Source organism: Passer domesticus, chromosome 2 (assembly GCF_036417665.1).
Source record: "Passer domesticus isolate bPasDom1 chromosome 2, bPasDom1.hap1, whole genome shotgun sequence".
NCBI lineage: Eukaryota > Metazoa > Chordata > Aves > Passeriformes > Passeridae > Passer > Passer domesticus.
Window position 1 is genome coordinate 78512059 of NC_087475.1, and position 66660 is coordinate 78578718.

Sequence of the window (66660 nt, forward strand, 5' to 3'; positions counted from 1 at the left end):
TATGTTTGGTCTTGGTTTTTTTAATAAATACTCTCATAATGAAGTTTTCTGGTTACAGGCCCTGCTAACAGAACTACTCTTTAGGCTACCCTTGTCATTTTAGAATGTTTAAACAACTTCTGGCAATAACTTACTAGAGGAAATGTCTAAATCAATTTTTTCCATATCCCTAGTTAACAAAAGTAAATCCACAATGGACAGTTAAGACATAGACTAAGTTAGTAAAAACCCAAAGAAAAATAAATTGATGAAATGTAACTTGATTTTTAGAAATGGCACCTCGATAATGGTTTAACAGTATTTGTCAGCAGTTGTTAATAATATATTTTCTTTCTCCAAGTAGATGTTCTCTACAGTCACATGTGGGTATCACAGGGTTTTCAACTCTGGGTCACTGTTTCCCAGTTTGTATCAGTATTAACTGATCGACAGTCTTTCTCTGAAGGTTCTGGTCTGGCCATGGACCTTGTTCATTCCATCTTGAATTTGTCATTAGATAATTATATTTGCCTTTTTCAGGTGAGGTTCTTTTTCTTTTTGGTAATATAAAATATCTTCATATTTCCTATAAATGGTGAACTGTATCCCCTTATCTCTGAAAATCCAATAACCAAAATGCAAAAAGAAAACCTACTATTTTTTATAAATTACAAACTGCTATTTTTATATATTGAATTTGCCTTTTACATACCTTATAATGAATTTTTCTGCCTGGTTACTTTAATTGGCTAGTTCCTCAGTGTGTATCGTAATCACATAATCAGGTTAAAGTTATTAGCAGTGCCTTGCATTCAGCAAAATTTATGCATTTCTGAATATATAATAGGGCTTGATTTTTTAGTACTATTAGCTAGCACCTAATGTCTTCAGTTGCACAGCTGTAATAAATTAGACCTAATGTCTGCATGGTACTGATTTACCATATTCTACGAGGATAGAAAACTAAAGTTCTGCCTGTTCTGTAATCATTTGTAGAGCTAAAGAGAGCAAGAATTTTCTTGAGGTATGAACGTTTCACTCTTTTCAGTTTCATGGTCATATGAAGGTTCTATTTTTGTATCAGGCAATCATAATCTTTTCACAGTAATGTTTTTGCTCTGGACTGATTAGCACTCTTCCTTTAGTTCTGATAACTCCATGACAACTTTCCACATTTTTGACATAATCAGAACTTAAGTCCTATTTTTTAAATAGCCAGAACTCCTCTTGTATCACAGCATGCAGAAAACAATCTGTAAAATAGCCATTTTAAAGTTTCTACAATAAACTTCTGTAATGATCAGGAAAATAATTAAGGCTTCTTTCCTATAATTGAATCAATTTAACTGCATTATTGTCTCATCTGTGCAATAATCATAACATAGAATCAACTACCTGCAATATCATCACTATTTCAGGCAAAGCCAGGGGTGTACAGGCTCTCATATCCCCATTTAAAAAAAAAAAAATTCTATTATCTAAACAGAAAGAGCTTAATTTTTGGCTTTGTCAATTCCATGGCACCAGCATACACTGGTTCTGGTTTCTTCCTCAAGCCTTTTTTCCTGCACTGAAATTCATTTCTTTGTAGCTCTAATATGATAAATATGTGCAAGACCTGTACCTTTCACTATGACACAAATGATTTAAGTATTAGAAGTTGTTCACTATGGATGGAAAAAAAAACCCAAATCTCTGTCAGGGAGATATAGCCAAGGTAACCACATAGAATCACAGAACTACAGAATGGATGATGCTACAAGGGATCTCCAATGTGGTTTATTACATCATCCCTGTGCAAAAGATTATCAGCTGGAACAGGTTGCTGAGGCCCTCGGTGATTCAGATCTAGACACTCTGCAGATTCTCTGATAAACCTGTTCTACTGCTCTGCAAACCAGGCAGAGACATCAGGTGATCCTTCTTTTGTCATAGACACTGTTCTTTGACACACAAAAACTAGTGATCCATTGCTTATTGTTCAGAGCGTGGATCTGACAATACTCAGCTTCAGAAAGCCATTGTGTCCTCTCTACAAACATCAGGAGTCAATGGACATCTCTGTGGTACAAAGAAACCCAGCTCTGAGCCAAGCACACTTCTGGTCCTTCATGTTACACCTGGAGCTCCATCTGTCTGCAGGTATGGCTGCAGTGCCTACCCCTGAGACAGGCAGGCTTGCTCTCTAACACCGAGGAAGTTTCTACATAGGCAGAACTGTGGCATGTCTAGAAAGAGATGAGAGCACATTTCTGTTGCTGGCACAGTTTTCATGGAAATCACATTGATGTGACGCCGTGAGTCACTGTTTGTCAGCAGAACAATATGGATGATGGCCACCCTATAGAAACAGCTGCCTTGTCATACACTTATCCAGTCCATATTGCACCAATCAAGCCTTGCTAAACAACTCTGACTTCTCTTATCAAGGCAGTGACCAACAAGTCCTGTACAGAGGGCTGCCAAGATTGTTAGGAGAGTGTGAAATATAAGAAGTGGTTGATGGAAATTTTTTTATTCAGCCTTAAGAAGGAAAATAAAGGAAAGAGGTTGCTCCTTTCTTAAGCCCTGATGAAAGGATGTAGAGAAGGATTCTTTTAAATGGCATTCAATGATAAGAAAGGCAATGAACCCAAGTTGAAAATTTGGAAACTGATTTGATGTATGGAAAAATGGTTTTGTTGTGAGTATAGTTTGTCACTGACAGAGGTTTCACAGGAGCTTTCACCCTTGCAGTTATTCAAGAGAAGGATCTGAGCAAGTTGCTTCAGTCATACCTGCTCTGAGCAGTTATTGGACTACATAACCTCTGGAGAATCCTTTCAACATACATGGTGCCATGATTTTCTCATGTCTGAAGATACAGAGGATTAAGATGATTAAAATTACAATCAAGTTTGTTTTCAGAATTTTGCACATAAGTGTATAAGCATTCCATAAACCTGGAAAGATTTATAAACATACTTTCACTTTTTTAGAATTTGAACAATATCACTGACTATTTTAAAGGCTTAATTTACAGCAGTCTAAATGAAGTATGATTATAAATCTTAAAAGTAATCTTAATCCCAAATATGTGTTCATTCTTGAAATATATACACACACACACACACACACACACATATATATATATATATATATATATATATATATATATAAAAAATCCCTTTGGACTGTTCACTTTTTCAAATTTTAGAAGCAAATTGCAAAGAATATGAGATAAATAATGATGCAGTATATGTTTTGTAGCTTGCAGTATATCTGTATTCGGTATATTTGGATATATCAGTATATCTGGATTCTTTCATTCTGCTTTTTAAAGAATAAACAGACTTTTATAATTTATGGGAGAACAGTTGAATAAACAGGTTCAAATTCAACCTCATTCTTTTGCCTTCTTATGTTTCAGGGAAGAATGCTTTCATTATGCAGAGGAAGTAGTTTGCACATCCATTTTTAAGCTAAGCTGCCATTAGCTGGAAAATTGGCATAAGATAGGAACCTCTGCATTACCAAAAAAAAAAAAATGCACACTAAGTGGCTTTCCACTGGAATTTGAAAGTTCTTCTAAAGTCTGTTATAAAATATTTCCTGACTCTAAGAATTTTTACCTAATGCCTCCTCCCAGCCCTTCCATTTTCCAGATTTTACTGTTGGAAATCCAATGATAAATTCACAGATTTTAAATAAGATTTTCAAACATTACCACTTTCTTAAGAACTGAAATGCAGAGCTTAATCAAATACATGTAAATAATTCTAAATATTTCCCCAGCTGATCATTTAAACTTGTCCTCAAGATTTTCACCATTAAAAAAAATCTGATTTCTTGTTTTATATATTACCAATATGTCCTGCAGTTTCTTTTAAACTGGCATAGTCATTATTATTCAGTTCTCAAAACTGTTTAAATATAGCTACAAATACAGAACTATGTTTTTAGGATTTAGACTCAGGTTTGGGGCTTTGGTATTTTCTATATATTCAACCAAGCCTAGCTTTTTGAAAATAAAAACAAAACCAAAAACAAATCAAAACAAAAAAAACACAAACAAACAAAAAAAAAGACCCCAAGAAATCACCCAACCGACCAAACCCAAGTACACCAAACCACTCAACACCTGAGTTCATGTTCCTATGTAGCATCTTCATTACTTTTTCCCTTTTTGTATTCAGATCTAAAATTTTTACATGGACATGCAATTATTTTATATATGGGCTTTTTTTTTTGTTTTGTTGTTTGTGTTTTTTAATATGGTAATTAATTTCCATGGAACAGGTGTTGCCTGTATCTGCATTCCTTTACAGCTAGCTGAAATTTCCAGTGTTATCTCCTCACTCAAATGAGTGTATTTAAACTATGACCTATTTATCTTTCTTTCTTCAAGATCTGAACATTCTCTCTCCCATTTTCATTCATGACATATTTTTATGTTTATGGAACACACTGATGGGGGTGCAGATGGTGTTTTTAATTCTTCCTACCTTTGTTAAGCCCAGCAGCCGCCTGTATGCTGTGTGCTATGTTTAAGCAACACCTTTGAAAGCTGAGACACAAAAGCATGCTTTTTCAGTGCTGATTTGGTATCAAGTAAGCAGCTGAACCAAATGACTAGCTGTATATAGATGTATGGAAAAATAATGAAGGCTTCAGCAGCTGTTAAAATGTGATAGTGATAACAATAACATGATTATAATTGCCAGTGGGTTTACAATGCTGTACAGGTACTATGCAGTGTGGAGCATTCTCTCCCCTTAGTAAAGAGACTTTGAAATATGTAGGGAGGCATTCCACGTTCTGCAGGACAGGTCAATACAGTGAGATGCAGTCTCTGGCTGTTAACACTCACTGAAAATGCCATTCTTTATCCTGAGAACAAAAGAAACATGGGAAAGTCAAGTTTCTTCCACATCTGATACTGCAACATGTTAGAGAGGTTTGAGATCTAGTTCTGGCAATCAGACTAAACCATGCTTTCTAGGAGACATAATTAAATTGGCCTGGAGCTATAGCTAGAGAAAATAGATTTCTTTCAAGCATAAAAATATACATTAATATTTCTGTTTACATCACTTAAAATATATTCTTTCACTGGACTTAAGTATATAAAGCCATAAACCTTTGAATATTTACACATGAAGAACTTGAAGTTCTTCATATGCCTAAGAGCCTGGCTAATTTTTGGCCCTAAGCGTGTTTCTGGATCATGGTCCAAGTAGTTTAATTAACTATTCTAAAAATGCTTATAATTGAAAAATAAAGAAATACATTCAAAGCACTAACACTTTTTGTAACAGTCAGAAAAAAAATATACACCATCATCACCTTCCACCCATCTTCTCCCATATTTTTATTACTGGCCCCAGTTACTGCCTCTCACAACTGCCCCTAACCCCTCCAGCCTTTGAAACTGGTGCTGTCTTTCAGATACCTCAGAGACCACTCTCAGCTTCCTTTACCTTTGTAGTTCCTCAAACTCCATTGCTCTTTTCAACCATGATATTTTACCTCTGCCAAATAAATTCCCTGCTGTTCCTCTCTTTCAGAACCTGCTCTGTCACCACTCAAAAAATGAATTAAGTCCATGTTTTATATGAGCACTGAACCTGTTCAATGACAGTGTTTTGAGCAAAAGCTGCCTTAGGTGGCCTGTTGAATATTACTCATACCAATATTTTCTGGCTGATAAAGAACAGGAAACCACAAGGGACATAGAAAAATAAGAGAGAGGAAAAGTATTTTTATTTTTTCAAACAGATACTAAATAAGAGACTATAGATCACTCCTGAACCTTTTGGTTTATGAAACTGTATCTACTGCATTTTTGTACATTGATGAAGTAAAAAAATTTATTTTTTTTTTTAAATCTCTTTTAAAAAGAAAACTTTCTTAGCACAGATAACTATTATTACTTTTCTGCATTTTCTCCCAGTCCTGTAACACTGTCTTTTTAGTAACAGTGTCTTATCATCAGAATTCATCCAATCCTATAAAATTTTTACTTTTTTTTATTGAGGAGTTGCCTGATTTGTGGAGAATGATGTTGATGCCTGATGCTACATCAATTTTAGTGACACTAATATGGCTTTTATGGTATAAGTAATTTTTATTAATTTTCTCAGACCTAATTCTTCATTTTAACTGTTACCTTTTTTAGCCATTCTTAAGTACTTTTTTAATTGCTGAAAAAAATCTGGATTTTTGACTTCCTAGTGTAATCTAAGTTGCTGTATATTTAGGCAGTAAATAATTTAAAGGAAGAGTGTCAATGCTTGATGTACAAAACTATGAAGAAAATGTGAAGAATTTCTTCTCTAAGTAGTTTAAAAGTAGAAACGTGTGAAAAATGAGAAGACAAAATCTGTACTTAACTAGAGTGGAAGCAGTGACATTTCTTCACTGGGGAAGAGCCTGCCAAGTGAAAATGAGCTTTCTCCAATTCTTGTGACAATTACAATTGCAATTTTACAAGTCTTGGGAAATGTGATCAATCCTCATTAGAGACATTAATCCTGTTATCAATCTGGAGGGAAAGAAAAGTGGCTGCTCCAGTATTACTTTCCACTTCTGCTTTGCAAAATGCCTTAAGCTGGAAAATGCATTCTGGCTGGCTTCACAAAATAATATCCACACTTTCAAAACAGACTATCTGAATGTGTTCTCCTCTAAATTTAGTTCTAGACAGAGTCCCACACTCTTCCCCATGAAATGAAGTTCAGCTGTTTTATCCTGACCCAGTGTCATTTCTGTTCTCTATTGCCTTGGACTTCCAGACTTTCCATGTTTTGTTAATTAACTCCCACGAGTCTTTAAATCTGAGCCTGTGTCTTCAGCAACTTGTTTTCTCACATTCAGTGAGTCCAGAATATGTAGTAGCAGCTATTTATTTAGCATAATGAAATACCTTTTAAAATAAAACAGATTTTGTAGTAGATTGCAAGACAATATCCATGACACTTCAATAGGTTTTTGGGGTTTTTTTTGGTTGGGAAATTTTTTACATTGTATTTACTTATTTCTATATTGTTTATTCATGTTTCATCATTAATCATTTTATTTTTTAATGTTAAATCACTGAGGTACCCAGTTCCCAACCTGATATTCCATGAGATTTGTCTCATATCAAGCCTAATACTTTACTTGACAAATATCCTTCCTACCAGAATTCAGAAAAATGAAATTCTTCAGTAATGATACGTACAATGAAACATTAAATCTAGTTGAGTCAAAGGTACTTTTTCCAAAAATACTGATTTTATTTTTCTACGTTTGGTGCAATAGGTCACTTAAGTCAAATACTGGCTCATAATTTGGCAGACCCAAGGACTTCATGAACTCAAACAGGATCAGACACCTGGCTGGTGCATGACACATGGCCAAATGCAAAGTCGATAAGGCGAATTTTTATGTCTGAGTGAGTTATGACCTTCATAGCCTGATTAGAAATAAACTTTTACAGTTTAATTGGGGAAAAGAACATGTCAAAGGAGGTGTTTATCTCTTTGCAAAGTACTTGCTTAAAATAGGTCAGATGAATAAATGCTTTGTAGGTGTCTAAAGTCAGATGAGGTGAATCATGCCATTATTCATTAGAGACTTGAGTAAGCAGTGGACTTCTCATTATCTTGACTGTAATTTAGCCAAGTGTTTGACTGACTGAAAGCATGAAAAATTTGATGTTTCTGTAAATTGTCTTATTCTGGACACATGAAATATTGTTTAACAATGACAAGTGGAAAAGATGGCGGGACATAGAGATGAGCTCATTTAATTTGATATTATATTTCCTATTAGTTTAGAAAAAGTTAATTTTTAGTTCAGTTGGATCTTCTTATAATTTAGGCAGCTGTACAGACTTCACTTTGTCTATACTATTTTATTCATTTTTATTCAAAGTCTTTCAGCAATCAGCATACACGTCTTCTTTTTGCTACTGGAATATATCAATTTATAACTTGGTTTCAAGAAAGATAATCTCCATTCATCCTAGTGTTCATTCCTGTTTGAATTGCATGAAGTCTTCTGATTAATTATTATGTACTAAGTTTAAAATAATGTTATATATTTATGGCAGCAAACATGTTTAATGCTCTTCTAGTGTGTTACATAAAGAGGAGAGAGCCTTTGGATTTTCAATTGTTCTGTTTCTCTTCATTCTTCAGATTAGTATTCAGCAGCTTTTCAATTGTCAGTGTTGTTTGCTGCACATAAAAACAAAGGCAGACTATATTCTGATTTATATATAGCCCTTCTAGTAGGTTTTTCAACATGAATTATAATCCATAAAATGGACACTGGTCCCAATTTCACTTATAAGGAAACAAATGAATGATAAGGTTTAGTTCAAACACACCAACACTTGTAGTTAGCAACATGAGAAAAATGAATACAAAATCTTAGTTATGCTCCACAGACCACACTCACGTATCAGTTTTGGAACCCAAAACAAAATAGAACCGTGTGTAGATGGAAAACAAAATTCAAATTATTTCAATGTAGAGTATTAATGTTGGGATCAGTGTAGGAGTCCTTTGTCAACACTAAAAAATATATTCTTCATGTGTTGTTTATCAGCTTAATGATATACAAGGTCTGTCAAGTGAAAATGCCAAGTAGGATTGAAAAATAAGATGCTAGTTCTTTGTAATTAAAAAAAAAAAATTTTACTGTTGTACTTTAATCATTCCTTTAGTCTTAGTCAGGTTCTTTCTCTCCTTAGAAAAAAAGGAAATGTCTTTTTTGAATTAGGCACTGGTAACTAGGAAGTGGACTGTAGCCACCCAACCTCATGGGAAATAAAATGGCAACCAGAAAGATCTATATGCATTATGTAATACTAATGTGATTGTGCAATGTATAACCCCAACTGATGGCTGGGCAGAGGTTAAGCAATTAAAAAAATCCAATAAGCGAAAAAAACGAAATGTTCTTCTTCATAGTAGAGGATCATTCCATCCTAAATGATTCTGTGATTCTATAGTAATCCCTCTCCATTTTATTCATCGTAGAATACAGAAGAACATTATGATGACATATTGCAGTTTAGTTTTACTTGTCACATATGAACTGAATTATATTATTAGCAGTGTACAATCACTAAGTCCCCTTTAAGTTTGAACACTCAAAAGCTGAAATAAGAGTTTCTTATGAAATTTTAGCATTTTAAATTTGGCTTAAAAAATAGCAAATCATCCATAAATCATTATGCCAGAAACAATCACTTATAGTAAATCTAAAATGAAACATAGTCCATAAGATTCAAGAAGTCGGTAAATAAAACTGATGTTAGCTTTGTATTTTTCTTGCTTCTAACCTTTGCATTCAATCCATCTTTGTCTGCTTCTTTTAATACTTAGTCACTCTGAATTGTGGTTTAATTGTCATTTGAGTTTGTCTAACTTAAACATGAAAAACAGTGACACTGTACAATCTATTTGTTACATAAAAGCATTTTTTTCATTTTTCTTCTTTTCAGTTTTAGAAGGAATAATTAGACTTGATACATTACATAATGATCCCTGCTTTAAAACTTGAAATTTTCTCTCTGTTTCTCATATTAGTTAATGCCCTAAATTTTCAAAAATGCACATGTTATTTAAAACCTTTATTTCTGCTGGATTACTTGTGGTTGTTTAGTATTCATTAGGATTCAATCAAATTAGGACTGAACAATAGGAAAAGATGGGACAAGTTCATGGTAGATTATGTACTTGCAAATTGTAAACTGGAGTCAAAAATATATCTACATATCCCTATAATATAACATATGGTCCTGTGTGTTTGTGATATCTGCTGCATCAGTTTGATATTTCAGGAGTTAAAATACTGTTTTCATTTCCTCAGTGCTTCAATTTCACCTTTTGGTCTGTTGGTCTGAAAAAATTATGTCCCATTCTTAAAAACACCCTTCATCCTTCTGAAATTATATACAAAATATGTTCAGGTTAAATCGCTACAACATAATTTTCTTTCTTTTTTCTCAGAAAAAACTACACTTGACCTGGAAAAAGAAAGAAATTGCATATTTCATCCAGAGAACATTGTCATTGTCACAAATAAGTCTTTTGAATCTGGGGAAAAAATTGCAAAATCTCTGGGAAGAAAATGGCCACTGAAGGGGGGAAAAAATATCAGCAAAAGCAAAACCTAAAGGTCTCAAGAAAAAAATAAGGTTAATAAAAAACTGAGGAAAACTTATGGGCTGGTAGAATGCAAAACACTTCTGATATCAATATTTGCAAGATGAAAAATACAGATTTAGATTTGGTGCAAGATCATATTACACTACTTCTAGTTATGCAAAAAATTTTGACAGATCCCAGGTGTCTTTACTTCTAGGAATTTGTTTGAAAATGAAAAGCAGAAGAAAGACAAGTAATACTAGAAACCATATTGCAAGAATGATTAGAAATAAAAATATCAAATACGTTCTTAAGTCAGTCTCTACTATTAGTTCCAATATTGTATTATAGAGTAACAGTTTTAATTCTGCTCAAAGGGTGTTTTATAATGCGAATAGGAAAAAAAAGAGATAAAAAATAGAAAACAGGAACAAAGAAAATCCACAATAAATCTGACATCACTGAAAATTAGTCTGAAGCATCCCACTATGTTTGTTTTAAAATAATTACTGAGGACATATGTCGCTCTGTGCTTTTGTTCTTCATAAGCCTTGGACAGAAAATCTGTGAAAAACTAGCTCAAATCAGCTGCACAGTTTTGGTGCAGGCAACCACATGACTGTAATTTATCATTTGATGGTTTATTCTGAAGAGTAGTTTTAGTGTGTACAAACTATATTATTTTCTGAGGAAATCAAAACACTAATTTGGTGTACAGTGATCACACTCCCATCTCTAATAAAGGCAGAGTTAGTTTTCTTCTCAGTAGCTTGTATGATGCTCTGTTTTGGATTTGTGCTGGAAACAATGTTGAAAGCACAGGGATGTTTTCCTTACTGCTGAGCTGTTCTTGCACAGTCCTTTCTGCTTCACACACCACCCCAATCAAAAGGAGGCTGAAAGTACACAAGAGGTTGGGAAGGGACACAGCTGGGACAGCTGGTCCAAAGTGATCCTCCGCTCCATATGGTGTCATGGTCAGCATATGGATATGGGGAAGAAAGGAAAAAGGGGAGGACGTTCAGAGGGGTGGTGCTTGTTTTCACAAGCCACCATTATGCATGATGGAGCCTTGCTTTCCTAGGGATGGCTGAACTCCTGTCTGTTCATGGGAAATGGTGAATGAATTCCTTCTTTTCCTTCGCGTGTGCATACAGATTTTTCTTTACCTACAAAGCTGTCTTTATCTCAGTCCACAAGTTTAATAATTTTTCCCTTCATTTTTTTCCTTCCAAATGTCTCCCCCATCCCACCCCAGAAGTGAATGACCACCTGCGTGGCACTTATTTGCAAGCTGAGTTTAAACCACATAACCTAAAGAACCTGTGTTTTCCTCCATTGTTTTTATATATATTCATTAGGCATTTGCTTGCTTTTCTGTATCACAGTTACATCTGATATATCAAGATTTCTGTGGGACACTTACGCTGTACATTTTTATTGTTTTCAACCACTGGCAGATCCTCTCCACAGTCATGTAGCATTTACTGTTCCTGAATCTGTTCCTCACTGTTCATCCTAGAAAAGCCACAGTCTAGAATTTATGCTGTTGTCTTTAAAAGCCTAGAATATGCTATCTAGCACTAGTATTTGGATAAGTGCTTCTAAATCTGTCTTGTTAATGATTTATATTGAAACCAATCATAACTAAACAAATTCAGTGGGAATGAGTTTGCAGATGATGCAATCCAGCTTGGCAAAAGAAGATTGTATATTTTAAATAGTTTTATTTTTTTCACTGTTCTCTCCATATTTTTTTTCTTTTGATAGATGCTTTTATTTATCATAAAGGAAAAATTATGAGATGTCTTCCTATCAGCCTCTTTTTACTGCACTAGATAAATATGAATATTACACTGGTAGAATATCTCTCTTCCCATAATTTCTCATTTCATTTTCTAATTATTCAATACACAAAGGTTGTCAGGCAATCATATTTTTTCTTTTTCTCTACTGACCTGCTAATTACAAAGTCTTTTTTTATCATCCAATTTAAAGACTTCCGGAAAGAGGGGAATATTTCTAGAAAATATTTCTTTCATACTTGATGTATATATGCATAGTTTGAACACACTTGTTGAAAACTGTTTGAATGTCCAGGCCCAGAGGGTGGTTAAAGACTTCAAAAAGTCTAGTTAGAGACCAGAAACTGGTCTCCAGAAGTGTCTACAGGGTCCAGTCCTTTTTAATGCCTTCATTAGTCATTTGTATGATGGGGCAGGCTGTACCCTCAGCAGCTTTGCAGATGACACACAGCCAGGAGGAGTGGTTGATACCTCAGAGGGAGCTCAGCAGGCTGGAGAAGTGGGCTGACAGGATCCACCTGAAGTTCAACATGGAGAAATGCAAGAAGAGGAACACCCCCAGGCACCAACATATGGTGGCTGCCACCCAGCTGGGAAGAAGTTTGGCAGAAAATGCCTGAGTTTCCTGGTCGACACTGAGTTGAACGTGAGCTGACAAGAAGCCCCTGCTGCAAAGAAGGTCAGTGATGCCCTGGGTAGCACTAGGCAAAGCTTAGTCAGCAGAGGGAAGTGATCCTTCCTCTCCACTCAGCACTAGGCAGGCCACAGTTGAAGGACTGTGTCCAGCTCTGGGCTCCTCCATGCCAGAGACATGGATAGACTAGGAGAATAAAAGGGCCATGAAGATGATGAAGGGGGTTTCCTGCTGTAAGGAAGGACTGAAAGGACTGGGTCTGTTTAGCCTAGAGAAAAGAAGGCTCTTGGAGGATTTTAGCAGTGTACATAAACACTTGAAAGAAGGGTTCAAAATGCTTGGAGACAGGCTCTTTTCCCTTTCGCCCAGTTACAGGACCAGAGACAATGGGCATAGACTGAAGAACAGGAGGTTCTCTCTGACCAGTAGGAAACACTTTTTTACTGTAAGGGTAATGGAGCACAAGAACAGGTTACTCAGTGAGGTGGTAGATCCTCCAACCTTGTAAATGTTCAAAAGTCAGTTGAAAGCAGGGGGGGCTGGACTAGATGGTCAAGAACCCCTGGTCTGGTTTATTCAGAAAAGCAGTATCTTTATTGATTAACTCAAGAAATCTATTTGAACAACCAGTTGATCCACTTAAATGATCAACTGGTTCTCTGATCCACTGACGTAGATGACTTCAAGCTGTGTCACAAACTCTGTCATGTCTGAAAATGAATTAAAGATTGAAATCAGTTCCCCACTAAAACCTGGTAAGTAGCAACTATATTTGTGGGGTCCATTTCTATAACCGCATACAACCCTACTGAAATTTCCACAGCATTTCACAGAATCATAAGAGGCAATACATGTAACTTCATTTGCAATTTCAGTATTTAATCTTGAAAAAAGAAAATATGCTTAATGAATTACAGCTTTGAAATATATATGAATACACAGAGGATTCCATATGACAGGGGAACACAGGATAATCATTCATTTTCTGTTTATGTGGTAGATTGACAAGAAAAATGACTGATTTAATCTCTTTTTGGGTTTCTAAAATCTGTTTTCAACTATTTTTACCTCCTTCTGCTAGATAGAAATACTTAAATAGTCATACAAATATAATTTTTTAAAGTCAATAAAACACAGCGAATATAAAAAGTCACTTAGTTGCTTTAGAAATTCCCTGGTTTAGCCCACATCTTCACTATAGTTTGGGTCTGTGTTTGAAATAGGGTGGGATGTGTGTCCCTGAGAAGCCCCACTGCATTTTTGTGAATTAGACTTTTTGATGCTCAAGTCTTTATAAACTGCTTTCATTATCCACTATGTATATTTGATAAACATCAAGTCAGTAGTCTTTAGAGATTTCAAATCATTATTACTCTCCTATTAGTCATGTCATGTTATCCATAATGCCTACAGAGCAGAAAAGACTTTGATTTAATGTTTTATTCAAAGGACAAATCCTTCAGTGGTATAACAGTTTCTAATGCAGGAGAGATATTGGTTGATGTAAAATAGACAGTTTATTGCAGCCTGGGATCTAGAATTACTTTGACCCTTTCAACCTGGAGGTGAAAGAGTTTTCTATTGGAGACCAGTTACAAAACTATTAGTACTAATAGTGTTTTTGAGATCCTTTCTTGCTCTGAATAGTGATTACATATCTATGCAACTGCTTTGTCACCTACCTCTGTTGGCATTCTACAAATACATTATTCTCTTTAGTTCTCTCAGTGAGATATAAATAAATAAATAAATAAACAAATATTGTTCATTTATTTTTTCCCAGTATTTTTCATAGTCATATCATGGTTACCCTGCTTCGTTACATTGTTCTCTAAATGGGAGAAGAGTACAAGTTACAGAACCAGCAAACATAGAACTCACCAATATATGGAGAGAAATGAAGCAACCTTAAATGTAGTTCTCATTATTATGGCTACAAGTATGAGATTTCTAGACTCTGAGACATTGGTGCCCACTTTAATGGGAGCAGTGTTGGCTCTAAGTAAAAGCATTCATTAATGTTATCCCAAGTACTCTGTTCTATTCCATGAAATTTTTCAGCAAAGCCCTGTTGCTGCTAGCAATGTTTTAAGTATTGTATTTGTATTTGTATTTGTCTCAGATCTACTGCCAAAGCCCATGTTTAACTTTGGGAAGACAATTCTTAACTCTGGTTTTGGTGAAATAATTTACATTGTGAAAACGAAGCAAACAATTTCCACATTTTATTCACAATTCTTGATAGCTTAAAATGTTCCCATGCCAGAACCATATCAAATGGAGAACTGGAAATTTACAAAAAGGCAAAGCGAAATTTTATTACACAAGTGGCAAAATGTCCAATTTCTTTGAGTAGAAGAAAACTAGTGTGATTACTAATTTGGTCCATACTATGAGTAACATAGCAACAACTAAGAACAAGTGCTTGAAATTCCAGTTTGAACAGTGAGAAGCTATCCAACATCTATTATGTTTTTATCCACAGGAAAAAATTACCTTAAATAAATAACACTTTCAAGAGAGTGCACAGCTACTACTGCCAAAACAGTGCAAATAAGTAGTTCATAGTACATGTATGGTTTCATTAGCTATTAAAAGAAACTAAATCCAAACAACTGTATTTTAGTGTAGCTAACAAACATAGGTGATAAGAGTACACATTTCTGCTAACCTTGACTTACCAATTTTTATCACAAATTCCATATCTACCATCTCTCCATCTTTCAGGTCTGACACGCTCCTGCATCAACCCCAGCTGCAACTTCCTTGCTATTAATTCAGACACCAGAGGCAGCATAAGATGATAAACTACAAGTTGCTACTACAAACTGCTACATATCTCACAGATCAGGAAAGTCAGTAAACACCTGAAAAACACATAAAAAAGTATGTGATATACAGCCAGGCCATTAAAGATTGCTTGATATATCCAGCTCATCTGAGTAAAAAAAACTGCACCACCAAACTATTTTCCAGATTGTATCTTTGAATGATCTCCAAAAGAAATACATGGAAACCTAATACAAAAAGCAAAACGTCAGTGAGAGTAAGCTGCTAGCAATCATATATCACCATAACCTAAAACAAAGGCTAAAATTAGTAAAGAAATTACATTCATGCCTTGGAAAATATTTTCAGGTTTCCTCTACTGTTTTTCAAATGGCAGACCCCCAGAGTAAAATGGATTGCCTTCAGGGACACCTATGTATGTGAAGCTGACCAATGCACTGAAGTGAGCTCAAACAGATCCATGATAAAGCGTAAACAAAATAATTAGCCCTAAGAGGGCAATTTTTTCACAAGACAACTACTTATCAAGATCTCACAATCCAGATTCTTAAGCAACAGCTTCAAAGCTCCTCTCCCACTGCACAAATCTATTGAGTACCCTCAGTCATGGACTCAGGATATAGGTACTCCTCTTTGTTTTACTTGTCTCAACCCAGCAGCATTGCAAGCAGAACCCGTTTATGCCTGTTTCTCTAGTGTATAGAAACTTAACCTGTCTTTCATCTATTTTACTGTCATTCCCTGCCTTATAGCTGCCTATCATCCCTTCTACACAAATATTCTGTAGAAAAGCAGCATATTACACTTGGAGCAGCTATTTTAAATGTTTATGTCCATTCAAAAGTCAGTGCTTCTATTTCAAAGCAGACTACAAACATGTGAACCTAGGAAGTTATCTGGGTTTTGGTTTTTTTTTCCAGTTGTATAAATTTATTTAATCCAGATCTGTTTAACCTGTCTCCTCATACCCTCATAAATATGAATCACATTGAATACTGACTCTGAATGGTATAATATGTTTCAAATGTAGTTATTGTCTGTATGGATTTTGGCCCATAAATATAATTGTCTTTTTTATCATACCATTTACTGTATTGCTAATGAAACTACAAGTCAGCTTCTTAGGAATTTCACACCTCTTCAAAAATGGTCTTAATATTCATTAATTTTAATGGAGAAGTATGACACGAATGAACCTCAATGTCCAAGCACTTCAGTCTGGGTCTTCTGTCATTTTGCTATGCTTCTGCTGATATGTGTCCTCCCTTAAATTTATAAAATATATTTTCTTTATTGTAAATACATCTCTGATTATTCTGAGGATGGGAATTGGATAAGACCATAAAAAAGCTGTGAAGCAAAACACTGGCCACATTAATGACAAATATGGACTAAAAATCAAACAAATAAACCCAAAAAACGAACATCAAATTACTTTTGTGATGGAGAAAATAGAGCAACTGGCATTAATGTAGAAAACTGACACAACAAGATGAGCTTCACTATATAGATAATTTCACAGACCTTCACAGCAACTAAGGTTGCCATTTGATTGGTTTTGTAGTATCTGTGTATGCACTGGTTTTCAGAAAACAGGAACAAACAGACAAGGATTTGGGGTTGTTCCCATAGAGAAGTTTAGAGACAGAATAATTGTGGCCAAACTGGTGATTGGAAGAAACCTTGTATCTCATTCCTAAAACAAAGTGTAATATGCTGTTGAATCTAAAAACTTCTGGGAATATGGAACTGGGAATATGTAGTGGGTTGACACTGTCTGGATGCCAGACACCTGTCAAAACCCATCTCTCGTTCCTCTCCACAGCTGGACAAAGGAGAGCAAACATAACTCAGGGTTCATGAGTTGAGGTAAGGACAGAGAGAGATCCCTGACCAAATATTATTGCGGGCAAGCAGGCTCAAATTAGAAATATTAATTGACTTTATTACTAACAAGATCAGAGCAGGATAATGAGAAGAAAAATAAGATATTAAAAACCCCTTCCCGTCACCTCTCCCTCCTTCCCCAAATCTCAGCTCCAGCACCTGAAGAACCTCCTCCCACTCCTTCTCCACTGACCTTGGTGTCTGCAGAGTTGTTCCTCTCACATATTCTCACCCTGCTTTTCTCTGGCTGCAATTACATCTGCACAGAAATTTTCTTTCTTTCTTTCTTAAATATGTTATCACAGAGGCATTACCACAATTTCTAATTGGCCCAGCCTTGACCAGAGTCACATCTGTCGTTGGAGCCACCAGAGATTGGCTCTGTTAGACATCGTGGAATCTTCTGGCAACTTCTCACAGAAACCACCCCTGTCGCCCTCCGCTACCAAAACTTGGCAATGCAAACTCACTACAGGACTATCACCACATTTCAGCCCTGAACCAGTATTTTCACAAAATTTCTCCAAAGTGAAATATTTCACTTCCTTCCACCTGGAATAGCAGAAATTGTTATTTTGGGCCTCATAACAGTCAGAGTTGGGATGAAGTATTGTCAGGAGTGGCTAGCTAGATGGATAAGATTAATATCTTCTGTTTTGGAGACATAATATGAAAATTGCATTGGCATTATATATGAAAGAATTAGTCAGGACAGTAAAAACTTATGTCCAAAACCCAATTTGTTTTTTAACCTATCACAGAATCAAATATCAAAATAAGACGATGTCATATTTCCCTAACAATGTCAGCTATCCTTTAGCAGTTTAAAGAAGTATTGCCATAAGTCTTCAAGACATGTGTACAAAATCTGTCCTTCTGATGTCTCCTCAAATTAATTTCTTCCTGTGACTTATGCTTCTGGATGTCCATGTATTTTACTTTGTGAACCATCTGTAAGTCTGTGGATGGGCATTGGTACTTTGGTATCATGGAGACAGAGGTATATGGATGATTTGAATTGCAACCATCTCTGTGGAAAAATAAAAGGAACAAACCCTAAAAAACCAGGAAGACAATTAATGCCGTGACCATGGAGACTAAAAATGTTTCTTATACCATGAACCTCATCATCAGTTTCTCTCTCTATTGGAAAGAATTAGCAAGCTCCAATTTTTCAATTAATTGTTTAGTTGAAACATATTACACTCGCACATTTTTAATACAGTATTAACCTCCATCTATCATTTCAAATATCATGTCAGAGTGAATGCTTGAAATCAACTAAGTTTGCATTTAATAATGTGGGAGTAATTACCTGAAGTGGTGTATGATTTATATAGCACATGTTGTGTTTCAAGCTACAGTCTGTGTCTCACATTCTTCCTTCCTTCAAAAGTTAATTTTTTCAATATGTATCCATATTAGAAGTGTTTGCAACTACTAATTTTAGTATAATTTATATAGTAAGCAAAGTTTCTCACATTGTTAACTGTTTTGAACCTTTTTTTAAATATTCCTTCTATATCTTTATGCCTAAAATAATTATAAAATAAGCACTGGGTTTTGAAAAGGTCTCACAAAGTTTCTCAAATACTTTATTGATGTACTGGTATACTGTAGGTGTATAGTGAAAAAGAGGAAGGGAAAGAGCAGGAGTGGAAGGGATGGGAAGGAAGAGGAGGGAGTCTTGGATCTCACTGTAGGTACAAGTCATGAAAGGGATTATTTAATTGCTTTTGAAACCCTTACAATTATTGCATTGAAAGTAAATAAGATTTTTTTTGTTTGGGGTTTTTTTTTGCTTAATTTTGTTGTTGTTGTATTTGCTAATTTGTTTGTTTTCTTTGATTTGACTTTTATTTCAGTACCCATTTTTCACACTTTGATCATGTCAATTGTTTTTAAATTTTAGTATGAATTTTTTATTTATTTATACTTGTCATCATAGCATAAAATGTCTTTCTACTAATTTTTATGGTTCTATATAGTTTCCTGGAATTCCAGATGTGACTTGAAGCAAATCTTATTAAAAAAGGCATCTTTTTTAATGAACACAATAATTATTTGTTGAATGTTTGACACAGAGGATTTATCTATATTTTTGAAAAAATGTTGGTTCATATTTTTACATGGCAACCCATGTATGCCTTTGAGAATTGTTATAGTATGCAAAAATGTTTTAAATATTTTCTCAGAGCCCAAAGGTGGGGGGGAAATGGAGATATTATGCATGTGTATGTGAATTGCTTTTGAAATTCCCAACTTCTGCTAGATGCAAAAATGAACTTTGAGAGATGAGTCCACAAGACAATTATATTTCATGAAAATTACAGGTGTTTTGAACTACAAACCAGAATCTTTCTTACAAAATCAGAAGATTCACTTTTGGAGAGTACTTAATACTCTTCAACTGCTAAAGGGTGGTCACTACAACTCAGCCAAGCACAGTTAAAGCAAATCCAAACTAAACTCTTAAGCAAGGCACATAATGTAGACATCACCTCCTCAGTGAGAATGTTTATCTCTACAAACACAACCTTGTTGGTCTACACAACTTGCTGCAGCAAAAAAAGCTACCAGTTGTCCTATTAATAAGTTTTGGCCCAGTGTTTTTCAGACCCATGTTAACAAAAAAAAAAAAGACATTTTATCTGGTTTAACAGAACAGGATTAGACACAACAAAACATGGGTATAACCACAGGGAGCTTCAGTCATTCAGATAATGTGATTCTTACATTACCCATCAGGCATCCTTTTGATTTTCCTGATGAACACATTCACTGGTGTTTGTTACAATGCTGTGCTGTTTCATAGGACACATGATGTTGTTTAGAGCTATCCCTACAATATTGAAAGAGAGCTATTTCAGAGGAAAAACAACTGGGATCTTTAAATATGCTCCTTACCTTTACTGTTCCTTTTCCCTGTGGTCATCCTTCCTTTTTCTAAGCTACAGTGAGTTTATTGCTCTTCCTAAAGTGCGAATTCATGCATTTACTTTTTGGCCAATCATGTATGTTCTCCATATTGTTGAGGATGTGGAAAAGAATGCTGTCATTTAGTGTGACTGGGCAAGTTCATGACTACATGTTTTTATGGATCAGTGTATTATCTGAGCACATAAACATACATAGACTTACACAGGGAAAGCAAGGAAAGATTAGAAGTAATATTTAATTTAATAATTTCTGCAGGGGGTATAGAATCTTAGACTTAAATGCAACTTTTAATAGAATTTGCTATTTTCTGACTGAAAAAAATCTTACAAGATTGTATGTCACAAATGTGATATACAATAAGTGAATGAATTTTTAAACTTGATATTGGCAAAGAGTTTATAATATAATTAAACCAAATAACAAACAGAAAGAAGTAATCGAATGATACTATGACATGATTTTTAATATTAGGTTGTGGAATCTCTTCAAATGTTATTTTTTTCTCTCAGTTTCACATGTTTGAAAAGTGCCTGGAAAAATAAAATTATTTATAGCAGATTATCTACACAATGGTGATTGACACACTAATAAAAATTATCAAACCTCTACATATTCCTTTACCATTGTTTGTTTTATTAAGCCTGAAATGAATCTAAGATTTGAAAGAGAAATAAATATTGCAGATTTAAAATTAACAGCCATCAGGAGGAAAACTCTAGAGGTTCATTCACCCTTAAAATATAACTTAATGATGTCTAAAAAAATTTTTATTGACAGTAAAAAATCCAGTAAGGTTCCTATAAAAAGGATGTCCCCTGAGTAGAGAAGCTATTGGAAATGACAGCAATTAAATCAAGCTTATGAAATATTTCAACTCATTCCAAGGTGAATTTGTTTCAGTGAATGCCATCTATTCAACTACGTATTGGAAGAAAGACTGAAAGAAATGTATGTATGCAGAATAAATAAATTTGGCATTTTTATAAAAAGGAATGGACTTTATTAGAATATATGTTAAACATTTTATGACAATCCTGACTAACTGAATGCAGAAGAATAAGGAAGATGAGAATTATTGCAAACAGCATTACATATGTGTAAGCAGTACATTGCCATTGCAGACACATAGCTACCAACCAGAAAACACAGTGCATTTCAGTGGAAAAAAAAATCACAAACCACTTTAATTACTTGCAAATGCTGTTGATGTCTTTTCTTCTTCATGTGCTTTGCAAAAAATGGATGATTTGTAGATAGTAATTTTTATGCATTGCCTTTAACAACTCTATTATGTTCTGGAAAAAAGATAGCATATTTATCCAGCTTAACAGGCCACTCTGGGAGCAGTGATAACAGAAAAATCCACCTGAAGCAAGCAAGGATTTTGATGTTCCGTATATGTGAAGATGATGTTTCAGACTCATAAGAAGAGCTCCTAAACAGCTAGTATGGAAGTGAATATTACAGCTAAAAAAGGGTGTTTATGGATAAGACTTTCTCATAGGAAATTACATGCTATTATCCCTGCCTAATTAAAATTCCATTTTAGCAAAACAAAGTCTGTAATCTAAGGTATTGATACTTGTTCTTTATGATAGAAATTCGAGGATACTGCTCTTCAGTACATTCCAGAGCTTTTCATTATGCCTAAGGTATGTCAAGATGTACACAACCATGAGAATTACAATATTGAAATTACAAAATTACAATATTGAATAATTCTCTCTACAAATGCAATAAACAAAAAATCCCAAAGCCCAAACAACAAAAAATTGAAACCTAGGAGCTAAACCACAGCCTTTTGTACTTCTGCTTGAGAAAGCCTCTAGCTGTGATTGCAGCTTCTAGAACATTTTCTGTGCAAACCTAAATTTTACTTTCAAAGTAAAACTTTAAAGCACCTAAAAGTTGTTTAGAGACATAACCTAGTAACATCTTTTTGGGTTGATTTACCAGCATTATTAGCTAAGACAACTTATACCAGTTAAGATCATGGCACTGAAATTAATCTAGCTTTATGTTTCTTAACGGCTGTTTATATGAAAGCCCTTTATGCAAGTAGGTAGAAATGGATGTAGGACAACAGTACAATTGCACTCACTGTGATGTTACCTGAATTGTGATCGGTCAGTTCTCCAGAAATGGCTTCCAGGGCTTTAGAAAAAAATCTCAGAATCTTATGATTTACCCCTAGCCCTCCTATGATTTACTCATAGCCCCTCTATGATTTACGTCTTATGATTTGTCATTAGCAGTTACTATTCTCATTGGTCAGTTTTATAAATGTGTGTTTTCTTACACATTTTTGTGTGAAAACATCCAGGTTTCTGATTGCTAGTGAAGGTGTTCAAATTGAATATTTACAAGCAAATTAGATACACTCACAAGCTTTCTTTTTACATTCCCTGCAAGAATAGCTGAGAGAGGAACAGTTACTCCTTCCCACTTGGTTGAGCAGCATCTTCAGTGTCTCAAAGATTCCTTCAGCAATCATGTCTGTGGGGTTGCAGAGGTTTGAGGGCTGGAACAGGCCAGTCAGTCTCATCTCTTTGCCTGGCAAGATCATAAAGCAGATCCTCTTGGAATCGATCCTGAGGCACATGGAAAATAAGGAGGTGGTTGGTGACAGCCAACATGGCTTCATTAAGGGCAAATCATGCTTGATAAACTTGGCAATCGTCTATAAAGGGATTAAGGTATTGGTGGATAAGGGAAGAGCAATTGATATTACCTACCTAGACTTGTGCAAAGCATCTGACATTGAGCTGCAAGACATCCTCGTATCTAAACTAGAGACATGGATTTGAAAGATAGACCACTCAGTGGATAAGGAATTGGCTGGATGGCCACACTCAAAAATCTATCGTCAATGAATTGATGTCTAAGGAGAGATCAGTGATGAGCAGAGTTCCTCAGGGATTGGTTGGCACTGGAACCAGTGCTGTTCAGTATCTTTGTCAGAGATATGGACAGTGAGATCAAGTGCACCCTCAACAAGTGTTCAAGCTGCGTGGTGCAGGTGATAGCCTGGAGCAGAGGGATGCAGTCCAGAGGGACATTGACAGGCTGGAGACGTCTTATGACTCTGAACCTCATGATGTTCAACAAGGCCAAATGCAAGGTCAGGCACCTGGGGCAGGGCAATCCCGAGCACAAATACAGGCTGGGTAGAGAACAGATTGAAAACACCCCTGAGGAGTGTTGGTTGACAAGAAGCTCAACACAACCCAGCACACATTGCTTGCAGCCCAGAAAACTGATTGTATCCTGGCTGCAACAAAAGCAGTGTGCACAGCAGGTCGAGAGAGGTGATTCTCTCCTTTACTCAGCTCTTGTGAGACCCCAGCTGGAGTGCTGCATCCAGCTCTTGGCTCCCCACTACAAGAAAGATGTGAACCTGTTGGAGTGTGTCCAGAGGAGGGTGATGAAGATGATCAGAGGGCTGGAACTCCTCTCCAACGACAGGCTGAGAGAGTCTAGTGAAAAGTGCCCCTGCTCATGGCATGGGAGGTTTGGAACTGGATTATCTTGAAGGTCTCTTCCAACTCACACCATTCTGTCATTCCATGATTCTATGATTCTACAAGTTCTATGATACATTCATGTAAAACAAGGTAAAGTAAAAAAAACACCCCAAAACAAAAAACAAACAAACAAACAAAAAAAAGGTAATCTACCACCTTATATAAGTGTGGGGTTTTTGAGCAAAAGAGTAAATGTCTTTAGAATAAAATAAAACATTTTTTATGTACATGTGTGTTGTGAGTCAACACATGCAGGAACCAAGGGCAACCATCAAAGCACAGCCAAACTGCAGAGCAGATTTATTTCATTGCCTCACTAACAACACACAGGCACACAGGCTCCATTTGGCTCAGTTCATCCTAGCTGACAGCAAGGGCAGGGGCTCACCTGCCTCTCTGTAACAAAAGGCTTCCACATGTGTCTGAGAGTGAGTTATCTCTTCACAGGAATTCTACTTAAAACAGGCAGAGGAAGAGCAACACTAGCATAATAAATGGAGTTTTCTCCCACTGACATTTTTACCATTCCCAGTTGCAAGTTCACTTTGAGAGAAGCTATTCCCTCCTCCCCACCAAATCTCCACATTTTAACCCTTTCTTCCGAACTATATAAAAATGTTGGGAAAAGCCTTCTAAATTAGATAAATTGAATTAATAAGAAAATTCAATATTTGTAACTTTCCATGGCATATGAAATTTTGTTCTTTGTAGAGTGAAATGTATTTCCTAAGTACCTTATATCACCAGGAGAATCAGTGACAATATATGTCAAAAAGTCTGATATACTCAGCACTTTTGCCTCAGTTTTCAATGGTAATCATTCTTCTCACATCTCTTAAGCCCCCCTGAAACTTAAGTCAGGGAATAGGGAGTGAAGTTCTCTCCATCATAAGTGAAGATCAAGTTAGACACCACATAAGAAACCTGAATATATATGTGTATGTCCATGGAACCTGAAATAATATCTATCCCATGGTCTTGAGGGAATTGACTGATTCAGTTGCCAAACAGCTCTTCATCACATGTCAAAAGTCATGGTAGTCTCTAGTGGTTAGAAAAACATGTCCATTTTTAGAAAGGAAAAGAGGATGAACACTGGGAGCTACTGACCAATCCACCTCACCTCTGTAAGATCATGGAACAGGTCATCCTGGAAGAGATGTTAAAACTTATGGAAGTCAAAGAGATAGAGATAGCCACATATGTTGTGTATCTATGCTTCTTATTGACTTTAGATATGGTCCCCCACAACATTCTTTTCCTAAATTGGAGAGATATAGGTTTGAAAAGTGGACTGTTAGTTGGATAACACCTTGTCTGCATGGATGCATCAAAAGAGTTACAGTCAATGGGCCAATGTCCAAGTGGAAACCAGGGATTGAAAAGATTAACAAGCAGATCTGCTAACAGTATCTATAAATTATTTTCAATCCAAATTACTATTTATCAGTTCAGATAAATAGTATCTGGCATTTGTCTCTGGCTTTCCTAGAAGAATTCTGTATGCCCATCTTGATTAGTGTGACCACAATGTAGCAGAAAACACTTAATCTTTGTATATCACAATTTTTTCTGTTATAAAATAACACTCTACACATTGCTTATTTATTAGCATCACAGATCTCTGTGTTTGGGCTTCCTTTTCTCCTGCAGACACTATTCATCCCAATGACTTCAGTAACCCTTTCTACCTTGGGTTCATTACTTTGTTTTCTAGGACAGTCCTTCTCCCCCTAGTGCAACTAAAATCGAAAAGATATTTCTATCTGCTAAATTAGGTGCTTGAAATGTCTTTACTTGCCATATCTGAACTGCAAGTTACTACACTCTGCACGACTTATAGACAAATCAAAGTCCCAGAAGCAAAACTGGTCACAGATACAGGTAAAAATATATTTGGCAAAAAAGTCACTGTTGTATAAATCCAAACTTTCCAGAGAAAACAATCTACATAAATGCTGCATCTAACACAGTGTTATAACACAGAATTTCTCCTTCAACTGCATTTTGTTGTCCATTATGGTAAGTGTAACATTGTTGGAGTTTTAGATTTAAAGAAGAGAAAATAAATCTCAAATAATACATGGCACATGAGTAGGTAACTGAACTCATATTAGGTATGGGGAAAAAAAGTCTTTTAAAGATCACTGTGAGAAGACTTCTAAAAAAAAGTTTCCAAAACTTGTAGGAAGGCCAAAAGCAGCTAGACAGTAGTTGTGCCATATTTCTTTGTGTTGCATAAAGCACAATATTTCAGTGTTATTTGCTCACTTTATATATGTTTATTCATTTATGGTCTGTCTTCCTGTTATCTCTTTGAGAGAGAGACGTTAATTTGTATTAACAAAAAGTCTTCCAGTACTAATACTGCATAACTCATAACAGTTGATGAGTGAGGAAGAAGGAAGAAAAAGGAGGAATTGGCTTTCAGGGTTATTTAAGATGCAACATGTGACCTCTATAGTTTAATACTCTACTTCAAATATGAAAGCTTTCTCTTTTTAGAAATTGAATTTATGGAATGAAATGGAGCATTTTCCCCAGATCACATTTTCGAAATGAAAGTTTCAAAAGACAGAAAGGTTTGGAGAAAAGTTGGCTTTGATTAATAAAGGTGACTGAAATTATTGGGCAAAAAACCCCCATGTGGATTATGCAGTGAATGACCATTCCAATTTTCACCCACAAGCAGACCAAATCACTTCCATATTTTTTTCCCCTAGAATATCATCTAGCTCAAAGAGGAAAAAAAACTACTGAAGTGCTAAATTACAATGTCTTGGTATGATGCGTAGTAATTAATAAGTTAGACTTGAAAAAGTGTTGCACAAAAAAAAAAAAAGGTCCAGTGCCCTAGATATTGAAGATCAACTGTAGGCAAGACTGAATATTTTATAACAGGAAGAATAAGAATTGCTATGACAATAGTCAGTTCTATTTTAAAACTCCAAGATCATAGCAATCTATGAATATTCATAATATCATTTTTGCTGCTACTCTGGGGAAATCTTTCCTGGACTCAAAATACAGATTAAAATTGACAGTAAAGAAAGGAGGTGAAGGGAGTGGAGAAGAGAAAGAGACAAAAAATGGCTTAGACAATATATTTAAGGAGTGAGAGAGAGAATGAAACATTCAGACCTATCTGGAGAAGGATGTAAACAACCTGCAAGTATTCAGTAATTAGGAAGAATATCTGCAAAAGCAAGTAGAATAAATTTGAGAACAATTTTAGAATAGATTCACTGACCAAATAAACCAGAACAATGAGACTAAAAATAAATCAGAACAGGAGAAATATGGGAAAGAGTGTGTCTGTTTCCTAAATAAAGTTATAAATGCAAATACATACATCAGTAGTGTATATACACATAAAATTATATTTTTAATGTAACTTTTAATCCTAAATGAAAACATTAAATCCTTTCCCACCAGTTTTACTGAATTCAAGTTCTACACTTAGGAAATATTTTTAATGTGGATTTATTGTATTATTCCCAAAACCAAATATTTCACTCAGCTCCTTGAGTCCATCATGGTTTAGCCCCTGCCAGCAGCCAAGCCCCACGAGTTGCTGATATGTATATAATATGTTTAAATTTACTGTAGAGACCATCTGGACTTGTAGTGCCAATCCTAGTCACCAAGTATCACGTCACACTGAGAGCATTTTATCCTCAGATAACAAAAAAACCACAAACCAAACCAAACCAAAAAAAACAAAAAAAAAAAAAAAAAAAAAAAAAAACCAAAAAAAAAAAAACCAACAAAAAAAAAAAAAACAAAAAAACCACACACACACTCCAAAAAAAAAACCCCAAAAAGCCCTGAATCAATTCCTGAAATCTGACTCTAGAAATCAGGTGAAAAACACCTGCCAGTGCTCTTCATAATGTTACTTCTGAAATGTACCAAATATTCAGGGACCATGCATTTGCTCAGCTATGAGCTAATAATTAAGGGTAATGGTACAAAGTGTACAGGACAGATCAGGAAAAAGCTACTTGTGAAAAGCCATTTCACCAACTTTTCCACAAAACAATTTCATGTCAAGCTACATGGAAGAGAAACATTCAACTATTGAAATAATAAGCAAGACTTATAATTGACTAACTGTCATGACTAGCTTTTCAAAGAGGGGGTAAGAATACTTGTAGAAACCTCAGTTGCAGATAAATTTTGTTGCCCAGAACTAAATTTAGGACTGTTTTTCTTTGTTTTTTTCTGGCGGAAGTTTTTGTACTTCACTAAATAGTGTTTCCTTTCTATTTAGTACCTTTTGTAGTCTGAAGATTTTTTTCCCTGATTAGGAAAGTAAAGAGTTTTGAAATAATGGCTAATTATAAATAGAAAACATCCACCCACATGTGAAAAGAAATCTACTTGCAAAAGGAAAGAATCTCTCAAAGATAAAAAAAATACATGCATGAATGTCTAAGTCAGCCAAACCATTACTTTTAAATTCACACTTTAAATATTAAATTGATGTTTAATGCTGAATAAGTTGCTTTTCTCCAGTTGTTAACACATTATCCTTTACCCGAACTTCATTTCAGTAGCACTTTTATAAGCTCTCTAACTGTTAAATTTGGTTAAAATCTATATTAGTTATTTGGTGAACAAAAAAAAAAAAAAAAATTGGTTAAGAAACTAAAGAAAATTGACTTGATAATGTGGAATTCAATTTCTGCTGTCAAGGCCCTCTCCCTCTCAAAGAGTCCTTGACCTTCTCTTCTTTGCAGGGAAAAGAAATAACAATCTATTTCCTTTTTGTATCTTCCACACATCAACTCACTCTCCAGTGCTGTAGAAGAGATGAAAAATCCTACATTTTTCTTTCATTGAAGTTTCGAATTGAAACAAGCAAGCAGGCCATCTCTGCCTCACAGATCAGATTACAGATGAAAACAAGTTGAAAACAGCTGTCCTCATCCTCGACTTCCTACATCATGAATACACACAGCAACATGATAGCGCAGGAGGCTCTTACACTCTTGAAAGGAGTTGAGGAGTCTGTTCTCCTGCAGGGACATATCAATGGAAAGCTTGTGATGGGTCAGTGTCCCAGGAATTACTCCAGAATATGGAAAAAAAGGTGAAAACAGACAATTTTTTGAGTTGCATAAAACACCTCATCTAATTTTGGAAAGCACTTTTTAGGAAATTACTAAAACACTTTATTTTTCAAAACTTTATGTGATGGTTTTACATAAAACCTTTAAATGTTATTTTGCCATCAGTAAACATGTGTTTGGATTTCTGTTACAAATGACCTTTTTATCTCCTAGGTTTCCTGGATGCAAATCTAACTGCAGTGACATTCATTGTCTAGAAGAATTCAGACAGCTTCAGTGAAATGAATCTGAAGAAAGAAAACACTAACTGGGTTTTCCAACTATAGGAAATGGGTCATGCAATTTCTAGCTTTTCACCAACTGAGGAGTGACTTGAATAGAAAATGAAAAGGTGATGACAATGTGGCGGTAATGACTTAAAAAGCTTCAGAAGTCTTTCAGATTTATTTTTTTCCTTCACGACCATTATGGTGTGCAATTCCTAAAAGCCTATTTGTCTTAAACTAAAAGGAAAGATTTTCCTACAAGTCAGGGGATGAGCCTTTTTTTTTCTTTTTTCTTTTCTTTTTTTTTAATTCCATGAGCCATAAGACAAATAAAGACAGTTTTCTCATTTCCTCTGCAAAGATAAAACTGAGATAGTGTCCCCTAAGGCATGTTGAAGAAATAGAGACAGAAATTTAGGCCAAAGTATTGTCAGGTTACAAAGCAAGATAGCAGTCAATGTATGATTATCTTTTGGTTAAAATTGTCTGCTGACCTGGATACTGTCAAATGGGTTTTGATATTTGAAGGTGACTCACAATTATTATGGTGCAGTTTATGTTCATTATTTCAGCTTATAGTCTTTGCAGTTGCACAAGTCTGTAAAAGAAACAATGAATAAGAGATTTTTTGTGTCATGAGGAGAATTTTAGCAATTTTATGACCTTCATGCAGTAATAAAAGGGTAAAAGTCAATCACTACAACCAGTTTGATTGCATATAGCAAAAGACTTTGGGTTGTAAGAAAGGAATGCTAGAATTATGGGAATATTGACCTCTGGAGGTAATTTAGCCCAGCTGCCAATTCAGAGATAAACTCCTGCACTGAGTCTGGCTGTTGTGGAGTTAATGTCATCACAGTGGCCCATACTGTGCCATGCTTTAAATTTGTACATTTGCTAGAACAATATTGATAAGACGTCATGTTTTGCTTCTTGCTCAACATCAAGGCTGCCTCTCCACACCCAAAGGGCAGTTGGCTGGAAGTGAGTGTGAGACTGGGAGGGAACACTGATCCAAATTGATCAAGGGGACACTGCAGACCATATGACATCATGTTATGACATTTGTCTTCCAAAGTAGTCATTACAAATTCTGAGGCCCTGCTCCCTAGGAAGTGTCTGCACATCTGCTTGTCAATAAGAATTGGTGGATAAATTCCTTTCCATGTTTGGTTTTCGTACACAGGTTTTTCTTTTATTAAATCACATTTATCACAAATAATGAGTTTGTTTACCTTAATTTCTCCTCTTGTCCTGTTGAGAAGGTGTAGTGAGAGACCAACTGAGAGGGTGTCTTGTAGCCTGTGAGGGTTAACCTGCCACAGCTGCCACCAACACTAGTCAGATCAGCCCTGACTTTGCCAGCAAAACTGTGAAAACCTCACAGGATAGAATTTTTTCTTTTGAACATGGAAATTTTTTGAACATAAGTGTTGGACTGGACACATCATTCCCTCATGTAGACATTGAATTAAATTCTCTTTTTAACTGAATACCAATGAAATTAAAAAAAAGGACATCTGATATATAGATGCAATTCAGAGAACAATTTAAACTATTCTATGAGGGAGATACACAAGTGAAAATGTATTGTGTCAACATGCCCTATGGGAAGAGTACCTTGATTAATTTTTGAAGCAAATAAACCAGACTCTGAAAGTAATCGTAAGCATCTTCTTTCCCTCTTCTAAACAATTTTTTAATAATATTTGACATAAGTGTTTATGTGTTTTCTTGTTTTTCTGGTGTTACTCAATCTTCTCCATTCTGAACATAACACTATAGAAGTAGAAAGATATCTTTCTAATGACTTTCTCAAAGTTAATGTTAGTCTTATTAAAATAAAATTTCTGGTTTCTGTGGTCAAGTATATCTTTCTAAAGGTAGAACTAGAGTGTCAAGAGATGAAGAGACTGTGCAGTACTTCTTGTCTGTTAGTCTGTGTTTCACTTGGCAATAGTATGTGTCTGACTGGCTAGAATTATTTAAATACATGTCCGAACACGGGAGTCTTGAACAGGAACCATGAAAAGAATGAACTTTACCAAAAGGCTTCACTGCAGTCTCTGATTACTACACCTGTGCTTTGTACAGCAGAAGCTTTCTTGTCTCACAACACTGACATATCTGTTGGAAGTAATTGCTCCCCTGAGCTTGTCAACAGCTTCTAGAAACAAGCTCTAGGGATACAATCCTCCTGGTGCCTCTGAAATAAACTGTTTCTCCTGAGTTTCCTTCTCTTAAAGAGATCAGGAGTTTTCAAGAAACTATTTTTCCTTTAAATTGGAAGTCTTTGTTCTTTCTGTACTTTAGGTAAGGGAATGCATTGGCAATCTATAAAAGCATGTCTGCCAGCATGAGCTGCCGCAGTTGCATCATGAGCTCATCTGGCAAGGCACATTTGTGAGGCTTAGGGACACAACACAGTTCAAGTCTCATTTAATATACTCTGTTAATTGTCATGTAGTTTTCTTAATTAAAGAAGATCTGGAGCTATCTTCAGTAGTTCATGTGTGTGCAGAAAGCACTGCTTCTGGAGCACACCTGAAAACCCACCCACTATTGTCTTTCAGAACATAAATCTGGTCAACTGATATCAACTAGAGTTCCGTTTAGTTGCTTTCCCTTTTTACTTTGTGTTTGAAAGGTGTTTTGACTCAGGAGATGTATGGGTTAAACATCAAAGGCAAGGAATTCTCATGTGTACAGACAAAGTAATGTAGTTCTGTGGGTCACAGTATCAGTGGGCCCCACAGTCCCATGTACTCATTAGCTTTCTGTGACAGTAGCGGTAAGCACTCGATCTCTGCTGGGGAATGGGAACCTTCAGTTATTCTACATGACACAATAATGTGCTGATATTGCTAAATCACATAGCAGGAATGATCATTTTACAGAAAAGTGAATGTGTTTGTGCTAACAAAGGTCAAGGGACTAGTTGTATTGTTATAATTTTCTCTGACCCTGATGTCCGGTAAATAACCTTTACTGAAGGGAGTTTCATGTTTAGGACTTTGTGAACAGAGCCTGTGAGTTTTGATGAATTAAACCATAAAGGTTTGAGTCATACGCTATTTTCTGAAATGCAGCTGATCCTACAAAATTCATTTCACTTCATACCATAATTAAGCCACCATTTGTATTCCCAGAATTTAAAAACTGGTGCTCACAGCAAATAAGAAAAAAATATTTAAAACATGCTACTACTTTTCATTATTTTGCTATTAGATGTCTGACATTGTTTAAATAGAACATGTCCATGGCTGGACAAACATGTTCAAAAGTTACATCAGCCTTTTATTTAATTAATTATCTTCATTAATCCACCTTCTCTCATCTAGAATAAATATTTACTTTTCTGCTGATTTTTACTAAAGTGTTTTATTTTTATGGATAAGGACTAAGTAAAGGATCCGAAAAGACTTTTAGGTGTTCTTTTTTTTTAAAGCCTGGACTATTTCTGAGTCATTTACCAATATCTTTATTTCCTGATATGATATTAGTAGTATTTTATCCTCTCCATCAGAAGTAATATGCATCTTAAAAGTTCTTCTTACACTGACTGTATTAGCAGTTATGTAGCATTGTCATATGTCATACAAAAACCATGTGTCTACTGAAAAATAACTCGAATCTACTTTCTCAAAAGTAAGAATGCCATAAAAAAAGACAAAATGTAAATAAATAGGAAAATCAACAATTATGAATATTTTCTGTCTTTTGTATGAATAAAAGATTTCCAAAAGGTTCTACTGTGCTTATCTTACCGGTTTCTCCGACTTGGAATCCTACGATCAAACTTTTATCACATGAAAAGTTCAGGAAATTAGTAGATGCATTCTCACATCTACCATGCTCACATCTACCATACTGGGTACTACAGCGTGTTGATGATAGCACAGTTTACTGCTGGAAACATTTCTTCCTTCTCTTCATAACAGAATGTGAAATCTTTTTTCTAATTAACAAGTTGCATAATATGACGTTATACATCTCTTTATGATACAAATGGAAAATATTGCCGTGACATCTCAACTGCAGCTAAAGATTTCAGTCTGAGATAAAAAGACAATTGTGTGATGCTGTAAGTTTATTCAGAACAATAAGAGGCCTACTGACTATCTTAAAATACAGAAAAAATATTGGTCTGTAGATGCCAGAGAATCCTTTAGCTGAACTTGGCATTGCACAGCATTCGCTCCTGTTCAGGCTCCTGGAAATTTGGCAGAAAACGCTCTTCACTTCCCAGGTTCCTTAAAGATGCTTGAGGTATTTATTCCGTCAAAGATGTGTGCACCCCTGTAACATTTATACTTTACTGGGGGGAGGCTATTTTGGTATCTCAGTTGCATTGTCTGTTCACCTCCTCCTCTCAAGATGCAGTAGACTTCAAGATGAAGAATACATTTATTAATTATCACCTAAAGTATGGGGTCCAATCAAACATCTGTAAAGAGTGGATAACCTACAAATCAATATATAAGACTGTCTTGTCCTCAGTGAAAAACTTGATACCCCTTTAGTTGAATGGTCTGGAAACAAGCCCCTTGTTTTTTGTAACCAGGTGGTCCTAATACATAAAATCTACATAGCCTTGAGTGCCCCAGCACTCTGTTGGGATAGCAGTTTCTCCAGATTTCTGCCCATAGGGTTTTTTGTTTTGTTTTGGGGTGGGTTTTTTTTGTTTTTGTTTTTGGTTTGGTTTGGTTTTGGGGTTTGTTTGTTTGTTTTTGGTTAGTTGGTTTTTTAGGTTTTTTTTTTGTTTTGTTTTGTTTTGTTTTGTTTTTTTTTGTAATTTCAACACCTCCTCCTTTGGGAACAATCTGTCTTTTCAATGTGGACATTCTATTTTTTTTTTTCTGGTGTTTAATTTCTGTTTTCAAAAGAGGCATAACTTTGCTCTTTTCTCTCCCTCCACTTGCTCTGTCTTTCAAACCTGATTTTGAGATATCAGTGCAGTTATCCTTGCTGGTCTTCCCTGGGGCTGAATGCATTGGGTGCTTACAGGTTATTATATTTGGGTCACTCCTACTTAGACTGATAGTCAGCTACCTTTGTCAAACACGGGCTGTTTAATTAATTCCCTAATCCCAGCTGGAACCTCACTACCTTATATTGAATACTAAACAAACTGAGACTCACTTGGTGTCTGGTATAATACCTGCTCTTTGAAATGACCACACATGATTAATCTTCTACGAAATGAAAGCTGTCGTAGAAAACCACATCAGATACATTTCTGTATGTATCTCTGCATTCAGCTGCATATCCCACCCCATCATCCTGCCAACTTTCGATTAGTAAGTATTTGTTTATCATAGTTACATATAAATTACATTAAGTAGAAATAATCTGCTGAGAAGAACAAGGGGCATTTGCAATCTATGAAATGTCCCAGATAAATTAGGCACAAGCACATATAGCAGCAGCAGGTAATAATTAAATTATAATGGTTATCAATACAGAAGTTAAAAACACTGATTCTACCAAATGAAAAAAAGAAGGGAACAATTTTAAGACATAAACAGTAAGAAATTTGACTCCTAATGGAAAGTATGTATTGGAAGGACACTTCAAGGGCTAGGAGCTGAACATCCACCAAACCCCCTATCCTACACCAGATTGGAAATGTTAAGAGTAAACTGGGCATTATTCTGAAGTGTACTTCTTAAAACAGTCTAAACAATGAAAAAGTCTTGCCTGACAATTTTTACAGTCAGAGTGAGTGGTGATGGCATAATTTTTAATTAATTCACCAGAAGTAAAAAAGAAAAAAAGAATCCGCTTCTAACCAATGCAAATTGTGTGATGAATGGCATCATATTTCCAAAGAACTTCAAGATTTTTTTGAGGAAATACAACCAGAATATGTTCAGCTCAGGAAACAAACCAATCTTGCATTGTTTTATAGAGTAGCAATAGCAATATAAATTGTACCCAGGAAAATGAGTCATATTTCTTTGATGACAGCCTTATCAACGTCACCACATCAACTTCACCTTGCCACTGCAGGTTGTTCCAATCAAATCTTTGTCAAATCTTTGGGCATGTTTAACATCAACATCACTCTTACAGTAAATGCAGCATGCAGAATCCTTCTTCTTCTTCTTCTTCTTCTTCTTCTTCTTCTTCTTCTTCTTCTTCTTCTTCTTCTTCTTCTTCTTCTTCTTCTTCTTCTTCTTCTTCTTCTTCTTCTTCTTCTCCATTATTATTTTTATTTTTGCACTGTGCACTAATTAATTGTAGGTGAACATATGGCTTTTTGCTTTCTGAGATTATGCTTATGTCAAAATATTATTTATAAAGTTATTTTGACTTTTTTTTTCTCTTCTGCCTTGTGAGATCCAAAAGAAATGGTCACACCCATTTTCTCACTTATTTTACTACTACACAATACTCCAAACCAACCGAGAATGAGGTAATTGGAATAAATAATATATAATTTTGTCTGTGTAATTATATCCTTTTTTTTCCCCATTGGATCCACACTGGAATTCTAAATTAATGCTTCAGAAGCACTGGGAGAATTTCCATTTATGTCAGTGTTTTTCTGGCTCAAGCATGCAATGTTTTGGCCATATTTCCTAGCACTAAAAGTATAGCCAGAGGTTTTCTTTATCAGAAAGGATCCTTCAAATGTTTTAGATAGAGAGGACATCAATTAATAATAAATGTATTAATTTTGCCCTGTTTTTTGGTGTGCTCATTCCTCTGAGCAGTAAATTAAAAGGAACAGATGTATAATTTTGGAAGTTTTCCAGATTCTGTTTTTTTCTCCTAAGTGAAGCATTAAGCAATGATTGCTGTATGCAGTGTTCTCTCTCTGTAAGTTTCACTAAGGATCCTAATTCTGTGCTGTATGTATTATGAATATATCCAAAAGAGGGAATATTTTTTTAATAGATATTTTTTCTGGTATTTATGATGTTGGCACCTGTATCTGAGCTTGTCATTGAGTCTCACTTTACAGTCTGTGTGAGAAATGGATATTAGGGGGTGATTCACCTGAAGCTAAAGTAAACATTGGAAATAAGGGAAATGGATCAGGTGCTAAGTAACCTATTTCTCACATAAGAACTTGTAAATGGTTTTACTGGTCTCGCCTTTCAAACATCACTTTCATACTTAAGGTTTTGTGTGAATATAATCCTGAACACAATATTCTGAATATAATATAATCATAGAATTAGAGTGGAAGAGTTTGGGTTCAAAGGGTCCTTAAAGATCATCTGGTTACAAACCCCCTGACATGGGCAGGGATGCCACTAGACCAGGTTTTTCATGGCCCCATCCAACCTTGAACACTTTCAGTGATGAGGCATCTTTTTCCAGTGGGCAGCTTGCTTGAGTGCCTTTCTACCCTTTGAGTAAATTTCTGCATAACATCTAATTTAAATCTACCCTCTTTCAGGTTAAACCCTTACTTCTTGTCCTGTCACTGCACTCAATGTTACACAGTCCCTCGTTATCTCTAGGCCCATTTAAAGTAGTGGAATGCTGCTCTAAGATCTCTCTGAAGCCTTCTCTTCTCTTGGCTGAACAACCCCGACTCTCTCAGCATGTCCTCATAAGAGAAGTATTCCAGTCCTCTGCTCCTGATATAATGCAGTATCTATGTATTTTTATAGCAACTATAGAATTATCAGGGTGTTCATTGAAATGGGTCAGGATCTAAAGTTTCTTTCAAGCAGACAAGGCACTTTCTCTATTCTTTACTCTTGGAGAATGCGTCTCAATCCCTGATTTTACTCACCATTAGGTGCCTCAGAGGGCTAAGGTCATTCAAACCTTGGTGAACAACACTCTCAGGCACATGATCTGACTCTTGGGTGCATCTCTCTCATGATTGTGTTTTCCAGTGTTTTTCTGTATTTCAGTTTATGCTCCTTGTCTCTTGTCCTGTGAACTGGATACCATTGGCTTGATATTCTTTACTATATACATCAGCTATTTACACACACCAGGAGATGCCCCTCTCAGTAATGAAAGCCTTCTCCTCTCCAGACTGAACAATCTTTTCTTTCTCAGCCTCTCTCACAGCAATTGTGCTTCAAGCCTTTCAATGTTTTTGTTCTTCAGCACTGGACACAGCACTCCAAATGTGTCTCACCAGGGCTGAGCATAGGGCAGAGATCATATCCCTTGATCATCTGTCAACTTTTCCTAATGGAATCCAGGAGGCTGCTTTGTTATAAAAACACTTTGCTGGTTTATAGACAGCCTGATTGTACACCAGTTCACCCAGGTCCTTTTCTGCAGAGATGCTTCCCACAGTCTCTCCTGGTGCATGGAAATTGTTCCTCATCAGGTGCAGAACTTGACATTGCCCTTTTTCTGAATTTCACAAGAACCCTCCCTGTGAAATTTGCTGTCTTGTGGTGTCACTGAATAGCAACACAAGCAGCTGGTGACAGACATTCCTAGGTTTGTGTCATCTGCAAATGACTTTTCACATAGCTGTACATATCAGTCCAATTCTTTACTTTTTTTTTTTAATTTCTGTTTAAATTGTTTACTACCATCAAGTTCTGGACCAGCTATGGAGGATGAGCATCTCCAAACGATTTATGTGTGCAGAAGGGTTTTTTTTGGTGTTAAATTCACCACAAAAACAGAGTAAGCTAGCATTTGAAACTATGATTGCAATTAACTTACTTATAAAGGTAAAATAATGATAATTATAAGTGCATTTATTTCCAAGGCAGGATGAGAACAGAAAATGCCCATTTAAGTGTAAAAACTTTCAAACTGTTGAAGAACATCATAGCAACTGCAGAGAAAAGCTCCTAGGAGAATGCAAGGGTCTTAAATACTACAGTCATCAGTACTTGATGGTAATGAAATTAAAGTTCACAGTGGCAGTGCAGAAAATTATTATTACTGTAGTATAGGAAATGTAATATAGGAAATTCAAATGAAAATCTGGAAATGTAAGTATTAAAATTATACAATTGGATATTCTTTATTATTTATTTTCTGTGAAAAACATTTTCAAAGTTACGTAAATTCACAATTCAGAATATTAAAGTTTAAGGACATTTAAAAAAAAAAACAACTTCCAAGGACTAAAAGCTGAAGCAAAATATTAAAGATAACAATGGCTACAAATACAATAAAATGAATGAAAGAGCTTAACTGGAATGGATCCTGACTGTTGTTTCTGTTATATTTCAAAGACTGCATTTAGATTTCTTCTGTAACATTCACAATGCCTGCAAGTAATACTCCAGTAAATCCTAAAGGGAATTGCTATTTGTGACAGTTATCTCTGTACAGAAGAATGAAAGCAGAAAGAGTTTGGAAAATCCTTATAATGTGATAAAATGCTGTATGCAAGAGAAAATCATAAACACTGTGAATAATAGTCTGATTAATTCTTGAGTCAATGATGTTGATTCAATGAGTGATGATGATTAAGAGAGTACAGAGCAAAAGAAATCATGAGTCAGAAAACATGCTTTATTTCCTGTATGCCACTTGGTGTAGTAAAATACATTTTGTCCTGCCTGTGTTTTAGGCATGGTTTCCTGCCTGTCACCCCTGCTTCCTGGTCGAGATTACATCTCTTCTCCTGTAGAGTTTCAGATCTTAGCATGGCCACTGCCTGTTGTCAACTTGAGAAGTAATGGATCTTTGTGGACATAGCAGCCATTTCTTACATCAGATTAGTTACAAAGAATCTGTCATTTAAACCACAATACCCAGATGCCAGAGAAATGAATAAAACAAAAGAGTCCTCTTTAAATTTAAATCTTTAATAAAATTTTTAAAAATTCATTCCATGTCAGATTGAATCACATAAATACATGCAAAATTATCACTTTGATGTATTCCTATAAATAAAAACAACAACAACAACAACAAAAACAAAATGAAATCAGATTATTTGAGAGCAAGGAACAAGAAGAGGAAACATTTAATGACTAATCTGTAGAACGAATTATAGGGGGAGAGGAGATGCTGAGGTAATGTGCCAGGTCGGGAAAACTGAAAGTGGAAATATGCTCATTAAAATGAGAAAAGAGGACTCTGTGCACACTTTCAAAAATATTTACTTTCCATCCAAAATGCATTTATTTTTAATTTCTGATGATGATGACAATGATGCTGAATATAGGTTTAGATTGCAGTTGTGGGTACAATGTAACAGATGGTGAAAAGAAGCTTGCATACTTTAGTGAGGATTCAGTGGCTAAATATGATCTCCATGTTTTAAAATGAATATTGTGTACTACCAAATATAGGAGAGAGAGATTTTACAAGTGGTGGGTTTTTTTGGGTTTTTTCCCCTTGTAATTTCAGAACAATTTTTGGCAGACAGCCTGGAGGCAATTGCCTATTCACAATGAACTTGTCTCCACAGGTTCGTGTTAGGATAGGCCTTCTTTGGGCTGTTGACTTAATCATTAATAAGTATTTCTCCTTATCAAGGTTATAAGAAAGAGGAAATAGTTGCTTTAATGTTCTTTTGCACTGAGCAAGTTATCTTAGATTAGAAATCATACAGTATACTGATGAAAAGTGTGTTTATTCCTCTACAGATATCTTGTTCTGTGAATGATATTATTCTCAAAGAAGATGATATTGAGGAACAGCTTTTTTTATTGACTGTTGAAAACTATTTTAGATTTACAACAAAAAATACTCTTGTAATTCAATTTACTAGTATGAAATTGGACTACTTTTCCCTTTGAAATGCAGTCCTTTGGTAAAGACAAATGATTCTAGCTACCAGTTGTTTGGATGGGTTGTTTAGTAATGTTCATGAACTCCCTGTGTGCTGCCTCCTGTAAAATCTCTGCTTGCTGTGATCTGTGAATACTTTGCAGTGTATCAGAGAGAGACTACACATTTATTTCAGGGCTGTAGATTTCAAAAGAGAAAGAGTAAAGAGAGCCTGATGAGACACAGGAAAGGACTTCTGTCCTTCCTTGGCTTTAGTTCCATACCTCCAAGAACTGAAAGCACTGTTCTACTCCACTTTACTGTGACAAGCAGGGATTTATTATAGTACATCTTATTGGCATATGATAAACTGACTTGAACACTGAGCATCATTTGTAATGGAAAGATGCCAAAGGTTGCCATTATCTATCTTTCTGCACATAACTCGGGAACAAGTTGCTCCTGCTTGTAGAAAGCTGGCTGTAATTTAGCCTTTCAAAACCAAGATGCTTACTGCAAAATTTTCATTCATTTACTATGAACTTGCTAAATGGTATAATTTTGCACATTTCTCCTTTGATGATTGCTTTTAAAAGTTGTGCTTACACCTAATACTGTGATTTTGACAGTTACAGTGGTTTGAAGATGATTATCATATCAGTGAGTGGTGCACAATAACATGACGCGCTGGTGTGCTACTTAGCAGCAAATGAAACAAATATGCAATTGTCTGTGAATTGAAATGGAAATCAGATTCACTCAGCTTGGTGACCAGAGTCACCAAGATAAAGCTGTGGTGCTCTGCAAATGCAAGAGAAGGCTCATGTGCAAAATGTGACTTTTCTGTTAATGATCATGATGGACACTAGAAAATACTTTCTGTTAGATTACTTATGAAACATATTTACCAACATTAACACCTCTTCACATGTATTCACACTCTTTTAAATACTGTCAGTAAATTATATGTTCCTACTAACACAGAACCCTGGTAGCCTTTAGCTTTTTGTAATTTCCCACAGCAAAAATTAGGGGGAAAAAAAGCCAAGGCCTATCTAAAAATGGTTTCCACATCCTACTCATTGATAATGGAAAATTTTACTCTTTTTCTGGTACACTGTATCTGGATAATTGAATTATCATAGGACACTGATTTAATGTATATTTCTATAATCTTAGTTTTAAATGCCCTGGGATCAATTACTACTACAGTGAAGCTAAGAATTTGTGTATCTTTGGACAAACTTTTCTACTGACAAACTGTAGAGTAATAGGATCCATTTTTAGTACACTATTAAAATTGCCTTGATTAACCTTTTCTATCAGATATATTTCTGGAAGGTTGTTCTCTTATTTCACCTCTATTAATGATATGTTCTCACAGAACTTTATTTGGGCTTTTCTATATATTTAGAGTATTATGTTTGATTAAATAAAAAGTTTTCTCTGACAAAGATGGAAAGCGTTGAAATTATTTAGAATCTTAGATTGGGAATTTGAAACTTCTGATTGTGAAAGCTACTACGCAAGTGCTGTCAAACCCTAGCAAACATCATATCTCATAAACTTTTGTAACAAAAGCCTCTAGAGTAGTTTTCTAGAGTTCTCTGGAACCATCAAAAACATAATAATGTCACAGCTTAAGCAAAATGCAATCTCAGTTCTCACTGAACTAATGGGGTTCCAGAATCTGACCCTTTATCTCCTTTAGAGTTTTGATCTTCCAGGCGTTGTCCAAATCTTGATGAAGTTATAAGTTTGAAATCTTCATAAAATGTGTTTTCAGATACCAATTTCTTTCAAAACAGCCAGAAGAAGACACAGGCATGCTTTGACAGCTGTCTGGTCTTTATAAAACTCAAACATCTTTGAAAGAGGCAAACTTAATCAGCCTCTGTCTCTGAGAGTATCCACATTCAGTTGTTCTTGAACATATCAGTATTTTTAAAAGTAAACATCTCAGATTTTCATCACTATATGCTGAATAACTTCAGAATAGAGGCTTTTGTTGTAATGAGAACTTTGAGCGAGATGCTGTGCAATATAATACAGAAATAACCAGAGTTCCTGTTCATGTTCCTCACCCATTGACTCAGTTGCCTGAAAAGAGATTTATATCACCTTGAATAGCTGGCTACAGATATTTTCCTCTAGTTTATGCTGAATCACTTTTTATATTAGAACTGCTTAATCACACACAGGGATTCTTCAAGTTTCTAAGAAGTCTGATGTTGTTGGCCATTTCTCTTTCTGAATGGAAAAATAAGTTCACAAACAAAACCAAACCACTGAATGATCAAAACCCCCAAAACCTCCAAAGACCCCCTAGCCTCCCATGAGCCACCAAAACCCTCAAACCAGTCAACCAATCCCAAGAACAGTTAAGAAATATTCTAGCATTGTCATTTTTAGTTTTCACATTTACTTTTCCATAGTGAATAACATTTCATTCTCCAGGCAATATTGACTGTTAAGAGTCAATTCAAATAGCCTGTATTAACTAGGTCTTTGGGTCTTGCTTAAACTATACATTTTATAGATGAGAGTAGATGTATCATTAGTGTTCTTTGTAATGCAGTGTTAATTTCTGAGTCATTATCTCATTATTTGTACCTCAGAATCACAGAATCTCAAAACATCCTAGTTTGGAAGAGACCCACAATGGTTGTTGAGTTCAGTTTTCATCCCCGCGCCAGACATTTTCCAAACAGAGCATTGTCCAAATGCTTCTTGGACTCTGTTAGGTCTGGTGCTGTGACCACTTCCCTGTGGAGCCTAACCACCCTCCGGAACAAGAACTGTTTTCCAATATCCAATATAAACATCCCCTGATACAACTTCAGGCCGTTCTCTCAGGTCCTCTCACTAGGCACCACAGACAAGAGATCAGTGCCTGCCCTCCGGTTTCCCTCCACAAGGAAGCTGCAGACTGCAGTGATGTCTCCCTTCAGTCTCCTCCAGGCTGAACACACCAAGCAACCTCAGACATGCCTCATACAGCTTCCCTTCAAGGCCCTTCACCATCATCATAGCCCTCCCTTGGACACATTTTGTAACCGCTTTATAATTTTTTTATATGGTGGCACCCAGAACTGCCCCCAGCACTGGAGGTGAGGCTGCCCCAGAGCAGAGCAGGACAATCCCCTCCCTTGCCCAGCTGGCCATGCTGTGCCTGATGTCCCCAGGACAGGGTTGGCCCTCCTGGCTGCAGGGCACTGCTGGCTCATGTCCACCTTGCCATCAAAATCAGGACCCCCTGGTCCCTTTGTGTAGCACTGCTCTGCAGCATCTCATTCCCCAGTCTGTCTGTACATCCAGGGCTGCCCCATCCCAGGTGCAGAATCTGGCACTTTCCTTTGTTGAACTTCATATGGTTGGTGGTTGCTCAGCCCCCTAACTTCTCAACAACTCTCTACAGGATCTCTCTGCCTTTGAGGGAGTCAACAACACCTCACAATCTAGTGTCATTGGCAAACTTAGTGCTCCTTTTAAGTCTTGCATCAAAATAGTTTATAAAGTTATTGAAGAGCACAGGGCCTATTATCCGGACAAGCAGAAGACAGCATAAATTCTTTAGAGTAATTTCAAATAGAGAAAACATTTACCTAGGTAGAAATAGCTATAGAATGAAGAACTGGAGGACCTTTTCTCTCAATTACTACTTAAGGTTTTGGGCTCACTGTTTTCATGGTTAAAAGAACAATTATTTTCCTTATTACTTCTCCAAGGGTTACATTCTGAGGGTTACTCTTCTGATGTGGTTAAACACATATACATTATTGGCCAATAAGAATAGCTGAAACAATAAAATGCTTGAGCATTCAACATGGTTCTGCCTTATAAGAAAAGTAAACAAATTGTGCTGGATAATTTTTTTCCATTCGCAAGCAATCAGTAGTTTGGAAAAGAAAAAGTAAGTTTTTGTGTTCCTGGAATATCTAAACCATTCCTAGACAAGACTGTCATGTCAGATTTAGCAGTAAAATAGGGATTAGTGATACTCTGCAACTTTACGCAGCAATTAAAAATGCAATAAAAGTCGACAAGGCATAGCAATCTATTTTCACAGCAACTCCTTCTTTTAAAGGAGTTTCAGGAAAATACAAATCATCCACAGTAGGAATATAACATTTCACTTGCACATGTGAACTTGAACAGTTTACCATACACAACTTGTATATAGAAATGGTAATCACATATTCTCATTAATAAATCATCTAATTAATCTAGACTTCAGGCTTGTTGGAAATTATTTTCAAATTGATTCAAATTTCTGTAAATTTAGTTGTTATTAAATAGTTTCCACAATATTCATAGGAGATTATTTATGTGTATTACTGTGATCTGTCTGTTTCACTTATTCATGTTTCATTATCTAAGCTCTGTGAATGTTTGGTTTTGTTCTATTTACTGAGGGCATTTTCAGGCTGAATAAATAAAATACAATTTTATGATATACAACATTTTTTGATGCCAAACATCTGCATTCTTAACTGGAAAAGTAAATTCATTTTGTATTCATCAAACACTATTCAATCAAATTTATAGTATATGCAGGTTTTTTAAAATATGAAACTATTGTATCAGAATGAATAACTCAGGGCAGAAGGGGCATCAGGATGTCTCCAGTCCAAAAAATATTTTGCTCACCCCAAGGTCACCTATACGGCCAGAGGAGGCTCCTCAGAGCTTTATCAAGTTGAGTCTTGAACACCTCCAACTTGAGCGACTTCAACCTCTCTGTGGTCACTGGGAGCTGCAGTTAGGATCCCATTAAGTTATCTCTGCTCCAAGCTGAATAAGCCCAGCTCCCCCAGCCTCTCCTAAGAGAACATGTGCTTCAGTCCCCCACACAAGGATGAGGCAAGGACAGGGAGAGATCACTCACCAGTTATTCTCATGGGAAAAAGAGTTTCAGCTTGGAGAAATTAGCCAGATATATTATAAATCAAATCAAAATAGGATAATAACAAATAAAACTAATTCTTAAAAAATATCCCACCAACCCCTCCCTTCTTCTCATGCTCAATTTCAGTCCTGCTTTCTTTATCTCCTCCCTACCAGCAGCAACAGGGAATGGCAGCCATGGTCAATAGGAGTTCCCTACCTCAGGAGACAGTCTACCACAAATTCTTCCAATGTGAGCCCTTCCCAGGAACCACAATTCTTTACAAACTGCTCCAGCATGAGTCCTTTAAACAGGGTTCAGTCCTTCAGGACTGCTGCAGTGTGTTTTGCCCATGAGATCACAAGTTCTGCCAGCAAACCAGCACCAGTATGGGCTGCTCTCTTCACAGGGCCACAGGTCTTGTCAGAAGTTTGCTCCAGCACAGACTTCCCACAGGGTCACAGACTCCTTTGGCATTCATCTGTGTTCAGTGAGGGATCCTGAAGGGGCTACAGGCAGATCTCCGCTCCACCAGGGACCCCCATGGGCTGCAGGGGCACAACTGCCTCACCGTGGTCTGCACCATGGACTGCAGAGGAATTTCTGTTTCAGCAGCTTAGGCATCTCCTTCCTTCCTTCCTTCTGCACTGACCTTGGTGTCTGTGGGGCTGTTGTTGTCGCATATTCTCAATCCTCTCTTGAGCTGCTGTTGTGCAGTAGGTTTTTTTATCCCTTCCTGACTCCATTATCCCAAAAGTGTCACCACCATCACTGATGGGTTCAGTGTTGGACAGTGGTGGATCTGTCTTGCAGCTGGCTGGTATTGGCTCTGTCAGACATAGGGGAACCTTCTAGCTCACCTCACAGAAGCCACCCCAGTATTCCCCCTACCACCAAAACCTTGCCTAAAACACTAGAGTACAAACACTTTAGCATGGGGACAGTACTGTGTTACAAGCTACTGATTGCACAACGGAGTGCTATATATGTAATATTACTATCATAACTGCACCTGTTAATTTTTTTTAACCACAATGTATAGCTAATGACACCTTTTCACCCTAGAGTTTCATTGTGGGATATGAAAAATAAAATTGTTATAAAGCATCACATTAGTTTGTGAGTAATAAAAGAAAGACCCTTTGATTTATCAAGTAACTATGAGTTTATATCCTATTTATTTACAGACCTTTTATCTCCTTGTCTTTTATTCCCCCACCCCACCACCACACACATTTATTTTAGACAGGAATATTATCATCTTGTGATTCAGAGGTATGCCATGAGACTAAATGTATGGTGCCTTTTTCAATACTAGGTAAAGAGTCATCATGTAAGTAGCCTGTGTAGAAATGTTTCAGGATGGATGCATGTCACAACAAATTAGGAATGTTAGAAACACAAGGACTTCAAGATAGAAAAAATAGCAGGAAAACTAGCATTGTATTTTACCTCCATATTACCCTAAGGATAATGGTTATTTTAGTATAGACATATATTTTTGACATAAAATTTTTCCATCCAATGATTTATTTTCCATTTATTAAACCATCCTTATCTGGGAACCTGACATGAAGCTTTCTGAGCTGAAAATTCTCTCTAAATGGTCTAAGTGAGCAGAACTCCACAGCGTAATAAAATATAAAAATAGTACTGACAATTTATATATGCTGTTAATTCCACTGATTATGTCCAAAACCAGCCCCTGGGTGTTACATTTAAACCTTATCCTCCTTGCAATACTCTGCTTTGAGAAAAGGTTATGTCAAGAGTTGCTCTAAACAGTGACTACAAGGCTACAAATAACTGTCAACGTGTTCTAAAATTACTATCTTTTCATGGTGAAACCAGATGTACAGAACAAGTTGGGCAGCAAAATGAAATGTTGACATAACCAGCTACAACAGTGAGCAAAGTAAAATATATGCCTCTGCATAACTGCACTATGAGAGAACATTGACATAAATTGAGTTGCTTTAACAAGTGAACAACTTTGAAGAAGAAATCCTACACTAAGAAAACTGATACACTTGTCTATTGTCTAGGTCTTCAGCTGTTTTATTTATTTTGGAAAATGCTAAACTTAGGGGTATGTGTGCACACACATTCACACACACACACACATATACACACACATGTATATATATAACATATATATATGAAGCATATACATAAAATATGATTCCTTACAACAATGCTCAGTAGCTCTGCAGTAAAAAATTTATTGAACTCTGAATGGAATTAGTGGCATAAGTCTTCATATCTACTAGTTCCATTCACTCATGACTGGTTTTTCATGCTCCTGAGCACCAGTAGACTCACAGTGCTTAATCTAGACAATTAGAGTACAAATTTTTCTCTAGTTGTACTGGTCAATTTGAAAAAAAAATATTATAGAAAAAAAAAATGAAAAAAATTTGATAATTTTCAAATTTTTCAATTTGAAAAAAAATACAAAAAGAAAAATGGGAAATAAATATCAAAGAGTAATGATGAGATTGTTGAGTGAATGAGCAGGAACGCACATGAAGAAGGATAATGAAAGAATAATCAGGGTAATTTAAAATGCTAGGTGTAAGACTAAGAATTATGTTATAACATAAGTTTCTTCTTATGTTATAAGAAGAAATTGTTATAAATTTTTTATTATCTGACCACAAAAAAACCCCACAGGATTATGAAAATTAGTTCATACCTATCCTTTTCAAATGAAAACATCAGAACAGTACCTAATGGTGACTTCTGTTGGTTGACATTTTGATTTCACATTATGTTCAATATGCTTGAATTTAGTGTGACTAAATACAACTAAGTAAAACATTTGGCTTTCTTTGCAAAATCTACAGCATTTCTGCCATATAGAAGCTTTGTCATTAGTAATTGTACACTTAATCACATTCACTGCCCTTCCTTACCATAAAAACAGAGACAGGTATAATCAATCAGAATTCTTTAATGGAACCAATTATGATTCTAAACAACATTATGATTCTAAACATTCCTATAGCAGACACCAATAACTGATGACTCAGTTAGAGAAAATCCAAAATCTTTTAAGAATAACATTAAGACAGATTACTAAGAAATATTTTCAAGAGAGCTTCAGTGAAGAAAAACAGTGATTCCTCAGCAGATCCTTTTTAACCATATGTATTTTTAATCTTAGCCTAATAAAACCACAAGGAAATTAACTTAAAACATAACTCATAAAAACAGAGTCTAAAATTGATCCATATTATGGATATTATCCAATATTATATATTGACTTTAGGCAAAGTGTTTCTACTTTTGTAGAAAGTGGGTGGTCACTTAACTCAGCAATTTGGTAACGATGTATGGGATCAGTTTGTCCTAAACTTATTTTTCTGTTTCTGAAAATCAGTGAAAATAGGTCAAAATTTAGCTAGAACCTACAGAAACATAGTTTCTTGTGAAAATTTATGTCTATTAAATAGATGTATAAATATGAATTTAGGAATTGAGTAATAGCCATCCTGATGTGGTTACTACTGCACAGAAAATCAGAATTGCCTCTTGAACTTGAGGCTACCTGGTACAACATAGCCTATGCGCACTGAGCTAAGATAGGTGTTCGCCTTCACACTTCCTGTTGCAGGCTCCAAGTTGTGTCTGGCCACTTCATACAAGAGTGGGCCAAAACAACACCGGGGACTGTACCAAGAGTTCAGCGCTGTAGAAGATCCAGACTTGTCTGGTTTAAGATGTCAAGTTTGTACCCCTTAGAAGCTTATTCAGTTCACTGGTATAGATACTTCCACTTTTTTCTAAAATCTGGCCTCAGGTATGTTCAAATGTTTTGTTTGAGAATATTCTATGTTTATAGACATATTTTTCCCAGAGACACTGCCCTTATGAATTGACTATCAAGGCTACCATGGCCGTAGTGGATGTAGTGTCGTATGGATTGAGGATAGCTGGACTCTCTTCATCATCTAGCCTAGCATATGATGCTGGGGTAACCACTCACAGTACACCTAAACCATATTTGCTTCCCTAGTAATTCCCTGGTAAATCCAGACCAAACTGGCAGCAATAAGAGGAAGTCTGGTAAACAAGCAGGGATGAACAGGACCTCAGCATGGATAATTACACTATCAGAAAACCAGAGGACATATCTCTTTACCTGTGAGATAACCTGATTTCATCTTGAGCCCCCTTTTCTCAGGGTATTTTGCAGATGAATTCAGTCTAAGAACATTGCATTGCTCCAGCTCATCAGAAATAACGCTGTTTTCAAAAAAGACATATTTAAAGTGGTGTGGTCTTTTTTAATTGAAAATTCTGAATTCTAATTTTTTTTTAATTTTTCAATTAAAAAAATTTCAATTTTTTAATTGAAAAATTATAAAAAAGATTATTAAAGTGGTTTGGTATCTGATTACTTTGGTCACAGGCTTAGGAACATAGTTTTATGGTGAGCAATTAGAAGTTGTAGGATATCTGTGATATAGGATGTCATGAGGCTCATTGGAATTCCAACATAAACTTTAACAAAGGACTTTGTATTTTATATGACTATGATTGAAGGTATTAAAAAAACCACAAATTATAATAAAAAAGCTTCCCCAAATATCTTCTAAAACCAGTCCTTGCATAACAGAAAAAGGACATATGAAACACACCTTGCGCTGAAGCTTAAAATTGCCCTTTTTTATTTTGTTTGATGTACTTCACCCTGTACATAAGTGCCCAGTTGTGGTGTGTTGTATTGCCAAATGCTGACAACTCTTCATCAGGTATTGCCCAATGATTCAATGTGAAATGATCAAGGGCATTCCTAGTTAAGGGAATTCCTAGTTAAAGTACCAGAGAAAGCAAGGATGTTATTAAACAATTTTTTTCCTTCAGTTATTTTCTGACTATCAGACCCAGTTTCATGCACAAACAAAAAAAATCATTTGTTTTACTTTGTGTGTCATACACATTTCTGCTTCCATATGCAGTTGGTAAAAAATACCAGTACTGTAAATTAAGGAGCCAGAGCCCAACTTAGATATTCAATGTGTGGATGAAAGGGCCCATCCACTCAGATGAGTAATGGGAACCATTTTGAATTCCATCTATTAAAGTAAATCTGTGAAAAAGACTGAGCAATATCACTACTTGTGTACATAACTTTTCACTATGTCACATATCTTCAATTTGAAAAACTTGGCTGAAAGGAAAGAAAATGTTCAGATTTCTTTGATGTATAAGTGAAGGGATGACACCACTACCACAGTTTTTTTTCCTGAACTCAAATTTCACCATACATATACCATATGAAAAACAGTCTGGGTAAATTGAATTTATGAGTTACAGACTTAATCTTAATTCATATTACAGTGAAACTTAAGGAATTTTCATCATGGTTAAAAGCTTCATAAATCTAGCTGTCAATAAATTTTTGATGGCACAATTAGATGGCTGTCTTCATATGGAAGGGAAACCTTTAGACAATGAAATTTTCAAAGACTGCTGACTTGAAACATTTTGTAAAATCTGTATTAGAAGGCTGTACTCTGTGTTAAAATAAAATTGGAAGGCATTAACCTTGCTTTTATTGGACAGGTCAGCATTTGGAAAAAAATAGTCATAGTGATATGAAAAAAATTAAACAGAACTTAAGAAAATATAAATGTAAAATAATAAGTAGCATTTATTCAGAATAGCTATTGCTACCCTTTAGTATCATCATGAGGCTAAACTCATTCTTTATTAGAGTTTGTTCTTCAACTTATTATTTTGATTCCCCCAAACGTGCTGGATAAGTAGACAACATAGGACACTCTTACTTTATTCCCTGTGGTCATTCTATACCATGTGGTTTGCCAAATTATTATGTGTATATGACTAATATCTAAATGCAAAGCTACAAGCTTCCATGGAATTAAAGCACTGCATTGGAACTATATGCATTACTGTTTCTACTCATCTGGCATGAGAGTATAGGAAGAAATATAAAATTCCAGGTCCTTCTATAGGTTCAGAGTACTTCTCTCAGCTACTAGGTCCTTTTAAAAATATCTATTTAACTCAGATCAATTAAAGAATAAATGAGCAGCTAGGTGATCTGTCTGCACACATCTAATTTCTTGTCTGGTGTGGAAGTTCTATCTTTTATATCTCTGCACTGCAAGAAAGTTAGTATCCCTTAGAGAGGAATGAATAATGGCTATTAGACATATTTTAATGAAGTTTTGAATTTCTGTGGGAGGTGTCAGAGTTTAATGGCAAATTTTTGCTCACACAGCTGTCTGTGCACACTTTAAGGTGCACTATTATCTATTACATTCACAGAGAGCAACTGCATGGTGCTAAGTATATTTGCTGCCTTTGCAGGAGATTGAAGCTCAATTTTCTCTTCTGTTGGACTCTTACTACAAATGTAAACAGGGTTCTTACAGAAATGAGTCATAGCTACCAAACTGCTTTGGAATCTAGTCTGTCTTCTGGAAGGTTTAATTTCAGAATTTCTGTAGTTCAGAACTGGAAACTCAGAAAGTTTATCACAAGTGGAATAATATTTCACTTAGCTTTGTTTGTATTTACTTTAAATACAAAGTAAGAGCACAATTAAGATTGCCTTCCTAAATCACTTTATCTTTACTCTGTTTCCTGCAAGCAGGTCCAAGCGACAGTGTCACGGACTTCAAACCTGCAACATACATTAAGACCATACCTGGATTAGATAACAAGAACAAGTGTGTGTTCTCCTCTTTACTGGGTCTGAATAACCCCAAAATTTAGATTAACGGCTGTAAAGACTCCAATCTGAAATGAACTTTTTCCTCTTTCTTGCAGAATGCCCTTTTTCAAAATAGTTGTTAAGCATTGTTATTGAATGGATTGATTCAACAACAGTACATAAATTTAACTAGTCATTGGTCAAAAACATATTAGCAACAGTTGTGCAAGTATCTCTCTCTTGGGTAGACAGCAGGATTGATATCTACATGACATGACATCATCAAAATCTAGTGAGATCAGTGTATTTTAATAAGAGAGAAGCAGCATCTTGTGGCATTTGTGGTTTTTTTAATGTGAAGATTCAGATGGGGATAACAGTAGAACCACTGAAATTAAAAAAATGGTAAAAGTAGGTTTGTTATGTTGTTATCTGGTGTCAGTAACTCAAGGTCAACAATTGCAGAGCTCTATTGCATCAAAACTTTGATTCCAGAGAAAAGAGATTCTGATCTTAATTAGAGGTGAATGTTACCTGGATGTAAAGAATACCCAGACACAAATTGGCTGAGCATGAGGCTGTGTTGTCAGAGCCTCTACTGGAAAAATATAATGAATTAAAGAAAACTGATCTATGTGGAACTGTGATTCTCAGTAAGGATGCACTGTCACTCCATAGAGGAAATCCTAAGCCATTCGTTCATCAGATTCCCCTGTGCTCAAAAAAGTAAACTGTGATTTTAAAAGTACAAAGATCCAACATGCTAAACGAAAAAGAACACAACGGAGGAACATTTTGTGAGTTTTAGAACTTAATCCTTGTTGCAAAAATTTGTTAATTTTTGTGCTATATCCCATAAAACCAACAGATGTAGTATGGATACCACAAATTTAGAATAGCTTCCACAGAAAGTGAGTAAGAATACAAGATCTTATTCATGAACTCTCTTCTTCTGTTATTTCAAAGCATCTGTATGGAAGAGCTGGTCAGTAATTTTCATTTCTGACTCAAAGTTGAGACTCTCTTTCTTCTCCAGTCCAATAGTTTATTGCAAATGTGGAAATGTTCCAGCCTCATTTCTCAGATTTTTGCCTTTTTTCAGCATTGTGAAGAGGTTTTAAAGGATCAGATGAAGACTCTTTGATAGTCCATAACAGAAATTGGGATTTTAAGAATAAGGACAGCAAGGGTATCTGATTCAAAGAATGAATGGTATCTACCTGAAGAAAAGTGTTATTGAATTACAGTATAATAATTAAATGCATCATCCCTTCTTTTACAAACCAAAAATGGACACAAAGGAGGGTTAAGTCAAACCTATCTGCTGATGAAATAATTGTGGTAAGGAACAGGGCTCACAGGAAGGAAATAAGAAGGGTTAAAGTTGTGTGGTGAATAGCTTGGAATTACTGCAAATTCTATTAAGAGTTTGTGCAGAATAGAATAAAGAATCCTCCTATCTTCATTCCACTGAAAAAATAAGGTTTAAAAAACTTTGCTCCTCTTTTTCTTTCTTTCTTTCTTTCTTTCTTTCTTTCTTTCTTTCTTTCTTTCTTTCTTTCTTTCTTTCTTTCTTTCTTTCTTTCTTTCTTTCTTTCTTTCTTTCTTTCTTTCTTTCTTTCTTTCTTTCTTTCTTTCTTTCTTTCTTTCTTTCTTTCTTTTTCTTTCTTTCTCTTCTTTCTCTTCTTTCTCTTCTTTCTCCTTCCTCCTTCCTTCCGCCACTTCCGCCACTTCCTTCCGCCACTTCCTTCCGCCACTTCCTTCCTTCTGCCACTTCCTTCCTTCCGCCACTTCCTTCCTTCCTTCTTTTTCTTTCTTCATTTCTTTCTCTTTCTTTCTTGTGAAGTTAGTGGCCCCTAAGATATCTGTTCTGCACAAAGCACACAACCAGCAAAAGAGATGTGTTTTTTTCCACTCACATTAATTCAATATTCCTAAATCTAATCACGGTAATGCCAGGAAGCTGCTTGGAAAGCACTGAGCAATTTGGAACTGGCCTTAAGCATAAGAGCTCTGCAGGCTTTTCATTAACACTTCATAGTGTGGGAAGTAGCAAGACATGGCTTTTTTCTCTCTGTTATAAGTTAATGTTCTGGGGATGGAAGGTTTGCCAGAGGTGTCTTTCAGAGGGAAATCCTTCCAAATCCAGACAGAGAAAAAGCTTTCTTTGTCATGGCAATATCAGTAACAAAAGCCAGAACATCTCTACTATTTACCTACAGTGTGCTGCTGGCGACATTCTGGAAAACATCCAAATGGACTAAGTAAATCAGGATATCTAAAAATACTTTATTGTACCTTTATATATAGTATTTCTTCCATATGTTGGCTACAAATCTTATATTGCTAAAATTATTCAGGTTAAAGTTTCTTTATGAAGCTGTAAACTGTGTTTTGTGGAATAGTCCCTCTTCTTTTTCACCATCTTGCTTCTTTCCTTTTCTCTGTCTATGAACACTTTGATGGATTTAATCTCATCAAGTTAAACAATCCCTTGATGATCTTCATGCTATTTTATTCCATGGCATTAGTTGAAGAAAGGTTTCTTTTCATTGAACAGCTTTTCTTTATGTGAACATGTGAACATGTGAACAAATTTTCTGTAGAAATCTGTGTCCAACATATGACTTCAACTGAATTGCCAAGGAGCCTTCAAATGGTAACAAGTTTGAGGCACTGGACGCCGTTAAGCTAAGTTAAAAATCAGTGATCTACAGCTAAAAGCTTAAACAACTAGAGCTCATTAATCCTCAAACATTAAAGTTATTTCTAAACTTCTATGAAATGCAATTTTAGCTATTTTTAAGTACTTAGTTTAAGAACTTATGACTTTAATCAGACTATTTAATGTTTCAGATCTGGAAATCATGAGAAGATATCATTAAATATTGACAATTAAGTACAAAAATTACTTTTAAAATCTCTTATGTGTATACATAAATCTTGTTGTGACTGAGCTTGTGTTACAGAATCTTTGTAAATCAGAAATAATTTTTTTGTTTTAAAAATAAATATACGAATGCAAATCAAGTATAATTTGTTGTTGAAGAATAATAACCACTTAAATCTTGTGTCTATACCTCTTTTTCCTGTGCTTATAATTACCAAGAAAAAGAAATTGTGAATTATTTCTTACTGGCTTTGTAATTTTATTTGTGTTTTCTGTATAACTGCATTAAAATTCTTGCCTTCCAGACAAGTTCAGAGAAAGAAAACAAAGAATGTTCTTCAACAATATAAATATTATAAACATTTTGCTGAAATATGTCAGTTTTAGGAAGAATCTTGAGATCTTTTGATGTCACCAAGAATATAACTTTTTTTATTCTGAGTGAATTTATTACTCTTGAAAGACACCAGAATGATGATACTGAAGATGAAATTATTCATTGACATATATACTGCAACACTGGCCTGCAAAAGCTTTTTCAAGTGAAGGGAAATAGACAGTCACATTTGGCTAGGCACTATCATATTTGATGAGTAATATTTTACTGTAAAGGAGTCCATTGGGACTAAATATAGTAAAGACCAGCTGATAATATAGGGGAGGAAGAACCTTCCCTTTAGCTGTGTCCGATGAATGAAGATGTGAAGTTACAAAATGGTAACTTTGTACATTGCATACATTTTGAGAAAAATCTGTATCATGACAGTGGTTTATTCTGGTTGACACAGTCAAGAAAAGTTTCTTCACACCGTGCAAGGTCAGTTTTTAAAGTTCGATCTGGCTCAAGCTGTAAAGTGAAATCCCTTCAGCCCATTGACATGTAGTTGTCTTGAACACTTCAGTTTGGTTTCGTCACATCCTTTTTATCATGTGATAATCTAAATAGGAGCAGCTGTATGACTGCTTCAGTATATCTTTACATAATATATGTATATGTAACACATACCTTATGATTACTTGCTTCCAAACACTAAAAGTTATAAATAGTTATAAATATTATTGTGTAAAAAATTCTGTCCTGCTGATGTCTATCTAATTAGTTTTCTTGGATTATTTCTCTTTTGTCTGTATCTTGAGTATGCAATTATCAGAAATATAAGCAGCATTTGATGAGAAAAAAAGAAATCTTGATATTTTTCTTCTTGTTGAATTAAATGTTGCACAGTTGTGGGTAATTTCATATGAAATTTATGCACCTTGAATCATCATACATGTCTTCTAGTAGAATGAAGATTCAGGCAGGTCCCAGTCAGTTGGAGCAGATACACAAATACTATCTATCGCACTGCTACTAAAGCTTTTTAATCAACTTATACATGTAGAGACTGCCCTCAACAGGGGAACATCACTAAAAAACCCAATTTTAATATATAATATTCTAGACCTCAGGAAAAGTTAGACATGAAAACTTCAATTAATGAAACAAGCTGTTCAGTTTGGGTGAGGGGAGTTTTTTAATATATGTACTTGCTAATTAGAAAAAGAACACTGTTTGAACATAGTGGGTTTTTGTTTCATCGTTCTTTAGTAACATTAGATTTTCCAAGACATAAGGAATTAATTTACACATTGAAGAGAGAGTCATATAACTTCTTTAGAATTCTGAATCTTTCAAATAAACACATATAAAATTATGGTAATTGTGTTTGTTTTCCCTCATATCAATGTAGTACTATGGAAATAATGCTTGGAAAAGCCAACTGTAGACCATGATCAATGATTTTATTGTTCATTTTATTCCTGTCTTCTATGCCATCCTTCAGAAGATTTGGTGGAATCGAATACTATTGTAAAATCAACTTTCCAAATGAATTTTTTTCAAGGTATGTATTACTACGTCTCTTTGGTAAGGTCTATGATATTTTGCATCTTTGCATTCTCCAGTATGATGTATTTTATGACAAGTTGTGTCATTTCTCCCTTTCTTTACCTGTAGGATCCAGAAGGATTATGCTTTTACTGCTCTTGTTACATAGGAAAGGAATAAGGATAGACATCCAACTATGAGGAAAAATGTGTAAAGAACTAAAGCTGTAGGATCCAAAACACTGCCTAGCTCCCTACTATGCAACATTATCAACAAACACACACAAAAAAGGAAAATTCTATCCCAGAAATCTGAGCATCAGATCTGTGTGTTTTGAAGGAAATAATTATTAATTTTAGGGAAAGGACAGGAAAGTGAGATGACATAGCGCCTCTTTTTAAGTAATTATTTCTCATGTTGGGAGGTACTTGATCTAGACAGTCCAGAAATAAAAAAATAAAAAGAAATTAAAGAAATTAATATATATATATATATATATATATATATATATATATATATATATATATATATAAAAAAAGGAATGTTCTGCATGGGTACACTGCTATTCCTGCTCAGCACTCTTTATATGATCAGAGCCTGTGGCAATTTCACTGTCTTTCCACAGTATCTTATCATGTTTGATTTTACTACAATGTTATTAATACAATTTGTGATAACCTCCCCTTTTTAGCTGCCTAAAGTTAAGTGCATCAAATAATACCAGTCTGAAGCAAATTAACCATGTTTCTCTTCATTGAAGAGGTAGAACGGGCATCCAGTCTTCTCTCTGCTGTAATTAAAAAAATACATCTTATCTGTCCAGAAAGCCTGAGCTTTCCTTGATTTATCTCTCAGACTGCGATATCAAAGTGGTCAAGAGGCCTACTAAATATAAAATACAAACTTTAGGAAGCAAACACTGTATTTCTTGTTGAGTGGTTAAACTAGTATAAGTTCATACTGCGTCATTTTATCTCCTTTTCTTCAATGGAACTTGTATTTTCTTCACAGTGAGAAGTGGTATAGGTGCAGTAGGGTTTTTTTTGATATCTAAATGTATGTCAGAGTTATTCGATCATCCTTTTGTAATGTTTTCAGTCTGAACTTTCTCCAGCTAAAGAGAAATCTGAAACTGGATTTTCACCTTCATCTAACTTCTAAGCCACTATGTGAAAGTAAATTAGCATTAAATTAGTTCAAGTCACCATAATTCTTAGCTGTTGGTTAAAGCAGAATTACCTGTGTAACTCAGCACACCTGTTGGTGTACTGAAACTGAGTCTTCAAGTGACTTGGGAAATCTACACAGGATTTGGATCATCAAAACTCAGCACCCAGACATGTCCTGGATATGTTCTTAAACAAAATTGTCGATGCCTTTTTTTGGAAAATTACTATTCAAATAATAGTATACTATGGCAAATTTAGACATCAGTTAATCAGAGTTATTTTAGTTTTTTTGCAGTTAAGTATAAAAAGCTATACTTTTTTTAGCAGTTGGAATGCATAACATCAATTCTCACTTCAGGCTTGTCAATATGCTGATGGTATTTCATGATTTTGTGTTATATAATACATAGTCCTTCACAAATACAACACAACATACAGATTACTTAGAAAATGTTTGGGTTTTGGGTTTTTTTGTTTTTTTTTTTTTTTTTTTTTTTTCTAGATCCTTAAATAGCTGAGAAAAGGGGCAGAAGAGCAAAAGTAATGAAATTATCCCACTGACAACTAAATTTGCTATTCATGTATTTCATATTAGCAGAAATCTGATGAAGGAAGCCTTACAGATATTTGGAGAAAGAGCATAGAGGGATTAAACACAAATTCTTAAGTCTTCACTCTCCTTGATGCAAATATATTATTAATAAGAACAAAGGAAATAAAATGAAACTGCTTTTCTTGGTTTACTCTGCTCTCTTTTAGCTGAATGGTAGTGTGCATTTATTTTTTATTCTTCTGCTTAAATTTGAATTCTGGCCAAGGAAGCAGACAGGAGAACAGTGGCACTTGGCTCTGTATCTTACCCTCTTGCACATTTTCCTCTGTCAACATAATTACCTGCAGATATATATTTATCTCTGAAAGGAAAATTATCTAATCCCACCATGCACCATGAAGAGAGCTGGCAGATGAATAAATGACTGACAGATTTTTAATGTTGTTTTATGTAGTAGATTCTTGCCCTACAATCTTAAAGCTCTGGAAATGTACCATTGTCAACTGCTGTTTCATTTCAGAATTCCTTTGTTTAAATTTCTTGTGTTGAATCAGATGAAATGATTCACTGTGCTGGGCAAACAATGTGAAGTCATCCACCAGCAACCTGTTTTGAGTATCAGTAAACTTCCTCAGGTATGGTTTTTAGTCCTGTAAGTTACGGTTACCAACACTACCAGGCATAGTTAGAAGATATTTCCTGACCCCCTCATCCCTCCCAGTATTTTTGAAAAACCTTCATGGTGTGTCTTCCACAGCATTGTCAGTATGGTGTGGGTATTTATCTCTTATTTCTTATCCATTTTATTTATGTACTCTTTTCCGTGGTTTTTTTTCGGGTTTGGGGGAGTCTTCAGTAGAAACTTTGCTGGATGAATTGTCTTCTTTCCCATGCTTTTGTGTTTTGAAGGTTATTCTGCCTAACAAATAAATAAGTAACTATTATCTGGTGTCTTACAGACCTCCAATAGTCCACTGGACACAAGTTCAAAGAGACCACACTAAAGTACTCAAAAACGTGCTAATCAATTTCTAACCCATTAGCAATTATCTTTAAGAACTCCCACGAGACCAGAGAGCATAGACGAGTGTATTTGCAGTGCAAAGTAAATCTTTGTGAACAGAATCATATACATAATAATTTTGGATCCTATAAATGTATCAGGGAAAGTACTGAGTAATCTGTAAGCATTTAAGTAGCAAGATGGTAATAGAACAAACATCTTGAAAGACATTTGTATCAAAGCATATTGTCAGACCTCCTTGAAGTAGTAAGTGACATGGAAAACCAAGAACTTAGAATTCTGATTTAAAATCTTATAAGAATTTTTATACTGACCTGTATGGCTCAAATGGGAAATTGTAACAGAGATGACCATATTACAACAGAGTGATAATAAACAAATTGGAAAGAAGTATTTAGAAAGATGTAGTACTTATTTAACATTTTTAAGAAGGATTCAAATGTCATAAATCCTATAATAGCCAATATTTTATTAATTATAAATTTTCATTATAAGTGGAATCTTGAAAAAGGTCAGTGAACGTGGGAACAAGAGAGGCAGTGCCCATCTCCCATCTTGGAAGGGATCAATAAACAGCAATGGGAGATATCAGAGACGATTTCTTAGTTCTGCTTCTTCTTGCAGCAGACTTCAGGAAGCAGAATAAGTTATAAGCAGAACATGTTACAAAAATTTTATAGACCCAGACAGAACAGCAAATTAAATGATGACCTTTACAAAACTAAGAGAAAGAAAAAGTTGATAACACTGATAAACAGGTTTTCTTCATCTGAGGAAGGGCATGCTGAGAATTTACCATTGGCAGACATGCTGAAAATTAACCATTCATGGAATTCAATCTTCCATTTATGGATCCATGAAGGTTTCTGGTTCTATGTGTCTTTTGAAAACAGCATGAGAAATTATAATCTCAAATTTCAGCCAAAGACATTTTTTAGCATTTTTTTTATTCTATGGGTAGAGGTGAGCTCTAAGTCATGGGTGCTGTAAAACCCACATCATGAAGATAAACACAGATTAGACAGACATCAGACTAGAACAGTTCAGATGTACTGTCTTCTGACACAGGATGGAAGAAGAAACCAGAAAACTTCTTTAATTTTGGGAGCCTGTGATTTACCTGATTCCCCTCAGAATAACAGTTCCCTAGGGATTTTTGGTAACTCCCTCTGAATATTTAAGGTGACTAGATGAAATGGATGTTGCCTACTTGTCCCATATATATTTAATTAGAAGAAAATCATCTTATATTATTTGTCAGACTGTAAATAGGCAAGATTAGAAAACTCTTCCTTTTACAAAGTAATTTAAACATATTCTGAAATATTGCTATAACTCATCACTTTTCAATGGAATGCCATTTTTATGTGTGACACTTCTAAATTATAATTTTGAATTGAACAGGTATCCACTACAAAAATATTTTCCTTCAGCAAGTATGTAGATACTGTATTTTCTTTTAGTACTCTGACTACCTCTCCTGAAAAAAGTTACCATTATCAGTGCTCAATATGATGAGTAATCATCATCAAGGTTTCTTAGTATGGATAATAATTATGACAAAAAAAAAAAGTATGACACTGATTTCTTTTGTAGATATTATAAGCATTTGTCATACTGAATTTTTTTTGTAATTTTTTTGTGTCCAGTTTTGTAAAGCACAAAACCTTCTCGGTCATCTGGCTTTACAGCTGCATGCCCAATCTGGGAATTAAATGAGAAGTTCAACAAATTAAACTGAATTCATTAAAAGATTAGATATGTGGTCTGTTTATTTTACTTGATTATGATATAACAATGTGATATATATTAACTGGAAACATTATCAAACTTCAGATATTTCACATTTTTCCCAGTTTCTTTAATGCATTATGCTTTTTCTTTTTCTACCTGTTTTTCAGCCTTGCAAGGCAGGAATTCTGTTATACTATAAAATTTCTAGAACACTTTAGACACTGTAAGGCTATGATACATCACATTCTACTGATATAGCTCCAATAGGAGAAATCTCTGAAATGTATTTCATTAACACTGCAACAAGCCCTGAATAAGTTCACTATGTGCAATAAAGGATTTCAACCACAGAATTACAGTATTGTGTACATCCTCAGACTGGAAAGAACTTCAGTAAGTCTTTAGTCCAGACGTCTGGTTAAATCGCGGTGTACTGTTCCCATTCACCTTCTCCACCTTTATGTTTATAACAAGGGCTGTGAAGAAGACTAACTTCTGGATTTTCCTTGGGACCCATCTGGGGCTGAGCAACCTATAGCTCCATGGATTTTTCCTCCCACTTTTTTTTGGAGATGGAGATGGAGATGGAGATGTCCTTTCTTCAGCCTCCAGGGACTTTGCACGATCTTCGCAACTAATTGAAAACTACAAAAGTATCCCAGCAATGACATTAGCCAAAGATATTAGATTTCAACAGCTTATAGAGTGAGATTCAGCTCCAGATTTAGTCTCCTAAAAGTAGGTATCAATAGTAGATGTCTATACATAAAGATAAATATTTACTCCCCCTTCTAGAAACACTTTATATATTGTCTATTGGCAGGCAGCTGACTAGCTCCTAGGAAGCCATTGACTGATTTTACTTTAGCTACTCCTATCACTTTTACTAGGGGTGTCCATGGCAAATCCCAAGAGCTGTGAACTATTGCATATTTTGTTTGTAGCTTTCTGATTGGTAAAAGAGATTATAAAACAAGATTGGAGGATAAATGTGAAATTAAAGGAATGATTCTTCCCCCTCTTTGCAAGGGGCTATCATTCTTCACAAACTCATTAGTCTTGTTGTGAAAGTCAGCACACAGACAAAAATTTTATGGTTTAAATATCCCAAAAGATATTTGACAAGATTCCTCTCCAGCCATTTTTCAAGTAGCCTACCACGGGATAAAAGGGGAGGCCATTGCATGGAGGAATGATTCCTTAAAAAAATTAAAAGAAACAAACGTAATAGGTAATGGTCTATTTTCCCAGCAGAGAGTAATCATTAAAGGAGAAAGGTTCCACAGAGATCCAGAGATCTGTACTAGTGCCTGTGCTATTCATAAACACTCCAGGAAAAAGAGACAGTGGGGTGATAAAATCTGCTCATATCTCTGAATATCTACACAGAACAATTCAATGCATATATATCTAAAACAATGCCCTTAGGGAAATAATAATCCAAACTTTGCATACACATTCATGGCTCTAAGTAAGCAATTAGAGCTCTGTAAAGAGATTTTGTTTTCACTGTGTGAAAATGTCAGCTCAATGATCAATAGCAACACAAAACTAAAAATGCTAGGAATTCTTAAGAAAAATTAAAAGAACAGAGTGGGGTGATTATGGTTTGTTTTTTGGTTTTTTTTAGGGAAAAGAAAATTTGTCCCACTATTCAATTCAAGGGCCCTCACCTTGCAAGATATTTAGATATCCGACTCCCCTATTAAGGAAAGGATAGAGTAGTTTTAGATCAAAAAGGCAGAAGACAAGTGACAGGAATGATTTAGCTTTAGACAGTAAGGAACCATTCCACATGCAAGGAACCACTAAAGAGAATGATATTATTCAGTCTGCTAAATTGATACAGGGAGGAAATGGACAAGAAGATGCAGCAGAGATAAACAAAATCATAAATGACTTGGAGATTATGAATGGGGAAATATTTGTCACTGTCTTCAAATATAAACATTTGGGAGCATCAGATTAAACTGACAGTGGAGCTGTGTGGCACAACTTACTTTGAATTTCAAGAGGCACCAAAGGCTTCTGAAAGCAATTTGAAACTCACAGAAATTAATAGGAAACTGCTCCATTGAGTGCTATTATACATGAAAATACACCACTTCTTCAAAAAGTTCATGGTCTGCAAATTCATGGGGGTCCTGGAGACCATTTCAGTATAAAACTTTGGCTTTTGTTATGTTTTTCTTCACACATTCACCTATGCGTCTATTATGAGCCATCATCACATGAGATACTTTATTCCAAGGTCTTTGCTTTGATGCCTGTCCCAATGCTTCTAACAGCTGGTTTGTTTTTGAACACAATTTTTAACTCTTTGTGAAGTAATAAATTCTAACATTTGTCTATCTGTTCCTAAGCTGCTTCTAGTTTTATCTGTTCCCTAAAAGAGAATTTTAAATCATTACTACAGACATTTTTAGGTGATACTATGGAATGTTTTGATTAAAATAGAAAGTCAGTATTTACATACTGATCTGGAAAGATTTAAAAGCAGAAAAAACCCTCCTAAATAACAAAGACCTGTATTTTACAATAGGGATTCAACAAGTTCTTTGTTATTACTACTTCTCTTATAATGCAATCAGAAGTTACAGGATTGTTAAAAACAAGTACTTGACAAGATATCTTGGTCTCTTTATACAGATGTTCAGACAACAGTATTCCCTTAAAATGTTAGGATCAATGAGTAATTAGGGCAGCCTCTGACTTTGAGGTCATGGCTCTGAGGTACAGCACCAAGTCTAGACACAAGTAGAGCCTACTGAATCATTCAAATAATTTTCTCTTGTTTTCTGTAATGCCTGTTGCCATGAGGCACAACACACAGATAATGAAAAAATAATCTTGTCTTCAGCCTAGGCACTCGATATAGAATCCTTATGTTTCAGCATCCTCATTGATTCCCACATTTTGTGGGCTTTGGGTTTTTTGCACTTTTGAGGTGATCATCAAAAATCCTGTGTGACTTAAAGATTAGGGAATTGCAGTGACTTTTGTATTGCAGTGTGTATCTTTGACTAAACGCATCTCAGAGTGGACCTCATCATAATGGTTTTGTCAATATTCAGACTTGAAATAATATTATTCTTCTATGATTCCACATTGGATTTTATTTTTTACCATACTCTCTACTTTTTTTTTTAATGTGTTTTCTTCAGTGATGGAAGAACTGTGCTCCTTATGTGCTTTTCTTCTTGAGTTTGCTAAAAGAAGAACATGAGATTTCAGCTGATTCCTGCTTCTATTTTGCTACTTTATCTCAATTTTTTATTAATACATTATTTGTAAGTCCATGTTTCTATTAGAATGTTTTTGTTTTTTCCTCAGCGTTGAAAACTGCTGAAAACTGATTTGATCTTTCCAGTGTGTTTACCATGCCACCTCTCTGTTTTCTCACATGTAATGCACCTACTCTCGTTGGCACTCACCTAATATCACAAAATACTCCAAAAAGTACAGTTACTATGAGAATCAGCCTGTGACAAAGCTTCCATGAAAACAGAAGACACAGGAAGAGCAGATTCATTTGTATTATATCTTTGGCATTAGGGAGACTAACTCTCTGTGAGACTGTATGCTAGCTGGAGCTAAATTATTTGCTGTGAATGCAATGTCCTGTGGCTACACAATTTAGAAACACCAAAGAATGTTAGTATGCTAAATACTTTTGCTGTGTAAATGTAGCTTGTGATGAAGACACAAATCAGTATAAAAGCAATTCTTGTTTTGAAAGGAATGGTGTTGTATGCTGTTGATTTTTGTCAACCTTCATTCTAATAAGCGTCCTCCACTCCTGATTTCTATGCAAACTGCTTTTCAATTATATTATATGTCTACAATAACTTGTAAGTTAGAGTACACTTGGAGTTGGCTGTTACACTCGTCATACTAAAATCAAGACTGCTATTCATCTTCACAAAGAAGAATAAAATCACAGGCTAAGATAAAAAAGAATGTTTCTTCTTGGTACTATATTAGTACATTCAAGAAGATTAGTGAGGTAACACCTTTTTAGGAAACATTCAGTTTGGAGTTTTTCTGAGTACAAAAAACATATGGTAAGGATAGTAAAGCAGTTTTTATATTCACAATAAGTTGGTCATCAAGTAGAAATAGCCAAAGAACTATTTTAAGTTTACCTCACTTTAGATTCCCTTGTTCATTATAAAAAATAAAAATAAAACAACTTTCGACTTACTAAAATAAAAATTAAGTACTCAAAAAATTTTGGTTTCCCATTTCTCTTGTGTACAGAGAATATAAAGAACTACTAATACAATTAGCTTTCCTGTACAAGGGTGAAAATGGATACAAAAGGTGCAAGACAGTGAAGGAGCAAACACATTTTTTCAACTAACATAGCAAGTTGTGCTCTGGAAATTATTCTGAAAACCATAATTCATGTATGACCCTTTGCTGTCTCATTTACAGTGCAACTATAACTTCTAGTAAAGTGCCTGCCAGCTTTTTCAAGGGCAAAAGAAATCTATAATTAGAAGTTTTAAAGCAGTATATAATTTCCTTTCTTATTGCTAAGGGACAGTCAGAGCAGCAGTATTTCTACTGGAAACTTTTTGATTTGGCAATGTGTTTGTGGGAGTAAACATCTGGTTTATGTGGAAGAAATACTGCTTGAGACCAAATATAATACAGAATGTATAATTCTCATGGTTTAAGCCACTTCCACTTTCAAGATGGAAATTAAGAACCATGCAGCTAATTGCTCAATTCTCCCCTCACTCACCTGATGACAGGTGCCACTCTCCGCCTCCTTGCTGCCATCCATGGTGCCCCACACATTCTGTTCAACTTTTGCAGAAGTAGAAAATCTCTAATACTGACAAGCTCAAGGCAACACAGTGACCAGTGTGTGAAAATCTTTGTGGACTTCAGCAAGCATTTGAGTCAATTTTTATTGTGTTGTGTGCTATGTAGATCTAGAAACAGTTTTCTTCATGCTCATGCATGCATAGGAATACAGCCATGTAACATCCTTGGGGTTGATAGTAAAAATGTAAAAATGTAAAAAAATGCATAAAAGCTTTCTCCAGAGTGAGTCAAAAAGCACCTAACCAACCAACTAACCAACCAAAGCCCAAGGTACAGAGTGCCAGCATATGCCACCAATTTCAATCCTGTCCTTTTCTTTATGCACTTACAATTATCATTTTTGATTTCATTATCTTTATGTATTTTGTTGCAAGCAGAAAGCACTCTTCGATATGAGACCAGGATCATAAATTCTTTAAATCATAAGGTTGATTCATTTTGGGCCCTCAAACTTCTTTATTTTTTTGCACTCACTTTCAGTAAACCGCATGCTCAACAGGTATCATAATTGTCTCTGCAGGTGTCCACCTAGCAAAAAACCCCCAACTTTATCTATTGATTTAGGAATCAGTTTTACAGTTCATTTTTCTGTATGCATGGCACTCTTCAATCCCATTCTTGACAAAACAAATTTAAATAAAAAGTTCTACCAGTTTTCCATTAAAAATATAAAAGTTGTGGAAAAGACATCTTTTTCACCCTATTTGGAACATTACATAGTGAATATAAATTTTGATGAAGAATTCCAGGTTTCTGGACAAAGGGGATAGAAGTTTGGTAGAAACAACACTGCTGCACTAGAGCACCCTGTAGTTCAATGGCTCTGGTATGGGCACAGTGGCCCAGGCTTCAAACCTCCACCCTTTAATGGAGCCGGAATGTGAACCCTTTTCATGTTTGTGACACACCAAGTTAAATTGCATATGATGGACACTAAAGTGTCCAAGATTCTCCATGAAGAGCTGTTTCCTAATCGCTGCAGATGACACTGGTTTAGATGAAGATTTACTGTAGGAAAACATGTAATTATCACATTATTTTAATAAAGGTCAAAGTAGGAATAATTTGTATAATAATTCCTTAGAATAACTCTTAGGAAGTCAGGAGACAGACACAGGCTAAGTATCAAAGCAAGAAGTAAAGCTAGAGAAGACTTAAAAGTCAACAGGCTTTAAAGCATATAATGATGATAAAAAGGGCAGTAATTACCAACTAAAAGCTTTATCATCTGAGTTAGACTTTCACATACCTTATCCCTCTGGCATTAATCTTTCTGGAATGATCATTGCAAAGACTTAATACAGTTTGTGTAAGTACTACAACAG

General features: G+C 35.3%; 2 long non-coding RNA genes across 4 annotated transcripts; one reads left to right on the forward strand and one right to left on the reverse strand.

Moving 5' to 3' along the window:
• The first annotated feature begins 1899 nt into the window (after positions 1 to 1899).
• LOC135294332 (uncharacterized) lies at positions 1900 to 10176 on the forward strand. Its single transcript, XR_010356448.1, has 3 exons — positions 1900 to 2121; positions 7261 to 7375; positions 9963 to 10176. It is a non-coding gene; the product is annotated as an uncharacterized LOC135294332 (long non-coding RNA).
• Positions 8492 to 23710, reverse strand: LOC135294333 (uncharacterized). 3 transcript variants are annotated; one of them, XR_010356451.1, is made up of 4 exons: positions 23554 to 23710; positions 22892 to 22945; positions 15221 to 15406; positions 8492 to 11618 (listed from the first exon to the last, which is right to left on the reverse strand). It is a non-coding gene; the product is annotated as an uncharacterized LOC135294333 (long non-coding RNA). The 3 variants fall into 3 exon arrangements; XR_010356449.1 differs by having other exon boundaries at positions 15211 to 15406; XR_010356450.1 differs by lacking the exon at positions 8492 to 11618 and adding an exon at positions 12262 to 13249.
• Between the last annotated feature and the right edge of the window lie 42950 nt (positions 23711 to 66660).